This window comes from Mobula hypostoma, chromosome 13, assembly GCF_963921235.1.
Source record: "Mobula hypostoma chromosome 13, sMobHyp1.1, whole genome shotgun sequence".
Classification (NCBI taxonomy): Eukaryota; Metazoa; Chordata; class Chondrichthyes; order Myliobatiformes; family Myliobatidae; genus Mobula; species Mobula hypostoma.
This window is the reverse complement of record NC_086109.1, coordinates 79062191-79113515: the sequence shown is the minus strand read 5'-3', so window position 1 is coordinate 79113515 and position 51325 is coordinate 79062191. Positions and strand designations below refer to the sequence as shown.

Below are 51325 nucleotides of genomic sequence, written 5' to 3'. Positions count from 1 at the left end.
AATAATTTATTTACAACCAGTAAAAATTCCGACCTAGCATTCATGTTCCCCAAGTCACAGACATTACAAATCTGAATATTCAACAAACATGCTTGGTTAAAAGTGCACATAGAGTATACCTTCTCAATCATCATGTGCATCTTTCCCAACTGTATTGTGAAGAAGACGGCAAGCCCCTTCCACCTACTATTTTTATATGCCTAGGATGGGTGGGCACGTGGCCAAGTGGTTAAGGCATTGGACTAGCGACCTGAAGGTCGTGAGTTCAAGCCCCAGCCGAGGCAACATAGAAACATAGAAAATAGGTGCAGGAGTAGGCCATTCGGCCCTTCGAGCCTGCACCGCCATTTATTATGATCATGGCTGATCATCCAACTCAGAACCCCGCCCCAGCCTTCCCTCCATACCCCCTGACCCCCGTAGCCACAAGGGCCATATCCAACTCCCTCTTAAATATAGCCAATGAACTGGCCTCAACTGTTTCCTGTGGCAGAGAATTCCACAGATTCACCACTCTCTGTGTGAAGAAGTTTTTCCTAATCTCGGTCCTAAAAGGCTTCCCCTCTATCCTCAAACTGTGGCCCCTCGTTCTGGACTTCCCCAACATCGGGAACAATCTTCCTGCATCTAGCCTGTCCAATCCCTTTAGAATCTTATACGTTTTAATCAGATCCCCCCTCAATCTTCTAAATTCCAACGAGTACAAGCCCAGTTCATCCAGTCTTTCTTCATATGAAAGTCCTGCCATCCCAGGAATCAATCTGGTGAACCTTCTTTGTACTCCCTCTATGGCAAGGATGTCTTTCCTCAGATTAGGGGACCAAAACTGCACACAATACTCCAGGTGTGGTCTCACCAAGGCCTTGTACAACTGCAGTAGTACCTCCCTGCTCCTGTACTCGAATCCTCTTGCTATAAATGCCAGCATACCACTCGCCTTTTTCACCGCCTGCTGTACCTGCATGCCCACTTTCAATGACTGGTGTATAATGACACCCAGGTCTCGTTGCACCTCCCCATTTCCTAATCGGCCACCATTCAGATAATAATCTGTTTTCCTATTTTTGCCACCAAAGTGGATAACTTCACATTTATCCACATTAAATTGCATCTGCCATGAATTTGCCCACTCACCCAACCTATCCAAGTCACCCTGCATCCTCTTAGCATCCTCCTCACAGCTAACACTGCCACCCAGCTTCGTGTCATCCGCAAACTTGGAGATGCTGCATTTAATTCCCTCATCCAAGTCATTAATATATATTGTAAACAACTGGGGTCCCAGCACTGAGCCTTGCGGTACCCCACTAGTTACTGCCTGCCATTCTGAAAAGGTCCCATTTATTCCCACTCTTTGCTTCCTGTCTGCTAACCAATTCTCCACCCACACCAATACCTTACCCCCAATACCGTGTGCTTTAAGTTTACACACTAATCTCCTGTGTGGGACCTTGTCAAAAGCCTTTTGAAAATCCAAATATACCACATCCACTGGTTCTCCCCTATCCACTCTACTAGTTACATCCTCAAAAAATTCTATGAGATTCGTCAGACATGATTTTCCTTTCACAAATCCATGCTGACTTTGTCCGATCATTTCACCGCTTTCCAAATGTGCTGTTATCACATCCTTGATAACTGACTCCAGCAGTTTCCCCACCACCGACGTTAGGCTAACTGGTCTATAATTCCCCGGTTTCTCTCTCCCTCCTTTTTTAAAAAGTGGAGATACATTAGCCACCCTCCAATCCTCAGGAACTAGTCCAGAATCTAACGAGTTTTGAAAAATTATCACTAATGCATCCACTATTTCTTGGGCTACTTCTTTAAGCACTCTAGGATGCAGACCATCTGGCCCTGGGGATTTATCTGCCTTCAATCCCTTCAATTTACCTAACACCACTTCCCTACTAACCTGTATTTCGCTCAGTTCCTCCATCTCACTGGACCCTCTGTCCCCTACTATGTCTGGAAGATTATTTATGTCCTCCTTAGTGAAGACAGAACCAAAGTAATTATTCAATTGGTCTGCCATGTCCTTGCTCCCCATAATCAATTCACCCGTTTCTGTCTGCAGGGGACCTACATTTGTCTTTACCAGTCTTTTCCTTTTTACATATCTATAAAAGCTTTTACAGTCCATTTTTATGTTCCTTGCCAGTTTTCTCTCATAATCTTTTTTCTTCTTCCTAATTAAGCCCTTTGTCCTCCTCTGCTGAACTCTGAATTTCTCCCAGTCCTTAGGTGAGCCACTTTCTCTGGCTAATTTGTGTGCTTCTTCTTTGGAATTGATACTATCCCTAATTTCTCTTGTCAGCCACGGGTGCACTACCTTCCTTGATTTATTCTTTTGCCAAACTGGGATGAACAATTGTTTTAGTTCATCCATGCAACCTTTAAATGCTTGCCATTGCATATCCACCGTCAATCCTTTAAGTGTCATTTGCCAGTCTATCTTAGCTAATTCACGTCTCATACCTTCAAAGTTACCCCTCTTTAAGTTCAGAGCCTTTGTTTCTGAATTAACTATGTCACTCTCCATCTCAATGAAGAATTCCACCATATTATGGTCACTCTTACCCAAGGGGCCTCTCACGACAAGATTGCTAATTAACCCTTCCTCATTGCTCAAAACCCAGTCCAGAATAGCCTGCTGTCTAGTTGGTTCCTCAACATGTTGGTTCAAAAAACCATCCCGCATACATTCCAAGAAATCCTCTTCCTCAGCACCTTTACCAATTTGGTTCACCCAATCTACATGTAGATTGAAGTCACCCATTATAACTGCTGTTCCTTTATTGCACACATTTCTAATTTCCTGTTTAGTAACATCTCCGACCTCACTACTACTGTTAGGTGGCCTGTACACAACTCCCACCAGCGTCTTCTGCCCCTTAGTGTTACGGAGCTCTACCCATATCGATTCCACATCTTCCTGGCTTATGTCCTTCCTTTCTATTGCGTTAATCTCTTCCTTAACCAGCAACGCCACCCCACCTCCCCTTCTTTCATGTCTATCCCTCCTGAATATTGAATATCCCTGAACGTTGAGCTCCCATCCCTGGTCACCCTGGAGCCATGTCTCTGTGATCCCAACATGTCTCTGTGATCCCAACATGTTGTGTCCTTGAGCACTTAATCGCACATTAGCTCTGCGACGACACTGGTGCTAAGCTGTATGGGTCCTAACGCCCTTCCCTTGGACAACATTGGTGTCCTGGAGAGTGAAGACTTTCCAGACACAGATCCATCGTCTCGCAAGACTAATGGATGTCTTTACTTTACTAGGATATTTGAACTGGATTGAGCTGGACACCAGGCACCTATCCAACAGGAAAAGCAGCTGCAGCTTCTAAACTAACCAATCACAATGGAAGCGACATTCGACAGTCAGAATAAGGTACGCCCTCACAGGACACCAAGACACTTCTAGCCCCAAGCACTTTGGATAAGGAATACACAGCCTGTATTATTCTTAAAAATTGTGCCATTTGTCTTCTGCACGCTGATTGTCAGTCTTTATGTATAGTTTTTCATAAATTCTATTGGATTACTTTATTTTCCTGTAAATGTCTGCAATAAATTGAATTTTGAGCCAGCAAAATTGATAATAAATTTTACCTTGACTAAAGAATCATGCTAACTCACACAGTAGAAGGCGTGTCACCTAAAATGTTTGACTAATTGTAGACTTCATCCTTCCATGGTACCATTCTTCTTTCAACAGTGAATGTCAGGTATCTCCCAAATAACCCAATCTGTTGTGTTTTGATAACCTGTGCTTTGGCTGGGTTTATTGTTCGTGTACCCTGGTGAGTGTTGTGCCTTCAATGAGGGTCTGTGGTAGTGTAATGATTAAGGCAACGGGTCAGCAAACTGAAGCCATTCCAAGTGTGACACCATTATAATTTGGGGCGTCAGAGTTCAGAGTTCAATTCCTGCACCATCTGTAAGGAGTTTGTACCTTCTCTCCATAACCACATTGATTTCCTCCCACAGTCCAAAAGCATCCCTGTTAGTAGGTTAATTGGTCATTGTCAATTGTGCTGTGATTAGACCGGCATTAGATATATGAGTTGGTGGGTGATGCTGTTCATTGGGCCTGAAGGGTCTGTTCTGTCCTACATCTTTAAATAAAATAAAATAAATATGTATATTTAGCTGTTGTGACTTTTGAAATCAGAATCTTTTAGATTTATTTGCTTGTGGACTGGTATAAGTGCATTTTTCTTAGAGTGTGGATCATTGTAAACTTCCAACAGGCTCACTTTTTCTTGGAGAAGGAAATCTGTCTTCCCTTAACTGATCCATGACACGGTTCCACGCTAAGTGATTGACCCTTGGCACTGTAAAAACAAAAATTAAGAATGAAGCCCTACCTTATCAGGACAACGAATGGCTTTGCAACCTAGATATAAAAAAACCCTAATAATTTATTGTCTATTGAAAGATGTAACAAATCACTAGTTAATTTATTAATGCTACAGCAATTCACACAGTGCAATGCTACAAAATACAAAATTGTACAATAAAAATATATTTAAAAACTTCAGAACAGCCTGCAGTAATCCATTTCAAGCTTCAGACCTCTTTTATCTGCTTCAGCATTGCGATTTAATTCTGTGAAATTGCCCTTTGTGAAGATAATGTGACATAATTCTGTTGTATAATTTCCTCCTTGCAACCTATTCAGACTGTGTGGAAACACTTCTTATGCTGAAAGGGCATCCCCTTCCTTAGATGGGAACTTTCCTGTGTGAGATAGCTTGGCCCCTGGATTATTTAACAACTGGAAAATTTTAAGCCACAATGGGGCCACTTAAAAGGGCTGTTCTCTCTCTGAATTCAGGTAATAAGGTAATTAATCAGAGAATATACGTTCTGTTTATTCTTTCTGTCATCGCCTGATAATGAACTCCAACAAAAACACAAAGTTTTAATTCCATGGTTTGCTTGTGCCATCAGAAACATTCGACTCTCAGTAAGTTAAGTGTCAGGTAAGTATTTTCAAAAATATTTTCACTTAAATTAATGATGTCTGCACACCAGAGCAATAATGCTGGCTTACAATCTGCAGGAAGAACTCGGCAGGTCGTGCAGCACTTGTGAGGGTTGGAGGGAGTGGGGAAGGGAGAAGGAATGTTTGATGTTTTGGGTTGAAACTGTGCATCAGGATTGAGTGTGGAGAGATGAGGTGGCCTGTGTGAGGAGGAGGAGGAGAAAGGTGAGACTGAGGGGGAATGTCAGACAGGCATGCCAGGTAGGGGAGGGGAGTGTGATGGGGTTAGGCGACAGGCAGGTGACTGATAGATTGGGGTGGGGGGAGGAAGGGTGAGAGAAGGAGAGCACTACTGGAAGGAGACGGGCAGGAAGCGCTGGACTCTTAAGTAAAGGAGGAGAGAATGGGAAGGAGAGGTGATTGGCAGTTGGAACTGGATTCGTGAACTATATTCGTGCAATGGGTTGATGGATTGAGGAGGAAGTGGTGGATGAAGATTGGTAATAGGAGTTGAGGGGGTGTAGAGTCCATTTGCGGGGACTTGGGACAAAAATGGAAGAATAAGAAGGAGAGAGGAGGATGGGGGAGTTAACAATCCAGTGGAGGAGAGGGTTATCTAAAGGTGGAGAACTCAATGTTCATGCTATTGGCTAGTAGACTGCCCAAGTGGAATATGAGGTAAACATGAAAGATTCTGTAGATGCTGGAAATCCAGAGTGTCACACACAGAATGCTGGAGGAACTCAGCAGGTAAGGCAGCATCTCTGGAGAGGAATAAATGGTTGACTCTTCATCAGCAAGATGGGCAGGTCAGTGTGGGAATTGGAAGGGGAGTTGAGATGGAATGAAGTTGGGAGCTCGAGATGGCCATTGCAGACTGAGCATAGGTCCTCTGAAATAGCTAACCTTGTGCTTGGCTTTGCCGATGTAGAGGACGCCGCGTGGGCAGTAGGCCAGGTTGGAGGATGTGCACGGGAACCTCTACCTCACCCAAAGGGTTGGTTAGGCCACTGTGATGCAAGAGGTGTAGGGTCCAGGGAGGAACAACTGGGGAGAGATGAGTGGCCTGGGGAGTCACAGAAGAGTAAATGTTGAGAGGATGTTCTCATTTCTTGGGGCATCCAGACCAAAGGTTGCACTCTAAGAATAAGAGATGAGCTATTTACAACTGAAATGCGGAGAAATATCCTTCTCCCAGAGTAGAGCAGGAGAGCTTCACAGCACAGAAACAGGCCCTTTGGTCCATATAGTCCATGCTGAGCTGTTAGCTTCTCTAGTTGGTGAATCTGTGGACTTCTCCATCACACCAAACAGTTGAAGCCAAATCATTAAGAATATTTAAAAAGATGTTGGATGTTTAATTAGAGGGACATGGGGAGAAAGTAAAGGCTATAGAATTTGAATGATCAGCCACATTCCAAAGATATACGGGTTAGGATTTGTGAGCTGTGGGTATGTTTTTTTTGGGCGCTGGAAGCGCACCAGCACTTTCGGGCTGCCTGCAGCACATACTCTGACCGTGTTGGTTGTTGATGGAAATGACGCATTTCCCCGCTTGTTTTGATGTACAAATAAACCTAATCTTTAAACCCTCACCTGTAGCAATGCTTGTCTATTCAATGGTGACATGTTACTAATATCATCTTTCCATTAAAACAAATACTGCAGCACAATTTGATGTAGCTGGGGGCTTTTGTATTAAGAGCTTCTCAGAGGTTCCTTTACCTCATGTCATGTGTATAGAGCAGCAAGAACCAGGTTCTTTTTTTTAGGAAGTTGTTCTTACCTTTTAAAATAGCTATTAGCACTACATAAAACAATATGTGGTGTGGAAAAATGACAGGTCTGCTTTCAACAAGGGTGATCCAAGTGCTCACTCTGTCTTGCAGAATTTAATTAGAATGATCCGCATCAGTATATAAGCTGAAAATTACATTTCCCTTAAAATCTGCACATCAATATTTCTATTCAATGCCACAGATTTTAAATCTGCCTTAAAACCTGTGTGGTGCCACATAGCAATACTGAGCATATTAATAAAAGCGGATAACAGATGAGTGCAAGATCAAGATGAAGAATAAATAGACTTTTGAAAACAAATCAGCATCCAGAAGTTGGAAAGATAAGGGAAAATATGAAGCAAAGCTAAAATGGTTTTGAAGAAGGCATGTCTTCAGTAGCATAAACATCCTCAAACGTGAGGTCTGATAATTTTCTTTTGTTTTAATGGGTTTGTGGTTTTGTTGCTGCCTGTGACGAGATGAATCTCAATGTAATATACATACCTTGACAATAAATGTACTTTGAACTTTGAGCGTCATCAGATCCTAGCCAGGTTCCCGATTATGTTTACTTTCTTGCGACCTGCTAAGGAGGGTGTCTGCGTGTGATGGGCTCTCTCTCCCTCTCGCTCGCTGCCCCCGAGGGAAGGTCCCGGCATTCAAATGGTCTCTCCCCCTCTCCCTCGATGCTGTCAGGGGATGGTACCAGAAATCTGAGTCTGCAGTTTGTGGATTGGACTGTAGTTCCTGTTCGCTCCTTTTTCTGTTGATAGTTTATTGTTTTGGGCAACTTTGGATCGGGGCGGCCTGCAGAAAACAAATGGTGAGCTGAACAGAACATGGACTGTTTAGACTTTGTGCTTTTGCTCATTCTTTCTCGTTGCCATGTGCGTGTTTTGTTTTTCTTGTGTGGCGAGGATCGATTTTTTTTTGTGAGTGCATTCCATAGTTTTCTTGGTTTTGTGGCTGTCTGTGGGGAAGACAAGTCTCAGGTTGTACACTGCATATGTAATTTGATAATAAATGTACTTTGGATCATTTGATGGTTTGGTTTATAACAGTGTTATCATGCAGAAAGACAAATTAGCTAGACGAAAGAGTCCATTAAAACATACACATATTACTCTGCCTGCAGTGAAAGGTTTAAGCTGTTAACACTGGGACAGGGTCTTGGATGAAATCCAGAAAACATCTGACTTGCATTTCTCACTCGAGGTTCAGCCCTCATTGATGGTTAAAAGATTTAATGGTATGGATAAGGGTGTGCTGAAATGGCTGCCTCATTGATTAGTGAACCTTGAGACAGCAGCTAATCCACTATGCTCGAATAATGTTTGAAATCATATTCTCTGTAATTTGTTTACCCGGTCGAATCATAATTAATGGAAATACTCCTGCAATTAATTAGATTAAGAGTGCATCATGATGTACATTAGGAAAAGTGCTGGCAGCGGTAACAGCGGTAGAGAAAACTGTCTCTAAGTCTAATGTTTATGGGATTTGAGCCCATCTCCAGAGTATGAGGACATAGCCATGGTTAAAACATCCATGTAGCATTGAGGAGTATTCTTCTGCAGATCATGCTGATTTTTAGATGAGATACTGAAATGAAATGTAAGTGATCTCCTGATGATCTCTGAAAATGTGCAGGGTAGTTCTTCTACTATATTGACCAATATTTAAAGGGTTTACCTCTTGCAACACGCACAAAAAGCAGGAGAAAAATGGTCAGGCCAGGCAGCATCTATGGAGAAGACAAAACAGTCGACGTTTCGAGCCGGGACTCTTCATCAGCACTGAAATGTTGACTGTTTACTCTTCTCCATAGATACTGCCTGACCTGCTGAGTTCCTCCAGCATTTGGTGCATGTTGCTTTGGGTTTCAAGCATCTGCAGATTTTCCATGGTTTACCTCTTGGTTCTTTTAACACTTAAAAAAATAATTTCTATTTAATGTTCAGGACATCGCCGTTGACGGTCGGGCTGGGACTCTGCAGAAAATTGAAAGTGGATCCTGAAAAGGTGAGTTCACGTTTATTGTGCAACTCAACAGGGAACGTTGGAGCAGTAATTTTATGCAGTTCGCTATTAACCACAGAGTTGTGATTTTCTGAGATTCTAATAACATGGACTGGATTTTAAATCAACTACCATTGCTTGGGTGCCAAATGTAGTTCGCCAGCTCTGGGGCAGTGAATGTAGTCAGCCTCTTTGACTGTCACGCTTGAAGAAAAGCTTTTGAACTTGTTAGCGACTGATTTATCTAGAGTGCCTTTGCAGAATTAAATATCGGTGCTCAGCATGCATTTTCAAAGGATGTGGGCCTTGAGGGATAAATATTGGCATGTGATGACCAACCATGATCTAATTTTATATTTGTCCTGATGATCTGTGAATGACAGCTGTCATTATGCATCATAGTCGTGTCCCTGACAAGAACCACCCTCGTTCCTACAGCTTGCCCTCTGCATCTGTGTGGATGATCTAATTAATCATGAGGTGTCCAGCGGGAGCACTAGTCAGATACTTCTTTTACGTGCCTACAGCACATCTTTAGTACGTAGGGCAAGAGTTTTCAGTCAACACTTGTACTTCCTTCTCCTTTCGACCAGCTCGTGTGCGTTAGGGGAAAAAGCCCTGTACAGTTATACAGAATTTGCAATGATGTAACTGGGTCATTTAATTTATAGAGGTGCAATCTCTGAATGAACTAATGATTTGTAATCAGTCACTTGGTTGCTACCTTACTGAAAGGCCATCCATTGTTGAATGCACCGACTCAAGTTTGCTGAGTTGGATGAGTAATCATTTCTTTCCGGAACAGCAATAGAACTTCTTCTCATGGGTTATTGCTTGTACCGTTGCTTATAAAAATAGCTGAAGTGATTCAGTATTGTTTTCTTTTTGTAAATTAGAAGCCAACCAGTGAGGTTTGTTGTGGCTGTGAGCTATGATTTGAATAATTGCTACTTCCATTCCTCGTCAGAGTTAAATGGAAAAGTTAATGGCTTTGTAAAGTGTGTCTTTTGTAGTATTTGTTTTCCTCTCCCATAAGCTTTCAAATGTAGGTTTTTTTTGTTCCCATTTATATGTTAAGTTTAGTCATTTCTTGGCAGGTTCAATGCTAACGTCTTTGCAAAGGCTTTTTTTGAAGAAGACATCTCAGAATTCTCTGAACACACCATCAGTGACGTAACCTGGGGTCATCGGGTGTTTCAGGTCTTTCAACATCAGACACCCTCACTCAGGCCGTGGTTGATCAAGCTATGACCTGTGTTCTGGTAGCATGTGCTTGAACTTACTCTCGTCGTCTAGGGCCACCTTTTGGCTTTCTCTGCTGCCTCGGCGAGGCTACCAATGGCGCTCTCCCTCCTTGTACCAGCGGTAACCAATGCACTGAGGGCTCCGTGAGGAGATTGTTCAACAAGTCCCTGGCAGCCCACTTCAGCGGGCATGTACTTTGCCTTCCATCCCTGCGTCCGACAGTCACAGACCAGTTCCTTGTATCTGTCAAGTCTCCTCTCATGGGCCTCCTCCAGACACTCCTCCCACGGCACTGTCAGCTCCAGCAGGATGATGTATTTTGCTGCCTCTGAGACCAGGAGGATGTCTGTTCTTGAGGTGGTCTTCTCGATGTGCTGTGAGAACTTCAGTTGCTTCTCCAGGTTCAGTCCTGATCTGCCAGTTGTGAGCGGGTGCCAGAATCCCTCTGTTCATGTCTCCACTGGTATCGTCTCTCCCCAAGTACTTTCGGGCAGCAGTTCAGGATGTACTCCAAGGTTCCTCTCCTGGAACTCAACAGACAGTCAGGGGCGTCAACCTTCCTCCAGCTATGCAGGTTGGGCAAGATGTCATACACCTCCTGGACAATTCTTATTTTTCCGGTGTTCAGTTATCTGGAGTTCTAGTGAAGAAGTAAAAGATCTGGAATGCTATTGCTGACACAGGAGACTGCAGATTTTGGTCCAAAATGTCAACTCTTTATCCCTGTCCATAGGCGCCTGAGGAACTCAGCAGGTCAGACAGCATTTTCTGTGTGTTTCTCCAGATTTTCAGCTTCTTCCGAATCTCTTCTGTTTTTGAGGGATCACATGATCCCTCTGGAATCTGGAGCAACACACAAGATGTCAGGGAAAGCCAGCAGGCAAATGGACAGTCAACATTTTGAGTCAAAACCCTTCATCTGGACAATTGATCTGCAGTACTGTGCCAAAGTTTCAGGCACGTTAGATGTTTTACATGGTTTCAGATTGTTTGGCCTCCACAGATCTCACCGTCATTAAGGCTGTCTGGGATTACTTAGAAAGACAGAAGCAAGTGAAACAGACAAAGTCTGCAGAAAAACGGTGGCAAGTTCCCCAAAATGCTTGGAACAAGCTATCAGCTGACTTTCTTATAAAACTGAACAACAGTGTACCGAGGAGAATTGATACAGATTTAAAGGCAAAGGGTGGTCATACAAATTTTTATTTAGTTTTTTACTGTTTATTGCTCTTTGTTTTTTTTTGATATTTAGAAACTTTTCATTTCAGTATTTTTGAAAGCATCTTCACTTTACAGGATTTTTTATATATGCCCAGGTTTTATACAGTACTCTAGATGACCCAAAACATTTCTCTCCCAAGATGCTGCCTGACCTGTTGAGTTCCACCAGTATCTTATGAGATGTTATTGCTGCCCTACCAGTTGCAACCTTTACACAGAATTTCAGCATTTTTGCAGCTTTTGCTCTTACTTTTGCAACATGGTGGTGCAGTAATCGTTTCATGTCTCCAAAGGCCTGAATTTTAATTAGACATTCACTACTCTCCATGTGGGGGGTTGTACCTTCTCTCTGAGGCCATACAGGCCTCTGGGCATTTTGATTTGTGCCCACATATGCAAGACGTGCAATTAGATAGAATAAACTCGGCTGGAGATGACCAGGAAATAAATGGGGAATGGGACTGCTGGGATTGCTTTGAGATCTGGCACAGATTCAATGGGCCAAATAACCTTGGTTTTTTATGAAAAGAGGGAGATGAAATTGAGTGAGACGTGCTTATCAATCTTGCCTAATTTGGAGCAACACATACTAAATGCTGGAAGAACTCAGCAGGCCAGGCAGCACCTATGGAAATGAATAAACAGTTGACGTTTCGGGCCGAGTCCCTTCATCAGGACTGGAAGGAAAAGGGAGAAGTCAGACTAAGAAGGTGGGGGAGGGGAGGAAGAACTACAAGGTGGCAGGTTTTAGGTGAGAGAGGGGGAGGGGCGTGAAGCAAAGAGCTGGGAAATTCACTGGTAAAAGAGATAAAGGGCTGGAGAAGGGGAGTCTGATAAGAACATAAGAACATAAGAAATAGGAGCAGGAGTCGGCCATCCGGCCCATCCAGCCTGCCCTGCCATTCAATAAGATCATGGCTGATTTCTCCGTAAACTCGGCTCCATCTACCTGCCTTTTCCCCATAACCCTTAATTCCCCTACAATGTAAAAATCTATCTAACAGTATCTTAAATATACTTAGTGAAGAAGCCTCAACTGCTTCCCTGGGCAGAGAATTCCACAGATTCACCACTCTCTGGGAAAAACAGTTTCTCCTCATCTCTGTCCTAATTTTTCCCCCCGAACCTTGAGGCAATGTCCCCTAGTTCTAATCTCACCTACCAATGGAAACAACTTTCCTATTTCAATCTTATCTATCCCCTTCAAAATTTTGTGTGTTTCTATAAGATCCCCTCTCATTCTTCTGAATTCCAGACAGTATAGTCCCAGGCAACTCAATTTCTCCTCATAGGTTAACCCCTTCATCTCTGGAATCAACCTGGTGAACCTCCTCTGCTTTGCCTCCAAAGCCAGTATATCTTTCCTTAAGTATGGAGACCAGAACTGCTCACAGTACTCCAGGAGCAGCCTCACCAGTACCCTGTATAGTTGCAGCATGACCTCCCTGCTCTTGAATTCAATCCCTCTAGCAATGAAGGCCAACATTCCATTTGTTTTCTTAATAACCTGCTGTACCTGCAAGCCAACTTTTTGCGATTCATGCACAGGCACTCCCAAGTCCCTCTGAACAACAGTATGCAGCAATCTTTCACCATTTAAATAATAATCTACTCTTCTATTATTCCTTCCAAGGTGGACGATCTTGCATTTACCAATATTGTATTCCATCTGCCAGGCCTTGGCCCAATTATTTAACCTATCTATTTCCCTCTGCAGACTCTCCACCTCCTCTGTACAATTTGCTTTTCCACTCAGTTTAGTGTCATCAGCAAATTCTGCTGTCATTCCGTGGAAGATCATGGAAGAAAGGGATGGGGGTGGGGAGCACCAGAAGGAGGTGATGGGCAGGTAAGGAGATATGGTGAGGGAGGGAAACAGGAATGGACAATGGTGAAGGGGGGCGGGTAGCCATTACAGGAAGTTCGAGATATTGATGTTCATGCCATCAGTTTGGAGGCTACCCAGACGGAATATAAGTTGTTGCTCCTCCAACCTGAGTGTGGCCTCATCGTGACAGTAGGAGAGGCCATGGGCTGACATATTGAAATGGGAATGGGAAGTAGAATTGAAATGGCTGGCCACTGGGAGATCCCACTTTTTGAGGTGGATGGAACGAAGTTGCTTGGCGACAGGGTCTCCCAATCTATGTCGGGTCTCATCCCAAGCCGCCCCAAGAGCACCGGATACAACAGATGACCCCCAACGGACTCTCAGGTGAAGTGTTGCCTCACGTGGAAGGATTGTTTGGGGACCTTAATGGTAGTGAGGGAGAAGGTGTGGGAGCAGGCTGGCAAGGATGAGTGCCGGGGGGAGATCAGTGGCGAGGGACAGGTGGACAAGAGAGCCACATAGGGAACGATCCCTGCAGAAAGTGGGGGAGAGGGAAAGATGTGCTTGGCAGTGGGATCCCATTGGACACGGCAGAAGTTAAGGAGAACTTGAACGTGTTGCTTTGGATTTCCAGCATCGGCAGATTTTCTCATGTTTGCCTAATTCGGGGCTCCTGACCAAGATAAAAGATAAAGATTAGTTATATTTGTCACGCATACTATGACATGAAGAGTGAAACATGCCATTTGCGTCAAATCAGTGAGGATTTTGCCGGGTGCAGCCTGCAAGTGTTGCTGTAGTATGCCCACAACTCACTAACCCTAACCATACGTCTTCGGACTGCCGAAGGAAACTGGAGCACTTGGAGGAAACCCACAGGGCCGTGGGGAGCAAACCCCGTACAGACAGCGGTGGGAACTGAATCCCGATCTCACAGCGAGCGCTGTAATAGCGTTACCCAAATTGCTTCGCTGCCACTGTTTTATAGTTTTCTACTGGCACATCTGATCAGGTGGCACGGTAGCGTAGTGGTTAGCACAATGCTTCATGGTACAAGCGACCCGGGTTCAATTCCCGCCACTTTCTGTAAGGAGTTTGTACGTTCTCTCCGTGACCACGTGGGTTTCCTCCAGGTGCTCTGGTTTCCTCCCACGGTTCAAAGACGTACTGGTTGGCAGGTTAATTGGTCATTGTAAATTGTCCTGAGATTAGGCTAGGAATAAATCGGGGGATTGGTGGCAGCGCAACTCGAAGGGCCAGAAGGCTCACTCCTTACAGTATCTTAATAAACAAACACAAATACTGTGAATACATTGCAGTACTGTGCAAAAGTTTTATATATATATGGTGCCTAAGACATTTGCACAATGCTGTAGTAACTTTATATATTGCACTGTACTGCTGCTGCAAAATTAAAATAAGTTTGACATATGTGAGTGATGATAAACCTGATTCTGATGTGGGTCTCTGTTGTGGACTGAGAGTGGGAAGGGGGCAGGGAGAGGGAATCACAGTTGGGGAAAGGAGAAGGAAGAGATGAGGGAGCGAGAAGCATCAGAGAGGCATTCTGTAATGATCAATAAACCAATTGTCTGGAGTCACGTGACCTTGCCTGGTGTCTCAGGACTGGGTGCATCTGCAACCCCCCCCCCACACCCCGCCCTGGCTCTCCTTCTGTGCCAGCTGCCTCACAACCCTACTGTGGCACTCCACCCTCGCATTCCCAACAACCTTTGCTCCCGCCAGATTTACAAACTCGTTCTCCACTCCACATTGATGAATACAGTACTGTGCAAACGCATTAGGCACCCCGGCTATATATATGTGCCCGAGGCTTTTCACAGTACTGTATGTGGATGCTATCCAGAACTAAAGAGGCTTTTATTCCTCTGTCTTCTCTCATGTCGAATCCTCAGAGTGTGCCATGATATCCACATCCCACTTACTGCCACTTGCATCACAGTAGCAAACATGTTGGTGGTTCACAACTACACTCGATTGAAACTTCAGCATTTAATACCCCAGTGTGTATGTAAAATTGCTGAGTTATTCTGAAATACTAGATACAGATCGACTTTGTGTCAGTTTAAATGTTCAAAGTAAATTTATTATTAAAGCACATATATGTGACCATATACTACCTTGAGATTTGATTATCTTGCAGGCATTTACAGGAAAATAGAAATATAAAAGAATTTTATGAAAAACTCTGGACAAAGACTGACAAACACTAACGTGCAAAAGAAGAAAAAAATGTGCAGATAAAAATAATACTGAGAACGTGAGTTGTAAAAAGTCCTTGAAATTGAGTCTTTAGATCATAGAGTCAGTTCAAAGTAGCGATGAATGCAGAATCGATTTGCTGCAAATATTTTAGAATTCTTGGCTGCAACCACTGTGCTTCAGCATTTTATAGTTCAACTGTTAGACCCAATATGGTGACATAAGCTGGCTGCAAAAGATAAAGATTAGCTTTATTTGTCAAAGATTCAAGGAAGTATTTCATGAACCGTCCGGAGGATGTCGTCCTTGGTCGCGGTGCTCGTGAGCGCCACCTATATTTGTCACTTGTACTTTGAAGCATGCAGCAAAATGTGTCGTTTTTGTGTCAAAACAAAGCGGAGGGAATGTTGTACTGGGCAGCCCGCAAGAGTCGCTTAGTTTCCAGGGGCAGCAGAGCATGCCCACAACTCACTCATCCTAACCATGCGACTTTGGAATGCGGGAGGAAACCAGAGGAAAGAATGTTGCATATCTTATCAGTAAATGTATTTAGTTTGGACCTGGGTTGTATTGTATTATTTTGTGTCACTACTCTTGCCTTTGGTAGGTGAGATGGAGATACATCTCTACTAAAGGAGGTGTAAGGTGCTCTTTTGCTCTACTAGCCTGCGGGTCATCCTGGGGCAAGGTGAAGCACCTGCTTAGCACCACCCACCCCCAAATCAGGGTCATGTGAAGCCATGGGAGCAGGTGGTGGACGGTCGTATGGGCAGCTGGTGCATATCACAGGTCCTGTTTATGCGACCACTGACACCAGGCAGACAATCTCCGAAGAGATAATGGCTGCAGTCACCCATCTTGTAAAGACACTGTCCAGGAGAGGGCAGTGGCAAGCCATCTCTGTAGAAAAATTTGGCAAGAACAGTCATGGTCATGGAAAGACCACGGTCGCCCAAGTCATGATGGTGACGACTCTCGTTTGTAGTATTTTGTATTTATTTTCACTATATAAGGTAGCTTATGATACCCGTTGATAGTCTGGAGTCTGAGTGGTTTTTCAATGCTCAGTTGCTAACCCATTGAATTTAAAGCTTTGTGTGATTATATTAAATAAAAGGTGTTCCGAATTTCTCCAGTCAGTTAGTGATTTACTTGTAAGAATCTGGCTTCAGGATGAAATACGTGACACTTTTTTGAAGGTTCTGTTTGCACCTGGAAAATTCTGATGCAGCCAGTCTTTTACTCTATCATCTGGTCGTTCAGTTGTCTTCTATTTTTGGAAGCTGTAGATTCACATTGATCTTAAGAAACAGGAACAAGAGTAGGCCATGTGTTTCCCCCAGGTCTGCTCTGCCATGCAATGGGATCATGGCTGGTCTGTTCTGGGCCTCATTTCCATTCTTCTACCCGATCCCCAGAAGCTTTGAACCTCCTACAATCCAAAACCCATCTGTCTCAAATCTCAGTATTTTCAGCGACTCAACATCCACAACTCCTCGGTGGGAGGAGGTGGGGGGGGGGACAGAACTTCAAATATTCACCAGATTTTGAGAGGGTGGAAACATTCTCCTGTCTTCTATCTTAAGTCACTTATTTTGAAACAGTACTCCTTGAGTCTAAATTCCAGCCCTCTCAGTTCCATTGAGACTCTCTCAACATCCAACTCCTCAATTCCCCTCAACCTTTTGTTCCGTGCTAAGAATGGATCTCATTCTTCTGAGCTCCAATGATTGTAGACCCAACAAGATCAACTATTCTTCGTTAACCAATTTCCCCCAGGATTAATAAAGTATGACTATGACTAACTCAACCCCTTCTCCCAGGCATCAACCTAACGTGCCTGGTCTGAATTGTACATGTAGGGACACGGTATTTCAGCAACGGGATGCGCTAACTTGAATTAGCTAATGGCGCGTTCTGTTTTTTTGGCTTGTTAAGGAAGGTGCTGAAGGTTTTTGTGCTAGTGAAGCATTCATAACTGAGGGTCACCATAAGACTTAGGAACAGAATTAGGTCATTTGTCCTATCATGTCTACTCCGTCATTCTATCATGGCTGGTTTATTTTCCCATTCAACCCCATTCTCCTGCCTTCTCCTCATAACCTATGATGTCCTTAATAATATAGAAACTATCAACCTCTGATTTAAATACACCCAATGACTTGGCCTCTACAGTCGTCTGTGGCAGTGAATTCCATAGACTCAACACCTTCCTCATCTCTGTTCTAAAGAAACGTCCTTCTATTCCGAGGCTGTCATCCTCTGCTTTAAATATACTCAGTAACAATTATCACAGGAAAAAGGTGAGAATTTGAATCGAATGAGGAGAAATTTCTTCATCAGAGGATTGATTTGTTAAAATGATTCATTCCAAAGGACACAGGGTGCTGAGACACTGAAGATATTAAATAATACCTGTAGATTTTTAGACATCTGTGGAATTTATACCTTGGTTAAATATAAAATTGTTAATTATACTTTATACTTTATTGTCGCCAAACATTTGGTACTAGAACGTACAATCATCACAGCGATATTTGATTCTGCGCTTCATACTCCCTGGATTACAAATATTAAATATTAAAAATAGTTAAAATTAGTAAATATTAAAATTTTAAATTATAAATCATAAATAGAAAATAGAAAAATGGAAAGTAAGGTAGCGCAAAAAAACCAAGAGGCAGGTCCGGATATTTGGAGGGTACAGCCCAGATCCGGGTCAGGATCCGTTCAGCAGTCTTATCACAGTTGGAAAGAAGCTGTTCCCAAATCTGGCCGTACGAGTCTTCACACTCCTGAACTTTCTTCCGGAGGGAAGAGGGATGAAAAATGTGTTGGCTGGGTGGGTCGTGTCCTTGATTATCCTGGCAGCACTGCCCTGACAGCGTGCGGTGTAAAGTGCACCAGGATCTTCACAGCCATTCTTCTATGGACGGGAAAGTGCCACTGAGACTGTATTAGGTTGAACTGGGTATGATTCTATCATTATTTGCTCTTTTCCTTCATTAAGTATTTTGTCTTGTCATCAATGCATGCAAGACACTTTGTGAACATTGCAGGTCAGGCAGCGATTTTGGAGGGAAGCTTACAGCTGACGTTTCAGCCAAGACCCTTCATCGTGATTGTTCGTTTTTTTTTGTTTCATAGATGTTGCTTGACCTGCTGAGTAGTTCTTCCAGTGTTGTGTGCGTGCGTGTGTGTGTGTGTGTGTGTGTGTGTGTGTGTGTGTGTGTGTGAGTTGCTCCAGATTTCCAGCATCTGCAGTCTCTCTTGATTCTCCATTTTACCTTCTCATGTTGTGTGAGTGTTTACATCTGGGAGCTGTGTGTCATGTCATTGCTTCACGGAAAAAGTTTGTCAGTTACCATTCTACATGCCAAGAAGAGTGGTGGAGTAAATTTCAGTACAAAGCTAGAACACATCAGCCTTCTGTTTAAAACGTATTTGTCCTTGGTGGCTAAATATCAGAAACTGCATAATGTCATCATTTTAAATTAGATTCGGTTATAAGTGTTAGAAAAAAAATCAGTGAATATGATGTCATGATTTCCGAATAGTTATTTTGCTTTTGCATTTCAGTGCATTGTTTAAGGACTTTCTATGCAATTTGTTGGAGTGACTTCACTTTTTAGGGAACACGTGTTGTCTTCTGTATAATTGACCCCTGTGCTTGGAATTGGTCTTTATCAGTACAAATTCACTTTATGTCCATAAGGTTGTTAAAAATCTGGTTCAGCTGGAATAACCATTTTACATGTTAAAGTGTTTTATCTTTGGTACCAGATATTGGGAACATTGTACATAAGCAGAACTATACCTCTATGAATAATTAAAAATTATTGTTGGGATAGATAAATATGCTCAGTGGCCGCTTTATTAGGTATACCTGTACACCTGCTTGATAATGAAAATATCCAATCAGCCAATCACGTGGCAGCAATTCAACGCATAAACGTATACAGACATGGTCAAGGGGTTCAGTTGTTGTTCAGACCAAACATCAGAATGGGGAAGGAATGTGACCTAAGTGACTTTGACTGTGGAATGATTGTTGGTGCCAGATGGGGTGGTTTGAGTATCTCAGAAACTGCTGATCTCCTGGAGTTTTCATGCACAACAGTCTCCAGAGTTTATAGAGAATGGTGTGAAAAACAAAAAAGAAAAATCCAGTGAGTGCTGTTCTGTGGGTGAAAATGCCTTGTTAATGAGAGAGAGGTCAGAGGAGAATGGCCAGGGAGGTGACAGAAATTCAAATAATTACACATTACAAAGTGGTGTGCACAAAAGTATCTCTGAACACATAACATGTCAGACCTTGTAGTGGACGACCTACATCAGTGGAAGACCGCAAACATACAGAAATACACTCGGGCCACTTTATTAGGTAACTTCTGTACTTTATAAAATGGCCACTGAGTGTATCTTTCACAGTTCCATCAGAAAACAAGAACATTCAGAGAGAGGAAAGAAGAAGAGAACACAAAGTGGAATTTGTAATACTTTAGGACAACAATGCTTGCAATGTTCCATTGGAAAGGCATAGTCTTATGACATACACACAAGAAGTGCTGCGGATGCTGGAAATCTAGAGCAGTACACACAACGTGCTGGAGGAGCATAGCAGGCCAGGGCTGATGAATGGTCTTGGTTTGAAATGTTGACTGTTTATTCCCCTCCACAGGTACAGCCTGACCTGCTGAGCTCCTCCAGCACATTGTGTGTATAAGTCTTATAACAGCTATTAGCAGAACCCTCTTCTGTTCCACTATTGTATCTCCTCTAATCCATCTTTGTCTATGGTGATAGTGAATAGATAGCTATTGCAAAGGTAGAACAATGACAGTTGCTTTCTCACCGCTCCAGCGATCTAGGTTCAGCGCTGACTTCTGTTGATGTCTATGTGGAGTTTGCAAGTTCTCCCTTTGACACGAGTTTCCTTCCACAACCCAAAGGCGTGCTGGTGTGTAGGATTGTCAGCTATTGTTGATTCCCCCGTCGTAGGTGGAGTGCAGGAGAATTATCATAATTGTCAGGGCTTTCTCTAAAGTTGTATGTTGCTTTGCCTTGTTCAATCTCTCTTGTACCCGCGAGAAGGATTTTTTTTCTTACAGAACTGTGCCAGGAATGGTCTACGTTGCTGGGATTGTGATCTGCATAAGCTCAGGCAAGAAGGTAGGAATACACGTAATTTACATGTTATTATTTAATTATTTATGGTTTTATATTGCTATATTCATACTCTATTCTTGGTTGGTGCAAATGTAACGAAACCCAATTTCCCTTGGGATCAATAAATTATGTCTTTCTATCTATCTATCTATCTTTGCATTTCTGGTCAGATGCTAACTGCATTTCATTGGCTTTGTATCTGTACTCGGCACAATGACAATAAAGTTGAATCTAATCTAATCTAATCTAATACAGCAGATTCTGGTTAATTGGGCCACTGGTTAATCGGAGCAGCCACTTATTTGGGACAACTCTTTGAGAACAAAAACTAATCAAGAAAATAGCCAGGATTCCTTATTTTCAAGCAACATACATCAAAGTTGCTGGTGAACGCAGCAGGCCAAGCAGCATCTATAGGAAGAGGCGCAGTCGACGTTTCAGGCCGAGACCCTTTCATTTTGTTTGGGACTATGTCGCTCAATTGGGATAGGAGACTATTGTTGAACAGTTCCCACCTAGCGGTAGTTGTGTACTTGTGCGGCCGTTAGCCACCATTGTGCTTACAGTGAGCAGTTTTTAAATACCATCAGTGCTAGTGATCAAAAATCCCATGGTGGCGTAGTGGTTAGTGCGACACTGTTACAGCTTGGGGAGTTCTGGAGTTCAGAGTTCATTTCCGGCACTATTCTGTAAGGACTCTCTGTATGTCCTCCCCGTGGAATGTGTGGTTTTTCCCCAGGTGTCCAGGTTTCCTCCCACAGTCCAAATACGCACTGGGTAGGTCAGCCATTTTAAATTGTCCCGTCATTAGGTTCGGGTTATTCGAGGTTGTGGGGTTGTTGGGGCAGTATGGCCCAAAGGGCTGGAAGGATATATTTCGAGATGTATCGTTAAAGAAATCAGCAATTTTTGTCGCTGATAATTGGCGAGAAATAAACAGTAAGACAACTCAGAACATTTTTTCTCACAGCATTTACAAGCATTCAGGCTCGGAGGCGCCTCAAATGGCCAGAAGTGAAAATGAAACAATTTCATTATTTCAGCAAGTTAGGCACTACGAAGAATTTGAAGGTATCGACAATCATCTTGAATGTTACAATGAAAACAAAGTTTTAGAAGATACAATCATCAATAGCATTGCATGAAGGCAGTCCGTTATCTGCACTAGGTGTCTGTGCTAATTTTGTTCATTTACAGTCAATCAAAGGAATATGAGTGGCATTATTCCTCCATTGATAACTGTTCGGAATGAATGTACAGTTTTATAGCACTGTAGTAGTATTGAGTGTGTTCTAATTTTTCACTCAATCGTCATTTTTTAACTGTTTCCACAAAACTGGCTAATTGGGGCAGCTGCTTAATTGAGCCAAAATGTACTGGTCCTGACGTGTCCCAATTAACCAGAACCCATTGTATTCATGAGGTGATGTTGGATGGATTATCAGAATCAGCTTTATTATCACCGGCATATGTCATGATATTGTTCTTTTTTGACAGCTGTGCAGTGTAAGACATAAAAAAATATAAGTTACAACAAAAATAGTGTAAAAGGATAATAACAAGTTAGTGCACCGTAGAAAGCATTCTTCTAGGGTGCATCACAACCTGGTATGGAAGTTGTCCTGTCCAAGACTGGAAGAAGTTGCAGAAGATTGTGAACACGGCGCAGCACATCACACAAACCAATCTTCCGTCCTTGGACTCACTTTACACTGCACGCTGTCACTGCAGTGCTGCCAGGATAATCAAGGACATGACCCACTCAGCCAACACATTTTTTGTCCCCTCTTCCCTCTGGGAGAAGGCTCAGGAGCTTGAAGACTCGTACAGCCAGATTTGGGAACAGCTTCTTTCCAACTGTGATAAGACTACTGAACGGATCCTGACCTGGATCTGGGCTGTACCCTCCAAATATCTGGACCTGCCTCTCGGTTTTTTTGCACTACCTTACTTTCCATTTTTATATTTTCTATTTATGAATTATAATTTGAATTTTTAATATTTACTATCGATTTGTAATCCAGGGAGTGGGAAGCACAGAATCAAATATCGCTGTAATGATTGTACGTTCTAGTATCAATTGTTTGGCGACAATGAAGTATAAAGGTATAAAAGTGTTCAAGGATCATCCAGAAATCTGATGGTGGAGGAGAAAAAGCTGTTTTTAAAGCATTGAGTATGGAGTTCAAAGTTCAATGTTCAAATTTATTATCAAAGTACTATATACAACTTTGAGACTAATCTTCTTGCAGACACCCACAAAACAAAGAAACAATAGAGTCCATGAACAAACAAACACAACAAAGGCCAACAAAGCCAGGGCTTTGAGCTCACAGGTTAGTTGATCTACAGATTGAATCCAGGTTGCATTGCTGGTGGTAGCAATGAGAACAGGGGATGTCCTGGATGGTGAGGGTCCTTAATGAAGGATGCCACCTTCGTGAGGTAATGCCCGTTGAAGACTCCCTCAGTGGTGGAAAGTGTTGCACTCATGATGGATCTGGCTGAGCCTGTCTCTCTATGATGACCCTCGAACATTGCAGTCTGGAGATTAAAAATGGCCGTGTACGCATGCATGTACTGATTTAGCGAAAGAGCGTGTACAGTCCCAGCAGACTCTGTCAACCTCATTTAACGCTAACCTATCATTTACAACCTACCTGGCATGCCTTTGGACAGTGAGGGAAACCGGACCACCTAGTGAAAGGCCACGCATTCTACAGGGAGGACGTACAGAGGCACCTTACAGATGGCGCTGGTTTGAACCCTGAACTCCGACACCTTGAGCTGTAATAGCATCGTGCTAACCGCCAGGTTACTGCGGCACCCTTATTGACAAGTGTTCAATATGTTTCTGTTGTTGGCTGGGTGTGGGATGTTCATTCCCAATATTTTCAGTGTAGACCTGCAGCAGAAAGTCAGAAATGTGGTGCTCATTATGTAAAGCTAAAATTGGACATATTGATAGATATGTATTCCATTGTTCAAGCAATAAAGAAAGTCAATGGTGACCTTAATTGTTTCCTCTTCTATCTACCTCATGACCACTACCTCTCCTCTCTACCCACCTTCCCCTTCACGTGGTTTCACCAATCACCTGCCAGTTTATACTCCTTCCCCTCCCCCCACCTTCTACCCCGCTCCTTACCACTCTTGATGAAGGGTCTCAGCCCGCAATGCCAGCTGTTTATTCCCCTCCGTCAACGGAGCATGACTTTTGCAGCTCCTCCAGCATTTTGTGCTTGTCATTCCAAGATTCTGAGCATCTGCTTTATCTTGCCTGTCTCATCCTGGTCTTTGACTCCTTGCACATCAGTTGCTTTTGCTTCCTCAGATGACTGGCCCTGACCAAACGTGCATCAGAACTGAACAAGGAGAAAATGTGAGGGGAGCTTTAAAAACTGGTCGGTAATGAACCTGATGTTTGTGCATGCACACTTAATCAGAAGCATGGAAAATAATGCAGAATGCCCAGGTTTTCTTAACCCTGGGGTAATGGCCAGGATTTCTTAACCCTAGGGTAATGGCCAAGTTTTCTTAACCCTGTGGTAATGGCCAAGTTTTCTTAACCCTGGGGTACTGCTGCTAATCAGCTTATCCATCTCAGAATGGTGAGCAAATTGGACCTTTGAGCCATGCTTCCTGAATTGATGTGGGACATTAGAGTCATTGGGCTCGTGTACGGGCTTTCCTGTTTAGACAACCCTTTTCAGATGTGACTGGCATTATAATCTCATTGATTTACGGGCCTACGCATATTATTTCCTCTTGGGTAATTGGATGGGTCGACATACAGGTTAAATATCTTTGCCCCATTAATTAACTTACTTTTAAAGAGGGAGTTTTATGAGTTTTCTGTTTAGAAATTAATCTATTGGGAAATAAGAAAACTGTGCAGAAAATTAAATTCTATATCTTTCAACAAACATGAGGAAGTCTGCAGATGCTGGAAATTCAAAGGAACACACACAAAATGCTGGAGGAACTCAGCAGGTCAGGCAGCATCTATGGAAATGAACAAACAGTCAACATTTCGGGCCGAGACTCTTCTTCAGGATTAGAAAGGAAGGAGGAAGGTGCCTGACCCACTGGCTATCTTTTGATTTTGTTTTCATTCTTTGGTTAGTTCTTTTATCTATCAAGTGTATCATGTTGGAGGGGTTAATATCAGGTAGAAACAAGATGAAATAATGTGGCTGAAATTCTCACATGTCTGGCTTAATTGCCTGCTAATGTTAATTGAGCACTACAAATATAAATTCAACTCACAGGAATAGTGTCATACCAAGTTTTTTTTAAAAACCAAAATATACTTTATTCAAAAATAAAATTACGTACCATAAACCATTCAATGTCTGTCAATCCTTTACAGATGTTTCCATTACGGTCTTTACATTTCCACACTTTTAGCCACCCACGTGGCACTCTGATGTTTCACCTTTCCACACCATTGTTGAGGGGTATACAAAGTGTCATACAAAGTGACTTCTAACATGGGTCACAAGATGGTCAGCGTGTATGGGATGACTAGCTAACTTTATCTCTACTCTTCGATCAGGATCACTTCCAATTTACTTGGAATTGGATATTCTGTCGCAGCAATGGGTTGACAGATTTACATAAAAAAGTATCAATGTCTCCAATAAGTCTTGTACGGTACTGTGCAAAAATCTTAGGCACGTCTACAGTGCCTATAAAAAGTATTCACCCCCCCTTGGAAGTTTTTATGTTCTATTGTTTTACAACATTGAATAACAGTGGATTTAATTTAGATTTTTTGATGCTGATCAATGGAAAAAGATTTCTTTGTGTCAAAGTGAAAACAGATCTCTACAAAGTGACCTAGATTAATTACAAATATAAAACACAAAATAATTCATTGCCTAAGCATTCCCCCCCCCCCATTCGTCAGTATTTAGTGGATGCACCTTTGGCAGTGTGAGTCTGTGTGGATATATCTCTCTCAGCTTTGCACACCTGGATGCTGCAACTTTTTCCCCATTCTTCTTTACAAAACTGCTCAAGCTCTGCCAAATTGCTTGGGGATCGTGAGTGAACAGTTCTTTTCAAGTCCAACCACAAATTCTCAATGGATTTGAGGTCTGGACTCTGACTTGGCCACTCCAGGACATCAACTTCATTGTCACAGTTCTCTTGCAGACTGCATCAGATATTCCTCCAGCATTTCCCTGTATTTTGCTGCGTTTATTTTACCCTCTTCCTTCACACACCTTCCAGGGCCTGCTGCAGTGAATCCCCACAGCTCGATGCAGCCACCACCATGTTTCATGTTAAGGATAGTATGTTTTTGATGATGTGCGGTATTCGGCTTATACCAAACATAGCCTAAGACCTCAATTTTGTGTTCATCAAACCATAGAACCTTCTTTCATCTGACTTCAGATTCTCCCACACACTTTCTGACAAACTCTAGCTGAGATTTCATGTGAGTTTATTTTCAACAGTGGCTTTCTCTTTGCCACTCTCCCATAAAGCTGTGACTGGTGAAGCACCCTGGCAAAGTTGTTGTACGCACTGTCTCTGCCATCTCAGCCACTGAAGCGCGTAACTCCTCCAGAGTTGTCATAGGTTTCTTGCTGGCCACTCTCACTAGTCCCCTTCTTGCACGGTCACTCAGTTTTTGAGGACGGCCTGCTCTAGGCAGATTTACAGCTGTGTTGTATTCTTTCCTTGCCCCTAGGCCTGAGTCGACTTAGTAGTAGTAGTAGCATATTCTTTCCATTTCTTGATGACTGATTTAACTGTACTCCAAGGGATATTCAGTGACTTGGAAATTTTCTTGTATCCATCTCCTGACTCAGGCCTTTCAATAATCTTTTCGCAGAGTTGCTTGGAGTGTTCTTTTGTCTGCATGGTGTGGTTTTTGCCAGAATACTGACTCACCAGCAGTTGGACCTTCCAGATACCGGTGTATTTTCACTACAATCAATTGAAACACCTTGACTGCACACAGGTCTCCAAAAACAGATCTCTATTTAACTAATTATGTGACTTCTAAAACCTATTGGCTGCACCAGTCATAATTTGATGTGTCATATTAAAGGAGGTGAATATTTATGCAATCAATTATTTTTTGTTTTATATTTGTAATAAATTTAGTTCACTTTGTAGAGATCTGTTTTCACTTTGAGACAAAATAGTCTTTTTTTTGTTGATCAGTGTCTAAACAGCCAAATTAAATTCACTGTGATTCAATGTTGTAAAACAATAAAACATGAAAGCTTCCAAGGGGGTGAATACTTTTTATAGGCACTATATTTAGCTCGGGTATCTAGATTTTTGCTCAGTACTGTAGTAATTTTATGTATTGCTCTATACTCCTACCATAAAAAATAACAATTTCATGACTTATTCTGATATGGGTCTCTGTTGTGGACTGAGAGTGGGAAGGGGGCAGGGAAAGGGGAATCATGTTTGTAAAAAGTGGGAGGGAGTGGGAAGCACCAGAGAGACATTCTGTAATGATCAATAAACCAATTGTTTGGAATCAAGTGACCTTGTCTGGAGTCTCAGGTCTGGGTGAGTCTCCCTGACCCTAAAACTCCTCCTCTGCCACCCTCTCCACATCCCTCCCATGGCATTCCCAACATCTTTTATTCCCACCAGATTTATAAATTCACTCTCCACTCCATATTGATAAGTACACTACTGTGCAAAAGTCTTAAGCACCCTAGCTATATATCTGTGCGTAAGACTTTTACATAGCACTGTAGTAACCGTAGCTTTCTTCACGGGTCATATTAAAGTCAAGTATTATTTCTGAACAATTCTAAATTAACTCATAGATTATAGGTGAGCTTTACTTGTCACACATACATTGAAACATCTCAGAGAAATGGGTCATTTGTGTTAATTCCCAATGCAGTTCGTGCTGGAGGCAGATATCACCACGTCACATAGCATCCTCACAACTTAGTCACCCAAACTTGTAGGTCTTTGAAATGTGGGAGGAAACTGGATCACCCAGAGGAAACCCACATGGTCACAGTGCAAACATACAAACTCCTTATGGACAGCGATAGGAATTGAAAAAGGTGATTGGTGATTGCTGGCACCGTTGTGCTAACCACTATGCTTCTGTGCCACCCAGTGGTTTCAAGTTTCTTTTCATAATCTGCCTTCTATAAATTTTTTCTCTGTCTGTTGGTTTATTTTGTTCGACATTTGAATACCTTTGGACCATGACTTTCCATATCTTATTCCAGCGGCCCTTTGGGATATGCCAGCTTTAATTAAACTTAAATGCATAAACTAGGCTGGGAGGCCAGTAGGATATCATGAGAAATTCCAGCATATTGGAGGTGGCATCGATTGGTTAAGGTGATGACTTGAACAGACTCGATGGGCCAAATGGCTTAATTCTGCTGCTTTGACATGCACATTATGCTCTGCTTTGAAATAATAAAATTCTGAGTGTTCCATCCAGAGACACCCACTGTTGCTGATGCCAATTGCCTATCATATTTGATTCAACTGGAATGATTGTACTTAACAGGTCAATTGAACACTCACTGGCCTTTTTATTAGGGTCCTCCTGTATCTAATATGGTGGCCACTAGGTGTACGTTCATGGTCTTCTTCTGCTGTAGCTCATTTACTTCGAGGTTTGACGTGTTGTGTATTCAGAAATGCTCTTCTGCACACCACTGTTGTAAAACGTGGTTATTTGAGTTACTGTTCCAATTCCTGTCAGCTTGAACTAGTCTGGCTATTCTCCTCCGACATCTCTCATTAATAAGGTGTTTTTGCCCACAGAACTTGATGTTGTTTTGTACCATTCTCTGTAAGCTCTAGAGACTGTTGTGTGTGAAAATCTAAGGGGATCGGCAGTTTCTGAGATACTCAAACCACCCTGTCTGGCACCAATAACCATTCTAAAGTCAAAGTCACTTAGATCACATTTCTTCCCCATTCTGATGTTTGGTCTGAACGGTAACTGAACCCCTTGACAATTCCTGCACGTTTTCATGAATTGAATGGCTGCCACATGACTGGCAGATTAGGTATTTGCATTGCCAAGCTGGTGCGAAGGTGTACCTAATAAAGTGGCCACGGTGTGTATGTGACGGACTGGAAATAACTCGGGGAAAATAATGATGCATTCTATTGAAAGAAGCAGCTCTGAGTAGGTGTTGCATGCTCTTTCTTAAACTGTTCATAGTTCATAAGATATATTAATCTACTTTGTTGAGCAGAGGAGTATTTAATAATTCATTTTCTGAAATGAAAAATCCTTTATCATGATAAAGTTATTTGTAATCAGTGTGTGCTAAGTGCTCAGTAATGCTTCAACTGTCTCCATATTAATAATGCTACCTCCATGGAATGTATAAATATAATTTATGTTGTGTAGTTTTCCTCGGGGAGAAATAAGAACACTTCCCCCTCAAATCATTTACAGATGGCTTTTCAATATGACAAACTTTTGGGCCTCCATTCACTGCAATACACATTCTGCTATTGATTGACAGAGCCATTCCACAGTTAAAGTCCTGGTTCCTGGAACAACCTACGTGCCCTCCCCTTCTGTTCATCACTACAGGGACCGCTGTTGCCTCCAAGCCTCAAGTTCAAGGAACGTGGGTGGAACGAAGTCCGCTCAGAACAGATTTAGCAAGCTATTGTCGGGGTTGAGAGGGCTACGCCGATCTGCCCAAACGTGCGTGGGGTGCCTTTTGGATGCACTGGACAACCAGTGAATTACTTTTTCAGAAGGGGAATAGGGTCATAGACTCATAGCAAAGCACAGATCAGAAAAAGGCCCTTCAGTCCATCTAACCTGTGCCAAACCATTTAAACTGCCTCCTTCCATCAATCTACACCAGGACCATAGTCCTCCATACCCCGATCATCCATGTACCTATCCAAACTTCTCTTAAACATTGAAATCGAGCTTGTGCTGGCCGCTCGTTCCATACTCTCATGACCCTCTGAGTGAAGAAGATTCCCCTCATGTTCTCCGTAAATTTTTACCATTTACCCCTAACCTATGACCTCTACTTTATAGTCCTGCTCAACCTCAGTGGAAAAAGCCGGTTTGCATTTTCCCATCTATACGCCTCATAGTTTTGTATAGCTCTATAAAATCTCCTAACGATCTTCTGTGTTGCAAGGAATAAAGACCTAACCTATTCAATCCTTCCTTATAACGTGCAACCTAAATGCAAATGTTTTTGGTGGAATTGAGTGAGGGGAAAATATTGCTTAAAACCCAAATAATTTGGCAATTTTGTTTAAAAGTTTGATATGCATCTGTAGATGCATGGTGGAGGGTATCCTGACCAGTTGCATCACGGCCTACAGACTACAAGTCTGTCCTGCACATCAGCGATCAGGACGCTTCACTCCCCAACAGGCTGAGTGTCTTTTACTCCAGTTTGATGTGCAGAACAAAGTGCTGGCAAAGAAGGTATACCCCCCACCCCAGGGGAGCAGACACTCCATCTGGCTGATGCTGAGGTGGGGAAGACCCTGGCCAGAGACAACCCATGCAAAGCTGTGGGACCCAATCATATACTTCTGAAAGACTACGCTGCCCAGCTAATGGAGCTGCTGATGGATATATTCAACATCTCTCTGGGACAGTCCATTGTCCCCTTGGTTTTCGAGGTGTCAACCATCATTCCATTGCCAAAGAAGGTGCCAGTAATCTGCCAATAAAAGAGATGTTTTTAAAAAAAAGTATGTCAACCCCCAAACCTCCCTCCTCCCACACAAAATGCAACAAGAACATTGCCCACAAAACCTCCACCCCATAAGTAAAAAAAACGAGAAGGAACAGACAAAAACACTGAGTGTGAAAACCATAAGCTTGAAGTAGTCCATATTCCAAATTAGTAAGTGCGGAACTTCAGTAACATCCTCCGACTTCATCAAAGGAAGAGAGAGACACCGCTGGAAAACAGAGGCGGACCCTCCGGGCACGGCGATTGGCCACACAGGCTCCTTCTTCGACAGCAGAGGGATCCCATCAGCGATCAGAAAGCATGCAGTTGGTGCTGAGCCCTTGCTCGCTTCAATGTTCCCCCACCCTTTTATCGGTGAAATGGAGTCGAAGCAGTTCACGCCCCGTCTCGAAGTTTCTCCACCTCGATTCCTCAAGGGAACGAGCTCGAGCTCGCCCTCGCTGTCTAGAATCCGGTCGGAGGCGAGTTCTCCAAACTGTAAGTCGTGGGCTCTAACAGTTCCAGAAACACATTTAAGATGACAAACAGACGTAAAAGAAATGAAATAGTCAGTTTTGGAAGATTGGAAGAGTGAGTTAGATATGGCCCTTGTGGCTAAAGGGATCAGGGGGTATGGGGGGAGGCTGGTACAGGGTTCTGAGTTGGATGATCAGCCATGATCATACTGAATGGCAGTGCAGGCTCGAAGGGCCGAATGGCCTACTCCTGCACCTATTTTCTATGTTTCTATGTTTCTATATCAGCTGAGGGAGCATTGTATGCAGGTGCCTGTACAACCCTTCAATATTGTACTGTACCCTACAATATTTAATTTATCCACTTTATGTATAATTCATTTGTAGATTTGGAGACTGGAACTACGCAGAGGTCTGAAAAGAGGAGAAGAGAAGCTGAGGCTTGCTGCTGAAGAAAAGCGCAGTCATCGGAAAAACGGCACCAAGACAACACTGGAGGACAGCGCCTTCAGGTGCAGTTGCTGCAGCGAGACTGTCACTCCCGTGTGGGACTCTACAGCCACAACAGCCGCTGCTCTAACACAGACTGAAGCAAGACCTTCCAGGCGCAGATCTATGGTCTCGCGAGACATAACGGATGCCACCACCAGACTTAATTCTTGCATTCCTAAGTCAATGTGCGTTATGTGCACTACTGTGCTTTGCACCCTGGTCAGGAGAAACACTTTTGGTGGTATACATGTAGTGTATATAGTTACATGACAATAAACTTGACTAGAGTTAGTATGGAGGCACCAATGCCCGTGAATAGGAAAGCCTATCAAATGTAGTGGACACAGCCCAGTCCATCACAGGTTTCCAGCCTCTGCAGATTTCCTCTTGTTTGTGACAGGAAAAGCTCTTCCCATCACTGAGCACATCTACAAAGAACATTACCACAAGAAAACAGCATCCATCATCCAGGCCATGCTCTCTTCTCGCTGCTGCCATTGGGAAGGAGATACAGGAACAGTTATACCCTCCAACCTTCCGGCTCCTGAACCAGCGTGGATAACTTCACTCACCACAACACTCAACTGATTCCACAAGCGATGGGGTCACTTTCAAGGATTCTACAGCTTGTTTTCTCTGCATTATTTATTTATTTTTGTTTGCACTGTTTTGTCTTCTTTTGCACATCGGTTGTTTGTAAGTCTTTGTGTGTAGTGTTTTGTCGATTCTATTGTACTTCTCCTTCAACTGTGAGTGCCTGTTAAGAAAATGAATCTCAAGGTAGTGCATGGTACTTTGATAATAAATTTACTTTGAACTTTGAAATGGGAATCCTCAGACCTGTACAGTATTGACATAGAATTTTTAATGTCTTTTGGGACAGCCAGCTGGTGTTTCAAAGTATTGACCCAGACTTTGCAGTCAGCAGGAAAGGAACAATGCTTTTCATGCCTTTGGTAATTAGATATCCATTTAATCTTTTAGACAGTCTGGGGCTTGAGCAGGCAAAATAGGAGTTGGCCTATTCAAGCAATCATTGAGCATAAATACCTGGAAGCAAGTTGAAGATTCAATGGAAAATTGTGTGTGCAAGTCAAAAGAGCAGGGAATAACATTGTAAGTGTGTGATAAAAAAATGAAAAGATTGCTTAACAGAAAATATAAACAAAACTATGGAGAAAATCAAAGTTACTAAAAGTTGTTAAAAAAATCTAAGCTTTGATAGTCTTTATTTGAATGTTCATAATACTTGCAATACTGTGACGTGCTGTCAGCATAGATGCAAATTGTTGAGGGTGATCTAATAATAATTATACCAATATGGTTGCAGAGTGACAAGGATTGGATGCTTAGTCTTCTAGGTTTCTTGATATTCCGAGAACATGCCAATAGAGAGGTCGGGAATGGGATGAGTGAGCGGTAACCTTATATTAGTCAAGGAAGCTATTATAAAAACGTTGAGTGCTGATTACAGGGGCAGTGGATAGGAACGCAGAATCAGTCTAGGTTGACACCACACACGACTGGGGAGAGATGACATGGGTTAGAGTATATGCCCCCAAAATGTGACCTTGAAAGGGGTAATATCTAAGGTGTGTTTCAAGGGAATTGAAATTGTCTCAGGAGTCTTTAATCTGAAAAGCATATTGATTGTCGAACCAAACTGGTAGGTGTAGAAAGGAGTTAAGTGTTGGACCTCTGAAACCAGTGGGTTAATAAAAGAAAACAAAACAACGCTGGAATAACAGACGGGCTAATTTCAAATAACAGGGAGGAAATTGTAGAAATTCCAAACACGAGGGACAAAGTATTAGAAAGACTCTCAGGGGCAAGAGCGTTTCAACACTGGACAAATCGCTGGACCCAATGGCCCGCACCCAAGGTTTTTTTCCCAAAAGGAAGTGGCTGCAGAGATATCACATCAATTGGTTGAAGATTTTTTTTTAAAAAACTTGTTAGATTCTGGCCGGGTACCAGATGATTGGGAAATCAGCCAATGTCACTTCCTTGCTCAAAGGGAAAGAAGACAGAAGGCAGGAAATGATAAGCCATTTAACATCCAATGTTGGCAACGTGCTAGAAGCAATAATCAAGGAGGAAACAACTAGTCATATTGGAAAGCTGGACATAAACCGAGTCAACATTATTTTTGAAAGCAAGTCCTGCTCAACAAATTTCCTTGAATTCCTTAAGAATGTGATGAAGAGTTGATAGAATGGAATCTGTGGATGTATTTAGATTTCCAAAAGATTGTTTTGATAAGATGCCACACAGGAATCTGCTGCTTAAGCTAGGACACCAAGGTACAGGGGGAAGTGTGCTAGCCTAGCTTGAAAACTGATTGTCATATAGAAAACAGAGCATGAGTAAATAGGTCCTCTGCAGGCCGGAGGGGTGTAACTTGTGGAGTTCCTCGGGGATTCATTCTTGGCCCATAATCGTTCATTACTTCCATTAGTGATTGGAATGAGGGAGTGAAATGTAAGGTTTCCAAGTTTGCCAATAAAGAAAGCAAACTGCATTTGGTCTTTATTGCCAAAGAGCTGGAATTCAATCACTATCTAAGTATAGCAACACTGTGACCACTTTGACTAGAATGGACTTTTTTTTGTTCTAATTATGTTCTTTCTTGTAAAAAAATTGTGTATTATTTATCTTTCCTTGTGACTGTGAAGTTGATGCTATGTCCATGTGATGTTGCAAACACGAGGAAATCTGCAGGTGCTGGAAATTCAAGCGACACACGCAAAATGCTGGTGGAACGCAGCAGGCCAGGCAGCATCCATAGGAAGAAGGACAGTCGACATTTCAGTCCGAGACCCTTCGTCAGGACAGTCCCGACGAAAGGTCTCGGCCTGAAACGTCGACTGTGCTTCTTCCTGTAGATGCTGCCTGGCCTGCTGCGTTCCACCAGCATTTTGTGTGTGTTGCCTGATGTTGCAAGTATGTCTTTCATTGTGCCTGGGCATCTTTGTTCAAATGACAATGCAATTAATTTTTGATTTTAAAAGGGAAGGCATTGTTACAGTTTTACAGCGTGTTGGTGAGGTCACACCTGGAAAACCGTGCACAGTTTAGGCCTGCTTGCCTGAAAAGAAAGGATATGAGGCAGTCCAAAGGAGATTCACCAGGCTAATTCTTGGAAGGAGAGGATTGTCCTACCAAAAGAGGCTCGCAACTTTACGACTTTAGAAGAATTATAGGTGACCTTATCCAAGCATCTAAGAGCTAAAGGTGACTGACAGAATCGATGCTGGGATGCCCTCACTTGTGGACATGGTACAAAATAAAGGGGAAGGACATTTGAAACTCTGGTGCTTTGAGTGGAGTGAATCTCTGGAATTCTCTAATTCTAAAGGGGATGGAGGCTAGATCAATAGATATATTCAAGGTAGAGATGAATAAATATTTCAAAGATTGAGAAATTGAAGATTATGGGTAACTGCCACTGAAGAGCTGAGGCCAGCATAGATCTGCCATGAGACTATAAGACACGGGAGTTGAATTAGGCTATTTGCTCATCGAATATGTTCCACCATCCCATCATGGCTGATTTATTACCTGTCTCAACCCCATTCTCTTGCTTTCTCCCTGTAACCTTATTAATCAAGAACCCATCAGCCGCTGCATTAGATATGTCCAATAATGTGGCTTCCACAACCATCTGTGGAAATGAATTCCACAGATTCACCAGCCGTGATTATGCTGAATGATGGGGCAGACTTGACAGGCCAAGTGATCGACTCCTGCAGCCATTTATTTGTGTTCTTGTTTAAAAATGATCAATAATTAAAAGCTACTAGAGTGACACCTTATTATCTGAATTTGGACTTAAGTGCTTTTAAAATTCACTTTGGCATGAGTGTTCCATGTTTCTAGTACACTTAGTTGGTAACCATTGGGGAAGATCTGCAGTTCATGTCCTTTCTGTGTTCTGCTGTTGAAGGTCATGGTTGGGTGTCAAGGAAAAAACTCACGATAGGAGCAGGGCTAAATTGTGCAGCAATTTCTGTGCAATTGCTTTGTTTTCCATGTTATTTTATAGTAAAATACCTCATTGTTATTATACAGGCCACTTCATCGACATTCTCAGTTTTGAATAGCGCAGAATTCCCCCACTGATGCACAGAAATGATTGCCTAGGCTAACTGTTCAGGTCCTGAAATGGGGTTTGAGCCCATAAATTTTCAGGTTTGAAAGCCAAAATGCCTCAAACTTTGCCAAGATGATGTCTTTTTTAAAGCACAGAACAAATAAACCTAGAATTAAATTTCTAGGCAATATTCTAATTCAATATACAGTGGGCTTTTAAGCTAATCACAATTTTATGATTCATCCAGGAGTAATGTAATTAAAGAATATAATCCCACACAGATATCGATTTACAGCTTTCTGATCCGTCTTCCTTTTCTGATACACTAAGAGATATAATTATTTTGGACACTCAAAAACTAAAATGAATTTAAAATATAGCCACGTACTGTATAAACGGCTAATTTACAAGGAATGCTGATGAGGTTTTGATCAGATTTTGAGACTTAATTGTTCCCTCTGTAGATTTACCATTTAAAATTTTTATTTTCTGAAGTTCTTCAGCTGCAAGCAGGAAAATTAAATAAAGTCATCAGCCAAATGAACAAACAAAGCATCTGCCAATGATCAAAGATGATTACTCGGAGTGAAATTCCTCTTTTAACCGTAAACAGGAGACTGCTCTGTGTTTAATGACCTGTGATTGAAATTATACCAACAGAAATGATCGATTTCAAAGCTGCCTGTATCTATGATTTGTGACTTGGGCCATTAGTTAAAGAGTGTAGCAGGTAATTTCAGGTTTTTTTTATCAAGGGATTTCACCACTTATAAAAGAGTCTTAACAATTGTGGCAATATTTTTGCAAATTACAGATATGCTCTGACCGCTGTCTATAGCTCTGGGCCTCTGTTCCTGGATGCACCATGATCGTCAATGCAAATATCTTTACAGATCTTAGTGTAGCTGTCTTAAATCAAAGCACCATCTGCTTATAATTAAAAAGGAAAAAAAGAAACTTCGCTCTGTGGTTTAAAGGAATACAATTTTGTAGATGAGCAAGCTGAGTATAAATCGTTGAATGTTTCTATAATCCTAATATATATAAAATTTTTACAGTGTGGTTAGTTTGCCCAGAATGATCAGCTCAAGTAGAAATATAGCCAAGAGTGAAGCCGATATACAAGTGGATGTCCTGCATTAACACAGCTCAGCTAAAAGCTTGTGGAAGCTGCACCAAGGGGAGAAAATTACAACGTGTGTTTGAATAATTAAAGTTAAATAGTGGGGTCAATCCAGACTAATGGAAGTGAGTGTCTGCAACTCAGCCCTTTAACCTCTGGAAATGGCTTGAAATTGAGTTTTGACTAATAGTCTGCACCTGATGCAGGAATCATGTATGATAGGAAGTTGGCTGTTCACGTCAATAAACAAAGCAGCCTGCAAATTGATCACTCCGTCAGCCGTGAGACAGAAACAAAGACCTTCATTACAGTGCACTTCGCACAGCTTTTGGGGATGCCCCAGTCCACTTTATGCCAATCTGAAATGTAGACGCAGTTTTAATGCAGGGATTTTGCGTGGCAAGACCCCACAATGATAAAAATCTGTTTTAGTGTCAGATGAAGTATAAAGAATGGTAAGGGCACCAGGGATAACGCCTCTGCTCTATGTTATGGAATCTGCACTATATGTGATTCGTCTCTTAGAGTAACAGATTCCTTGCCTTTTGCTTTTATTGAGAACTGAGGTTGGCAAAGGTTTGTTTATGTCTGCCAAGATTACAAAATTAGACCAAAGCTTGACCTTTACCACCACCCCTGGTAGTGTGTTCCATGTACGCACCACTCCCTGCATAAAACAAAACTTATCTCTGACATCCCTATACTTCTCTCCAACCAGCTTAAAATTATGCCTCTTAATTAAACGGGACTTAGTGAGACTATAGATGGGCCGCTGTCTATAGTTTCTTTTATCCCATGAACACTACCTCACTACTTTTTTTTTCTATTTTCAATGGTTCCATTTAATATCGGAGAATGTATACAGTATACAACCTGAAATTCTTACTCTTCACAGACGTCATTCATGAAATAGAAGGAAACCCCAAAGAATGATTGACAGGAAAACATTAGAACCCCAAAACACTACTTTGCACCACTTATTTAATTTAACAATTTTATATCTCTCTCTCTCGCTCTCTCGCTCTCTCTGGCTATCCATCCCATAGGATGATGATGGTTCCTTTCAGTCAGTTAGTGGGGTTGACCCCACTCCTCAGAAAGGAACAGCTTGTGCGTGAATGGACTTCAGGTGAGTAGGGGGTTGCACAGGTCCAGACTCACCCTCTCGACATCCCCCCCGCCCCCGGATCCAGCGGCGTGGTGGGGGTGCAAGACGGCTGGGGGGAGGTTCTGTTCCAGTGAATGGCCAGACCAAACTTCGATGCAAAGGATGCCTTTTCTGTGCTTCACGGCACGTGTTTGCTAGATGGCCGTTGACCCTACGAGAGGGTTCATCCGCCCTTTGACAGGTCTTGTTTTTTGTCCTGCAGGGTGTCTAGCCACCCTCCTCACCAGGCAAGCCTGGTGGGGGAGCTGGTTTAGTCGCCGACCACCCGACCATGTGACAGGTAGTACTGGGTTACATGGTACCAGTAACACTCATACTCATACATGCATACATATATATTTTCTATTATCATGTATTGTATTGTACTGCTGCCACAAAGACAACAAATTTCATGACACAAGGCGATGATATTAAACCTCATTCTGACACTGATTATTTTAGGAAGGATCTGCACCCAGAAAGTGAGTTTGATATGAATACACCAGAGGGAGAGGGGGCTTATGAGGAGAGATTGAATAGAATAGGCTGATATTCTCCAGGTTTGAAAGGGTCATTGAAGTATATTAAATGCTTAGAGAGCTTGAAAGCATGGAAGCAGAGAGACTGTTTTCTCTTGCAGTGTGGCCTCGAACTAGGCATCAATCTCACAACAAAGGACTGGCCACACAAGATTAAAATCACGGGGTTGTGAATCTTGGGGTTTCTCTGCTCCAGGGGGATGCAAAGGTTCAGTAGCTGGAGTGTATTCAGTTCTGAGACCGTTTAATTATTTTTTTTTGTAAATAAGGGAATTTGGGGATACATTGGGGAAAGTGGGATTAACGTGGGGATCAGCCTTTACCATATTCAAGTGAACAATCGGTTCCCACCAAAGGAGTCAGTGATGATCCTGGATCAAATTTCCCGAAAAAATGAAGCAGTTTCCTAGGGATGGAAAAATAGGAGAAGATAGGATGAAGGCCTAAGGGTGAGAATATAAAAGTTCCAAGCAATAAAAAAAATGTCTGGCAGAGTTAGACTTTGAAAATGTTTTGTGATTGCTTCTGTAGCTACGGCTTAGAATTATGGTTTAATTATTATGAATAACTTGGCTGTCTGGTAGAGCCTTTATAATAATAATGTATTTTTGAAGAATTTCAAAGCTCCAGCCTTGCAAATGTTTCCAACTTCTTACGTTCCCTCTGGCATAAAATCTATCTGCCTTAATTAGTTGTCTTCTACCAAAATGGTGAATGTTGGGCCCCTAAAAATGATTTTGTTGCATTGTGTTCTCATTGCCTTTGAAGCTGGTATCCAATTGCTTCTTCCTCTCTGTACCTCTTGGGATATGAATTATGATACATGAATGGGGAGATTTGTACACCTTGTACCTTGCGATCACTGTGGGCCATACTCCCGAAGGTAAACCTGATATCTCCCTGCACTGCACACCTGAAGCCTACAATGTGTGAAAGGTAAACGTTGCCTTTTCTACTGGATGTGAATATTGACCACAAATCTTGAAAGTCTAATTGCGTTAATAAGGAAATAGAGGCAAGTTGTATTAAGTTTTAAAACCAGGTTTAATCAATTTAAAATCTGTTGCAGTTGGAATGTGAACCTGCAGATGGCGGTATGTAGCTGCCCAACAATCAGAGCTTTGTTCTAAATTTCCCTACGCAAATTTCCTGGTTGCTTCCCAGGGTTAGTGCCACTTTCCTGCATGAGTTAATTGCAGATTAACCACTTCATGGTTAGGAAAGACCTCACACTGTTCTGACCAAATTTGGAAAAAAACCCAGCTCATAATAGAGGCAACGCACCTCAATAATGGGGCTCATGAGTTTCAAACAGTTAAAATTAGACATTTTCATAGTCATAGTCATACGTTATTGTGGGAATAAACGGGACCTTTTCAGAATGGCAGGCGGTGACTAGTGGGGTACCGCAAGGCTCAGTGCTGGGACCCCAGTTGTTTACAATATATATTAATGACTTGGATGAGGGAATTAAATGCAGCATCTCCACGTTTGCGGATGACACGAAGCTGGGTGGCAGTGTTAGCAGTGAGGAGGATGCTAAGAGGATGTAGGGTGACTTGGATAGGTTGGGTGAGTGGGCAAACTCATGGCAGATGCAATTTAATGTGGATAAATGTGAAGTTATCCTCTTTGGTGGCAAAAATAGGAAAACAGATTATTATCTGAATGGTGGCCAATTAGGAAAAGGGGAGGTGCAACAAGACCTGGGTGTCATTATACACCAGTCATTGAAAGTGGGCATGCAGGTACAGCAGGCGGTGAAAAAGGCGAATGGTATGCTGGCATTTATAGCGAGAGGATTCGAGTACAGGAGCAGGGAGGTACTACTGCAGTTGTACAAGGCCTTGGTGAGACCACACCTGGAGTATTGTGTGCAGTTTTGGTCCCCTAATCTGAGGAAAGACATCTTTGCCATAGAGGGAGTACAAAGAAGGTTCACCAGATTGATTCCTGGGATGGCAGGACTTTCATATGAAGAAAGACTGGATGAACTGGGCTTGTACTCGTTGGAATTTAGAAGATTGAGGGGGGATCTGATTGAAACGTATAAGATCCTAAAGGGATTGGACAGGCTAGATGCAGGAAGATTGTTCCCGATGTTGGGGAAGTCCAGAACGAGGGGTCACAGTTTGAGGATAGAGGGGAAGCCTTTTAGGACCGAGATTAGGAAAAACTTCTTCACACAGAGAGTGGTGAATCTGTGGAATTCTCTGCCACAGGAAACAGTTGAGGCCAGTTCATTGGCTATGTTTAAGAGGGAGTTAGATATGGCCCTTGTGGCTACAGGGGTCAGGGGGTATGGAGGGAAGGCTGGGGCGGGGTTCTGAGTTGGATGATCAGCCATGATCATAATAAATGGCGGTGCAGGCTCGAAGGGCCGAATGGCCTACTCCTGGACCTATTTTCTATGTTTCTATGTTATTGATCCCGGGGGGAAATTGGTTTTCGTTACATTTGCACCATAAATAATAAATAGTAATAAAACCATAAATAGTTAAATAGTAATATGTAAATTATGCCAGGACCAGCCTATTGGCTCAGGGTGTCTGACCCTCCAAGGGAGCAGTTGTAAAGTTTGATGGCCACAGGCAGGAATGACTTCCTATGACGCTCTGTGCTACATCTTAGTGGAATGAGTCTCTGGCTTAATGTACTCCTGTGTTTTCCTGTTCATTCCTCACAGATGAAAGGATTTCTATGTTGGAGTAATTGAGCTGATCAAAATTGAAACTTCAGTCTATCCAACTTTCAGGAACTGAGATTAATGAACTGACTGAAGTGATTGTTTAAGGAGCATGCATGTTGAAATCTGAATTAAATCATTGTTTTCCAATCATTTAAAACCTTTTTCCCTATGTCCCACGTTAAGCCTTTGTTGTTGGCCAGTAAGGCTGTTTCTGTCAACTTCTAATCAGTTTTGGAGAGAGCCATCCATCAACTGGACCCAAAAACAACAACAACGTGGTTCTTTTCTTTCTTTTCAAATCTTTTTATTATTATATTGTTAAAAAAAATAACATGAGTACATTGAAGTAACAACACTTACAATGTCTCAAGGAAGAAAACATTATCTTAAAGATTGAAAAATTTTGTGGTAATAAAAAAACCCTACTAAGCAGAAAAAGTGGGGGAAAAGCCCCATTAGGTTTTCAACCCCGGAGCCATGCGTCGTACAAAAAGCTTCTAAAGTGGTTCCTTTCCCAACATCTAGAAGCCTAATTTGTTGCCTTCCTCTTCCATCGACTTCTCAAGCGTAATTGTCTTATCTAAATTTTATAAGTTCAAAGTAAATTTATTATCCAAGTACATGTAAGTCACCATATACAGCCCTGAGATTCATTTTCTTGCAGGTATTCTCAATAAATCCATGAAAGAATAATAACTGTAATAGAATCAATGAAAGACCACATCAACGTGATTGTTCAACCAGTATGCAAAGGATATCAATCTGTTCAAATACAATCAGGTAGAAAAATAAAAATAAATAAATAAACAATAAATATCGAGAACATGAGATGAAGAGTCCTTGAAAGTGAGTCCATAGGTTTTGGGAACATTTCAGTGATGGGGCAAGTGAAGTTTAGCCCCACTGGTTCAAGAGCCTGATGGCTGAGGGGTAATAACTGTTCCCGTACCTGGTGATGTGAGTCCTGAGGCTCCTGTACCTGGTGGTGTGAGTCCTGAGGCTCCCGTACCTGGTGGTGTGAGTCCTGAGGTTCCCGTACCTGGTGGTGTGAGTCCTGAGGCTCCTGTACCTGCTGGTGTGAGTCCTGAGGCTCCTGAACCTGGTGGCCTGAGTCCTGAGGCTCCCGTACCTGCTGGTGTGAGTCCTGAGGCTCCTGAACCTGGTGGCCTGAGTCCTGAGGCTCCCGTACCTGGTGGTGTGAGTCCTGAGGCTCCCGTACCTGGTGGTGTGAGTCCTGAGACTCCCGTACCTGGTGGCCTGAGTCCTGAGGCTCCCGTACCTGGTGGTGTGAGTCCTGAGGCTCCCGTACCTTCCTGATGACAGCAGTGAGAAGGGAGCATGACCTGGGTGGTGGGGATCCCTATTGATGGATGTAGCTTTCCTGTGACAATGCGCTGCGTGGATGTGCTCAGTGGCGGGGAGAGCTTTACCCGTGATGGATGGGCCATATCCATTACGTTTTGTAGGATTTTCAGTTCAAGGGAAATTTTGTTGTATTATGTGGAACTTGCAGGCTCTTGGAAGAGAATGGTAAAAGATCTTTTCAGGTGCCTCAGCAATGGATAGGAGGCTACAGTGAAATCAGAATGTGAGCAAACAGACAGTTTTAAAAAACTAAAAAAAAGGTTCAGAATTAGGTTTATTATCACTAATATATACTCAGTGGACACTTTATTAGATACACTTGTATGCCTCATTAATGCAAATATCTAATCAGTCATTCATGTGGTTAGACTGGTTCAAGCTGACAGGAAGGTGACAGTAACTGAAATAACCACACATTATATCAATGGTGTGAGGAAGGGCAGCTCCGAGCGCACGACAAGTTGAACCTTGAAGTGGATGGGTACAGCAGCAGAAGAATATGTTCTGCAGTAGCAGCACATTCAAATGACCGTAAGTTACACAGATAAATAAATAGAAGTAACACATTATCCACCACAACTTCTGGCATCTTCAAAAGGATCCTACCACTAAATGAATCTTCACCACCTTCGCTTTCCGCAGGGATCACTCCGTCCGAGATTCCTTTGTCCATTGGTCCCTCCCCGCATTTATCCCTGCAAGAGGCCAAAGTGCTACACTTGTTGATTTGCCTCCTCCCACACCTCCATTCGGGGCCCCAAAGCACTCCTTCCAGATGAGGCAACACTTCATCTGCAGACCTGCTGGGATCGTCTATTGTGCCCAGGTGCTCCCGATGCAGCCTCCTCTCCACTGGTGAGACCTGTCGTAAATTTGGGGACTGCTTCGTCGAGCACCTCAGCACCATCCTGCCACAAGTGGGACTTCCGGGTAACCAAACATTTTAATTCCAATCCCTATTCGCATTTTGACATGTCGGCCTTGTGCCAAGATGAGGCCACTCTCAGGGTGGAGGAGCAACACTTTGTATTCCATCTGGGTAGCCTCCAACCTGATGACATGAATATTGATTTCTCCTTTCGGTAAAAAACTTTCTCTCCCCCCTTCCTCTATTCCCCACTCTAATCTTTTATCTCTCCTTACCTGCCTATATCTTTCTCCTGGTTCCCCTCCTCCTTCCTTTTCTCCCATGGTCTAGACTCCTTCTTCTCCAGCCCTTGACCCTTCCCTACCACCTGTCTTCACCTATCACTTTCCAGCTAGCCTCCTTTCCCTCCTCCCATCTTTTTATTCTGGATCTTCCCCCTTCCTTTTCAATCCTGAAGAAGGGTCTTGGCCCAAAACGTTGACAGTTTATTCATTTCCACAGATGCTGCCTGACCTGCTGAGTTCCTACAGCATTTTGTGTGTTACTTTCTTGTACAGTGCCAAAGCTGAATAATGAGGCAGGGTTAATGAATCCGTGGGCCTTTCAGAAATCTTATGGCGGAAGGGAAAAGGCCATTCATAAGATATGAAGTGTGAGGGTCTTTAATGATGCATGCCACTTTCTTGAGACACTGCTTCTTGAAGATGCCCCTGATGGGGAGGGTCCAAAGTAACTTTATTGTCAAAGTGCATACCTTGCAGGCATTTTCAGAACAAAAGAAATACAATCGAATCTTGTGAAAACTTAAACAAGAGAAAGGTTAAACCAATGTGCTAAAGATGACAAACAGTGCAAATAAAATTAATACTGAGAACATGAGATGTAAAGTGAGTCTATAGGTCATAGAATGAGTTCAGAATAGTTATCCACGCCCGGATAGTTGTAGGGTGATAACTGTTCCTGAACCTGGTGGTGTGGGATCTCTGGCTTCTGAACCTCCTGCCCAATGGTATCAGCAGGAAGAGAGCAAGGTCTGGAATATCTGGTCATTGATGGCTGATGCTTTCTTGTGGAGGTGTCCCTGGAAATGTACTCTTTGGTGGGGAAGGCTTTATCTGTGATGGGCTGGACCATATCCATCACCTTCTGTAGGCTTTTCTGTTGATGGGCATCGGTGTTTCCATACCAGGCCATGATACAACGAGATTTTTGACAAGGTTTTTGGTAACATGCTGAATATACACAAACCTCTACGAAAGTAGAGGCCCTGTAGAGCCTCCTCTGAGCTTGTCCTGGGACGGGTCTTCTAATTTGTTAATACCCAAGGAATTTAAATATATTGACCCTCCCCATCTCAGTTCCCCCAATGAGGACTGGCTCGTGGACCCTTCTTCCTCCTGTAGTCGATAATCAACTCTTTGGTTTTGATGATGTTGAATGAGAGGTTGTTGTGGAGGCATCATTCGACCAGACTTCCAGTCTGTCTCATATATACCACCACCTTTGGCTTGGCCAAGTTTGAACAACAGCGGTGGCGTCAGCGAATCTCAGTATGGCACTGGCACTGTACTTAAATACACATGAATAAGTATAAAGTGAGTAGAGCAGGGGGCTAAGCTCACAGCGTTACCCCTACGTTAATGGTGAGAGTGGACAAGATGTTGTTGCTAATCTGGACTGACTGGGGTCTGCCAGTGAGGAAGTAGAGGATCCAGTTGCACAGTGAGGTTCCAGAGCCCAGATATTGGAGCTTATTGATTATTTTTGGGGGGATGATAGTGTTGACTGCGGAGCTGTAGTCAATGAAGAGCGCCTTGATGTACCTATCCATCTTTGTTGTCCAGGTGTCCAGAGCTGAGTGATAGACCAATGAAACGGCATCTGCTGTTGACCTCTTGTGACGGTAGGCAAATTGGAGCAGATCCAGGCCACTTCTCAGTCAGAAGTTGACATGCCTTATGACCTGCCTCTAGGAGCACTTCGTCTCGGTGGTTGTAAGTGCTCCTGAATGATAGTCATTGAGGTCGATTATCACGTTCTTCTTGGGCACCAGTATGATTGATGTCTGCTTGAAGGGGGTGGGTCCTTCAACCGGCCGAAGTGAGAGGTTAGAGATGTCTGAAACACTGCAGCCAGTTGAGAAGCACAGGTCTTCATTACTCAGCCAGGTATGCCACCTGTGCCAGGGGATTACCATGGATTTACCCTCCTGAAGGGTGGTCTCACATTAGCGTCAGCGACTAAGATTACAGGGTCCTCAGGGGCTGTGAAATATGCCGTGATGGTGCTCAGCCAATCTGCAACCCTCTGTTGTCACGGTCCCGACCGTTAATTCCTCATATTCTCCTAATTCCCTTTTCCCCGTGTTCTCCCGGGCTCCTCGATTGCAACACCTGATTCCCATCTAAACCTGCAGTATAAATACCCCGGCCTTGCATCCACTCATCACCAGATCGTTGCTTCAGCCAGTGTGTTTGTTCACCTTCAAGACCGCTTAGAATTGTGTATTCTAAGTTTTGTTTCCGCGCCATTGTTTTCCTGTGTTAACTCTGTCTCTCCGCGTCAACAGGAGTGTTGCATGCTGCCTGCCTTTCCGTTCATCCTCCTGCCTGCTGTTCTCCGCAAGCCACGCTCGCACCCTGGTCTGCATCCCTGCTCTGCCTCGTTCTGCTGGCCACCTACACTCTCCGTTGGCTCAGTGAGTAAACGCCACGCCCTCACTGCAGTGACCCGGGTTCAATCCCCAGTCAAGCCTCGCTCGCTCCCTGGCCTTCCCTGCAAATGTTAATAATCACTTTTTAGATTATGCTACCTCTGGGTCAGTGTCCTGCGTTTGGGTTCACCCGTTCTTCAAAACAACTGTGTTCTCTTTTGATCCTGCACATTGGCACCTGTTTAGCAGGTTGTGATGCAGCCAGTCAGAATGCTCCCCACGCCTCATCCATGGAAATTTGTTTGAGTCTTTGATGACATTACAAATCTCCTCAAACCTCTAATGAAATTGAGTTGCTGGCATGTCTTCACTGTGATCGCATCAATGTGTTGGCCTAAGATAAATCCTTTAAGATGCTGACACATGGGAGCTTGACGATGCTCACTCTTTCTATCATTAACCCCTTGACGAGGACTGGTGTTTGTTCTCCTGACTTCCCTTCCTGAAGTCCACTGTCAATTCCTTGCTCTTGCTGGTGCTGAGTTCACAGTTGTTTTGCAACACCTCTCAGCCAGCCGATCAGCCTCACTCCTGTAAGCCTCCTCATCACCATCTGAGATCTGGCCAGTAGCAGTGGTGTTGTTGGTGAGTTCATAGATAGCATTTGAGCTGTGCCTAGCCAAACAGTCGTGAGCGTAGAGAGACTAGTGCGGTGGGATAAACATGCATCTTTGAAGTGCACTGTGTTGATCGCCAGTGAGGAGGAGATGTTATTACTAATCCACACTGGTTGGGGTCTCCTGATAAAAATCCAGTTGTAGAGGGAGGTGGAGGCCCCAGGTTTTAAAGCTTGTTGATTAATACTGACAGGATGATGGTGTGGAACACTGAGTTTCCTTTGCTTAACCTTTCCAGAGAGTACGGCATGGCTGGATGGGAAGAAACTGAGGGAAAAATAGTGACAAGAGCTCAAAGTGTCATCAGTCCGTGATACACATGATCCCATCCAACCTGATGGGGAAGTGACCCAAGAAAACCGGAGGAGATAGTCAGAGAAAGTCGTGTTACTAAATATCCAAGATGCATAGGTCTTGCCATCCAGATTGTGAAATGGCTTCTAAACTGGTAAAGAAGAAGTTGAGTTATAGAGACATAGAGCTGACCAAGATGCCCACCAAACTGGTCCCATTTTGTATGTGTTTGACCATATTCCTCCAGACCTTTCCTATTCCTGTACCAGAACTTTGGAAAAGCTCAGTTCATGAAGTCAGAAATGGGGGATACACTCAAAAGATCAGATAACTATTGTGAGGAAGGACAGCAATGTTAATCTTGACCGATATAATGAAAGATTAAAGATGTTATTAATACAACTGAAAGAATAATATTGATTTTCCCTCTAGAGTTACACCAATGTAAAGGCAAGAAATAGATTTGCTGATCTCATAGTCATAGTAACAACACAGGCCCTTCAGCCCACCAAGACCATCATTCATCCATTTACACGAATTCTGTACCAATTCCGATCTTAATCTCTCTGAATTCCCATCCCAGATTCTACCACACACTGGGAGTCATCCATAGCGGCCAATTAACCCCTCGGCCTGCACGTCTTTGGGATTTGGGAGGAAAATGAGGAACAAGCCCTGCGGTTGCAGATGGGAGGTGCCCAGAGTTCCCAGACAGCACCAGGCATTGAGACTGAACCTGGCTCAGTGGAGCCGAAAGGTGCTGGAGAATATTGTTCAAAATTGCAAGGGCAACAAGGAGAACCAATAGTTTATTCAAATAAAGAGAGCTCTTATCTTGAAGTGGAAAGTAGAAACTAATTGTCACTGTCTATATTATTTCTCAATTTTTTGACTTTGTGATTATGATCTTCCAAAGACAGTCATCCTTGCATTACCTCCCACTGAGTCTCCAATTGAATTCCAAAGGGTAGCGACTAATAGCTTGGCTGTGACTTTCCTTAAAGGCATGCAGGTCTCCTGTAGGGAGAATGGATTACAGCATGCAGAGCGTGATATTGTTGCATCAGCCTCGATGAATAGAGTTATAGTGCTTTAGGGCCAGTTATAACCATATTCTGTTCAGTTGGTGCTCAATTGTTATTTGGTTGGGTGGTGGCTAAAGTTGGAAAGCGTTCATCCATGTCAGGGTTGAAGCATCCAACCTTGATGCCCCATTGGTAACGTTAGTAAGGACATATTTAGTCTTCATAGATGGAACTGGTGGTTACAAACAAATGCCAAATGCATCATTGTAAGCTGTCAATTTAGATAAGACCACCCTATACCAAGGAATGAGCCGGCCGGTGGTGTAGTGGGATCAGCACCAGACTTCAAGGTGAGTGGTCCTGGGTTCAAATCAAGCCGGCTCCTTGCACACTTTCCATCTGTGTTGGGCTGAGCATTGAGCTAGCAAATCAAGCTGATAATATCAGACAAAATGCTACAGAAAGGGAAAGGTTGCCGCCCGATTCACCGCAAGGTGCAGAGAGGAATAACAACATCGTACCTAGAAATGGGCTACAATTTACCCATGCCAATTTATTTTGGGTGTATAATAGCAGATTTGGAGCCATAATGTATTCCCAGATGTAAAGGTACTGAACTCTTCACAACAGATATAGAGCGGAAGATTATGAGGATTGGAGCAGTAATGCTGCAGGTTGTGGATTTGGTGATATGGCAATTTATCAAATCTCATTCCTGAATCCCGAGACTAGAGTTCGAGGTCATAGGTCAACCCTGTGATTGCTGACCTGCGATGATGTGTGAAAGTGGAGGCCCGAAGTCTGAGAATCCTGGGCCGAGGCCTGGAGGCCCAGAGGCGGCCTGCCTGGGTGTGTGAGAGATGAGAAAGGGGACATTTTGTTTTTGTTGTTGTTGCCGCTTGTGTTGTTCTGTGAAAAGTTGTGGGCAGGCCAAGTAGTTGCTGCAATGTGTGGAGATGCTTGCAGGCTGCCCCCAGCAAATCCTTAGCTGTGCTGGCGGTTAACACAAAAGGCACATTTCAGTTGTGTTTCTGTGTACAGGTGGTAAATAAATCTGAATCTGATCTGAAATTCTTACCGTTTGACAACAAGGAAGCTAACTTTCATAAAACTCGCTCGGCACGGGCGCGTCACCATACTGCACAACAGGAGGGCATTTCTTTGCAGGAGCTCGCACGAGATGCCTGAGGAGCTCAGCAGGTCAGGCAGCATCTATGGAGGGTGTAGCAGCCACTCCAACAAACCAACACCGCTGCTAGAGCCCAAGTATGACACACCTTTTCATCCAATCCATTAGCACTCCAGTGTGTGGTGAAAACTGCCCAGCGGATTATTGGCACCCAGTTGCCCACTATTGAGAAACATCTACCATAAACGCTGCCTGGGCAGGGCGAAAAGCATTATCAAGGATGCATCTCACCCTAACCATGGACTTTTCACTCTCCTCCCATCCAGTAGGCGCTACAGGAGCCTCTGCTCCCGCACCAGCAGGCACAGGAAGAGCTTCTTCCCTGAGGCTGTGACCCTGCTGAACCTCACATCACAGCGCTACGCAGTATTGCACCCATATTGTACTGTCTCAGTACTTTTATATTTGTGTGCTGTAGCACTTACTTTTTATTCACAGTTATTTTGTAAATAACACTATTTTTCGCATTTCTGGTCAGACGCTCACTGCATTTCATTGGCTTTGTATCTGTACTCGGCACAATGACAATACAGCTGAATCTAATCTAATCTAATAATGCTCAGAAATCGAAGAAAAGTATTCGATCCTTTATTAAGCAACCAGCAAGAAATCTTGAAGCAATAAAAGAAATGACATGAAAACTTGCGGAATTAAGTGATCGACAGAAAGCTATCATACCCAGCTGCCTGTAGCTCTAACGGACTCTAATCAAAGCATGAATATGTAACCAAACTCTTTGCTTTTACCTCTTCCCACCCCTGTGACTAACTACCAAAACAGTCATAACAAACACACAAGACAGACTACCATGTGGGATAGAAAACAGACACATGGCTCCAACGAAGGGAAATAAACAGTCGCGGTTTGGGGACAAGACCCTTCATCAGGACTCGTAATGCCGATGAAAGGTCTTGGCCAAAAACATCGGCTATCCATTTCCCTCCACAGATGCTGCCTGATCTGCTGAGTTCCGCCAGCATTTTGTGAGTGTGATTTGAGATACCCGGCAAATGCAGAATCTCCTGTGTCTCTGGTGTTCTCTGTAGGTGCTTGTGTGAAACCTGAATTTTAAAAAGAATGGACTTTATGTTTCACATGATCAAAAATTAAACAGTTGCACTGAACACTTTACTTGTATGAATGTATTTATTGAAGTCAGTGCTGTGATAAAATAACAAGTACTCATAGTATCAGGCTGTGTTATGTGAATAGGCAAGTCTTGTCTCTTTGACAGTGCAAAACTTAATTATCAAATTAGATATCCTGCGGGTTCTTTGAAGATGCACGAAATGGTATAGTCTCACCTTTTTTAATAAAGTGTCACTCACTGTGAAGCCGCCTTTGAAATATTTGCATTATTGAGTTTTCAGAGAGCTTGACAGCTGTATGTTTAACGACCAATGAAAACAACACGTCCAAACTGGACCTGGCAGGTAGATCCAATGACAGATTGTTGAGCAAATTAATGATAAAACAATGAGAGACACTCCAGTTTCATGGGGCTTCAGTTACTGGTAAGGTAATGTTATATACTTTGTTGGTCAGATTAGTGTATGAAACAGAAAATCTTCATTGATTCTTGAAAGCTGCAGTGGAGTTTCACTTTGTGTGGTATGATGTTCATTTGCTCTTGAACAGAAGACAATCTCCTTCAATGCGCGTTACACTGAGGGACAATCTGACAAGGTCCTACAGGAGTGATACACACATCTGACGATCTTGTATCACTCACTTTGGTTTCCATGGCGAAACGCTGGTGGACTTCCCTCAAAAGTTTGGTGCAGTGTCGTCTCAAGCTTAGTGGGAGGCTTTCAGAGACCTTTCCAATCTCTGTCAATGAGTCTGGTTGATGAATAGTGCCTGGAAAATCACTATTGGCTGGAACACTGCAGACACACACAGATTGGCTATTGATTTCCAGCGCCTGCTGTGGGATGTCAGTACGGTTACTGTTTCCCAGTTCCCGGTGGGCTGCACACTATTAGAATCAAACCGGACTGTCACTACTGATTTTCAGGAGGATAGTCACAGCTAGTTCCTAAGTGGCCATCGTCCTGGTTGCGGAGATGCACGGTGAGAACTGCGCTGCCTCACATCATTCTGCATTTAACAACAGGGGATTCTGCAATATGCCGTTGTTTCCCCTCTGGGCAATGAATCCATCCTCTGGTTTGTCCTTTGACTGGTAATCATGCCAGAAGGAGAATATTGTTCTAATCGCACTGGGACTCGAGTCAGTGAGTGGACAGAGCAACAAAATGTACTTTCAAATCCTCCTCTGTACAGCCTCCAAGAATTGAGTCCGTTTTAAATTTGGCATGTACCTGCTCCCTAAGGTACAGATATGACTGGAAAAAAAATTGATGGATATATATATTTTTTAAGTAAATACCACCATGAAAAGCCTTGAATTGTTCGGAGCTGCAGTGTTTCTCAGACATGTTACTCTTTGTTCAACATGACATCTGGAGAGATTGGGATCCTCATCTGAGTCTGGCAGCAGCTCATCTGTGAAAAGAAT

At 43.0% G+C, this 51325-nt stretch overlaps 1 long non-coding RNA gene across 1 annotated transcript; it reads left to right on the top strand.

Annotated features, from left to right (window-relative positions):
• Positions 1–7385: 7385 nt before the first annotated feature.
• On the top strand, positions 7386–33099 carry LOC134355981 (uncharacterized). The gene is made up of 3 exons (XR_010020245.1): positions 7386–7603; positions 8742–8802; positions 31038–33099. It is a non-coding gene; the product is annotated as an uncharacterized LOC134355981 (long non-coding RNA).
• The last annotated feature ends 18226 nt before the right edge of the window (positions 33100–51325 follow it).